Below are 71,496 nucleotides of genomic sequence, written 5' to 3' on the forward strand. Positions count from 1 at the left end.
GTCAGGCCCGGGCCATTCAGGGTCAAGGAAAACTCTCACTCGCGACCCTCCTCTGATTATCATCAGTAAAATGATCCGGGCCCGACGGCGCTGGAGACAGAACAGAAGTGCTGCCGGCTGCGGCTGCGCCTCCAGACCTCCATAGGTGTTACTTGACAGGAGGCCTCCTGCCAGGATGACCTCAGCCACCCAGACTGCAGAGAGCCGGCACCGAGCCCAAAGCCGCAGCCTGAGAAACGAGAACAGCGGCTACTACTGACACCGCGTCGGAGAGTTATGTACGTCCTCCATACAGAGAGAGCCGGGAGGAGGCAGAGCATTTTGAAGCCAAAACTATTGAGAGCAAAGGACTTGCGTTAAAAGTGGAGCTCATATAGGAAACATTCTATAAAACATAAAGAAGAAAGGATTTGAACAAAATGTGCATATTATGTGTTGGAGTTGTTAAATTATTTTCCATAGTGAAGATAGAAGAGCATCTGGCCTCCGTGGAGCTTTTCCACCTCGTTCTCGTTTTTTAATTTTCCACTCAGTTCTTACAAATGTGAAAATATCATCAACTGAGCCGGCGACCTGATCCCAGGTCTGTGTTTTCACTTCACAGATGATATTTGAAAGTGTCGTCATCGTCCACCACAGAGGTTTCAAAGTGATTTGGTGACATTTCCATCATCAGAAAAAGATAAATATTCTATTTCTGGTGTTTTATCACATGTGGAGTGACTCAACCATGACGTGATCATTTGGAGAGCAAATGGAGTTCAGCTTTGAATTTAAAACAATAAAAACCAGAAAACAGACTTGATGCTGTTTGACTCAAAAAGTAATTCTCTGCTAAATTGAGCAATTTGCGGTTCTTGAAGAGGTTTTAATTATTGGTTCTAAATGAGAGGGACTGGGATCATTGGCCAGTAAAAGTCAAGTTATTCATGATGACGTGTGGAACATTATTTCATCTTGAGCCACGACATCCATTATCTAAAACCCTAACTTCTCTGTGAGGGGGGGCGAAGGAGCTGGAGCCAATCACAGGCGGCACTGGGTTCACCCTGGACACGTCCAACGCCCGGACAGGTGTCGGGTTTGAACCCAGAACCTTTCTCTCGTGAGGCGACGGTCCTGAACACTGCACCACCGCGTCGCCCAAGTCAAAACACAAGCTACAGAAAATGAACCACCCGTGCACGTCTCCATCATCAAACCTCTTCAAAGCCCCACAGAGGTTAGACTCTGCACCCCATCTATTCATAAGCCACTCTGGACGAGCGTGTGCGCTGAGACGATCGGGGGGGATGTGTTGAAACGAGGACCGCAGCTCTCAATTACATAAGAAGAAGAAGTGGAGGCGAGGAGCGGCCGCAGCGAGAGCGAAGGGCTCCGAGCGGGGAGGCCCAACATGTGATTTGGAGGAGGCTCCCTGTCGGAGTTAAGAGCCTGCAGAAGCCCTGTGTATTTGTGTAAGGAAATGGGCTGCTGCCTAGCAATGCTGTTTATTTAGGCAGCAGAGGGGAGTGTGATGAGGTGAGGCAGCGCGCTCGCAGGGTTAGCTGCTTACTCTCAACTCCTAATTTGCAACAGATTAAAAATAATCTGCTCCGAGTTACCATCAGAAACAAAGTCTAGACAAATAAAGAAGATCAAAGTCGATAATGTCCTGTAGGAGATTTTTAGCTGTTTTCCTTTAAAACGTGAAACATTCTCGACTCATGTCATCGTCATCATCCGTCACGTCCAAGACTTAGAATCACCCAGGCTGTAATCTTGCAATCTAGAAGCCTTTCCCTTCTGGTTTCCCTCGCTCTCTATAATCCACAATATGTTTTTTTTTTTGCAAAGCAGCTGCAGCAGGCGGGAGCTATGATTTGTTGTTGCAATTAAATCCCTGTGATACCACCGAGAGTAAACCCGGCGCTCCTCCACCCTGGCACTTTGACACCGCCCGCCCCTCCCTGCGCTCGTATTATCACCCACAAGAGGAATGCCGAGACTCTGGCGGCTCAAGGCACCGGAGAGGAGGGGAAGGGGGCGAGGAGCGGACCGGGGGCAACCTCTCAAAGGCCCTAACACAAACACACACACTGAAACACACACATAGACACATGGACACACACACACATAGCGTCTCCGTGTGTTCCAGCTTCAGTGGAGAGAGGGATAGTCCAGTGTGAGACGGGTGATTCATGCGGTCACGCTTCGTGTTTCACATGATATGACTTTGCAGAGAAAACTAAATTTGATCACAAGGATCAAAGCCAAGAGAAAGACACATGACTGAGAAATAACACAATTTGAATCTGGGATATGAAAGTCGACTTCAAACGGAGAAGACCTCACAGATTGGAACAGGGGTATTTCGTCTGCGCCAGAAGTACAGCATCGAACCCACGAGCGTGGCCTGCGGTGAGGACTGCACACAGCACTTCAGACGGGTCTACTTCAGTGTGCCGCCGGTGGACGGGCGGGTGTGGTTGCACGAGGCAGCGGCGATGGCACTGGGAGAGAACAGAAAACAGCCCGTGTAGCTCGGCTGGACGCTTGACGTGTACCACACTGAACGGGACCTTCCAGAATAAACTCTGTAGAGTCTGGGCAGGGTTGGAGTCACGGGAGCGTCGGGACCAGAAGCCGCAGAGGCCTCGTCAGCCAGCGGCCACAGCCGAGCGCCGTGCGCACCATGTAATCAGGAAGTCGCAGGGCCGGGGCCGCCTCGTCTGAAGCTCCCTCCAACATCTCCACCGGGGCCTGCCAGAAACGTGTGTGGTGGAGACGCTGCCGCCTCCGCAGGACGCAGCGCGCGGTGATGTCAGCCGTGCACACGGGAACTTTCCTAAACAAAGGGAAGTCTGTGTGGTTGGGCTGGGAGCTGGCGCAGAAGCAGGGGGAGGTTGGAGTTTGGGTTGAGAGTGAACACACTCTCTCTATTTCAGCCGGGTGAACCCAGATCCCCGTCGTTAAATCATTAGACACCTTCTCATGGACGCATACGTGCGACTTACAGATGTGCTGCTGCTGCTGCGACTCACCGGATCGTACCAAACGCTTTGCTGCTGCTGCACAAAAATATTTCAGTTTCCCCGTTCTACTGTGCCGTGATCCACAAAACGCTGAAGGAGACTTTAAGACAAAAAGAACACAACTCGATTAAAGTTGAAATACTTTGAACGTTGGAGGGAAACTACAGTTCCAATGTGTAAACGTCCTTCTAACTCATGATAAACAGTATTTACTGAGTGTTATCTGTTAGTATACATGAAATCAATCACAATTTGAATCCACTAACATTTAATACTTTTTGGTTTTGGTTTCCCAGGACTTCTTATCATCATTTGGTATCTTTTAGAAAAATGTCCAGCTGTGAAAACTCCTCCTCTCATAAAACTCACTGAGAACTGACTTGAAACCCAAATAATTTGTTGATTTCAACATAGAGAAATACAACTTTACTAAAGAAACTAACTTATAATTTACAATAAAGAAAAATCAACATTCCTATCGTCCAATGAAATCCAGTATCAGTTGTTCAGTCACTTTTCCAGTGTGAATTCACTATTTAGCCAAAACTTAGTAATAACAGTAATATTACTATGTTATTACGACTGTAATAACAGTAATATTACTATATTACTAATATAACAGTAGTAATACTTTGGAAGAAGCTGTAAAGCTTCTGTTTGTCTTTAAAATGTCTGCAGGGCAACATGAGCCTTCCCTGTTCACACGTGGACACCAGCTCACTGCTCCTCTGTGGCAAAACCACTCACTCTAAAATATCACTGCCCCCGACAGACAGAAACAAAACCTCCCGTGTGACGAATGTCTGCTGGACCTGTCGACTCATTGTAACGTGTTGGTAAAACGTCCGGAGGTTTTCACTGAAGTGACGCTTACCACTCACTTCACCCGGCTCCTCGCTTCAGGCCCTTTTATTTATCCAGAGGCTGAGGTCAGCGGTGAGGAGTAATGGTCGGGGGCACCAGATGCGTTTATAACCAAAACATATCTGCAGTTGTCCACATTTTTTTCTCCTTTCGGTTCGACCACCGGAGCTCCTGTGGTTAGAGCTCATGACTCAGCTCTTACTGGCCGGTGCTGCATGGCTCTGTGAATGTCTGTGCTGTGCTGGACGGACGCAGTGGAAAAGTTTGACTCACCCTCGTCTGGACAGGAACTGACTGAGCGGACCGGTCGGTCTGATGGCAGACCTTCGGTATGCCATTCAGAAATGTGACATCTTTGACCAACACAACAACCAGGTCAAGAAACACATGTCCGCCCAAATCCATTCTAACACGTGAGGTAGAAAACAGGAGGGGGGGGGGGTGATGAGGTAAAGGTGGCTGCAGTCTAATGGCTGCACCGTGTGCTGGTTTAATCACCACAGGAAACCAGTGTAGTTGGGTGGTTCCCTGAAGGAGTCGTGAGACGATGGAAGTGAGTCTGAGACGAATGAAGCGTCTCAGGTGGACAACAATCTCTGTAAACTACATAATGCAACTTTTTAAAACTTTTAAGAAGCAGGAGAATGTTTCCTCTTTCGTTCCCACTCTTCACCCCTCATCCTCGTCTGTTCTTTGTCACGTGTGGAACTGACTGTAGATCAGCTTAAAAGGCTCAGAAGTCACTAAAAACCAGCGTTTGACTCCAATATTCAGCAGAAAATTTAAAAATATGAAGAATTCTAGACAGAGTTTGGTGGATTTGTTCCAACGGCAGCTCTTCTACTTCAGGATACCAGGGATCTTTGCAGCTGTGTTTCAGGTCGGTGAGTAGGACTGTGCATTTAGAATGAATCACCCCAGTGGCAGTAGGGGGCGCTGTTTGCTACATAGTGCTGCTTTAAAATCAGCGCTGGCCAGAAAAGTGAGAAACCGTCGGTTCAGCTGACCTGGATGACGGGGTGTCCTCCCGCCATGGCCTTCACCGCCCCCCGGCTGCCCTCCGTCTCGTAGTGGGCCCGGTGGTGGGACTTGGGCTGCACGTCGATCTGCAGACTGTACGGCCCCGAGCTGGACGGCAGCTGCCAGTCAAGAGCCGGCAGGGACGGGCTGTCGGGGGGGCGAGAACACGTCCAACATGTCAACTTCACACGGAGGGAGGGCAGCTTATTTTAGATGCACTTATCAAGGTAGAATGTGCAGAACAGTTTGATACGTGTTTGTGTTACAGATGCTTAAACTTACCTCTTGTTTGCACAGTGTGTCTGTAGATTAGATTCATGTACGGAGAACTAAGCCATAAGTCTGAATTGTTAACGTCTAAAATCTCTGTCTATGACTCAAGCTGCGACTGTTTGCTTACCTTACATATTGCTTTGGCTTGGACCAGGAGTACGGATGCTGTGGCACGTCCAGAAACCCCCCGCAGTAACCTTCCTTCTTCAGCAACATGCGGTTTGAGTGCTCGTCTTCGCAAAGGTTCCCCGGACTCAGCTCCTCGCTCCCCGGCTCCACCTTCAGGCTGACGGTGGGGTTGTGCTCCAGGCTGGTTTTCCTGGCCTTCATGGGGATCCCCTCTCCGAGGTCGGCCACTCCGTCTGTGGTCAAGGCGTTAATGGCCGCCAGGATGGCTGAATTGGTGTACTGGTTGGTGTTTGGAAGCCAGCTTTCCTCCGTGACGCTGAGGCGAGGGGAGGTCTGTGGAGACAGTCCAGGCGAGTGGTTGGGGGAGTAGGGGTAGTGCTTGTGCGGCGCCCTGCTGCCGTTCAAGCTGTACTTCCTCTTTGCGCCACAAGGGGAGTTGGGCCTTGAGCCACGCTGACCCATCCAGGTGTCATCTGTTATACTCGTGCGTGGCGAGGTGGAGGGGGAGCCACCGGCGGCACAGACGTCACCCGGCAGGGCGAGGGTGGAGCCCTTGGGGGACACGGAGGGAGACTGCCAGGGGGAGTTCTGCGGCGAGTTGTCGTAGTTGTAGGAGAAGCTGGATTCGTAGGAAGCGTCCGAGTGGCAGCTGCGAGACGAGATGCTGCTGGCCGGACTCAGGCAGCTGGGGTCGCGGTAACCCTCTCCACTGGGCAGGGTCAGGGTCACAATGGAGTTGACTCGCTTGGCAACAGGAAGGCTGCTCTCCTCCACCGCGTCATCAGGAAACTGACCGTACGCGGTGATCTCGATACGAGGGCTCTCCAGGGTCGGCGCTCCGTTGGGGCGGCTGCTCGGGGACGAGTAATACCCGGCGGCCCTCATGTCGTCCTGGGAGTCGTAGACGAGAGGCTCGGGGACGGACACCGATATGACGGGGCTGGACTGGAGGCTGTGGTACTGGGACGGAAGACAGGGGTTGCCCAGCGTGAGGGACAGACTGACATTTGGCGTGTAGCCATATGCATCTGGAAAGCAAAAAGTGGGAGTTTGTTAGCGTGATAATTAAACACACATTCACTGGCACTGAGACTGCTGCCACATTGAGTCTTAAGAGATGATGGTAAACCAGCTGCTTCCCTACTGGGACTGAACCCTGGCTATTTCAGACTTCACACCTCATCTGCAGAAGTTCCCCCCCGAACGCACGAGGCCGGCAACACAAAGCATCTCTGAACGGCTCAAATTGTGCAAATTAAATTGGGTGGGAGACGCGAAATAAAGCGGCCAAAAACAACTGCGGCCTAAAAATAACCAGAGGCGAGACCAGGTGGTTTTTTTCCACGACACAAGCTGCCAGATTTATGCCACTTAATGCACACGCTGCTGCCCGTAAACTGTGACATTAAGAAAACACACACGGACGCTTTTGTTGGCCAGTTTCATGTTCCAACAGCTTTCAAAAATAAACACAGGAGGGACATGATTCGTTTATTTGCATGCTGTAAAGGTGCATGGGGGGGGGGGGGGCTCATGGTCTCATTCCAGCGCTCCCGCTGGCTCCAGTGAAACTCTGCCCCGGCTGTGGCGATGGCTGAGGTCACAACCAGGGGGCAGGGGAGGGGGGAGTTGTGGTTTCACGGTGCAGTGGCGGTCTCGGTGAGGGGACGACCACACTGGAGCTCGTTGAGGTGGACGAGGACGACAGACAGACGCAGTCACCACAGCTCCTGTCTGCTGTAAATTAAAGAGAATTAGGGGCCCCACCATAAAGACCATGACATCACCGCTACACCATGTGACTCCTTGTAAAAAAAAAAAAATGATGCTCATGTTTTTACGCCGCTCGCGTTGTGGGACACATGCAGCGCCGGGACGGTTTGTTTTTCTCTAATTAGTCTGCTGTGAATTAGCCGGGACCCAAACAGGTACCCTGAGGGGCTACCGTCCAATGAGTGAGGCTCGATACTGGCCCTCTGATTCACTTACCCACAATGCAATGTCACCACTCATTAGCAAAGGTTCAATTCTGACTATTTTGGGAACACTTTCAGTCAGGGGAGGTTCACAGCAGCAGCAGCAGCAGCAGCAGCAGCCCAGCCACGCCCACCATGCCCAGCTCAGCAGGGAGGGGCAACACAAAAAATAACTGTATCTACACATTAATACTGACACCATCAGTTACACACAACACACTGAGGGTGGATACACACATTCACTACAGAGGGAAGTGCAGCAAAGTCTCTAATTCGAGGATTAAATAACTCTGTGGCGCAATGGATCCGTGCGTAAAAGTGCCAGCCGCTGGGGAGAAGCTGAATAAACGCCACGTTTAAAAAAAAAAAAGAAGCTTGACACTGCGCTGTGATCACGTGAGAAACCAAAAGAGGACATTCTGTGGTAGAGAAAAGTCAGACTCACCCTCTTCAGCCGATTTCATTTCGCGTCTGCGGGCAGGAAGCAGCGTCCGAGATGAAACTCTGAGTGCAGTTACAGATGGAGGCGATTATTTATCCATATAGCGCAGGAGATAGATTCCCCAGCTGTGGCTCAGGATCCTCTCTCGCAGTATCACGACCGAAACAAACCGAAATTTAATAAAAGAAAAAAAAAAGTATATAGATGAAAAACAGCTTCTTCAGTGAAGGAGGGAAACAAGTCCAAAAGCGCAACAACAACACAAAGAAGAAGGTGTCCCTGCCTGTGGAGGGATCCAGATGTGCTGCCTGAGGAGAAGCCGTCTCCTGTGTGTGTGTCTGTGTGTGTCTGTGTGTGTCTGTGCGTCGAGGGGATCCTGCCTCTGCTGGCTCTCTGTGACGCACTGCTCCGGCGCACTCAGGACCTCTGCGCTTTTAAACCCGGGGATCACCTCGGCTCCGGCTGCGCGCCGCCCCTCCGAGCTCTGACGCGGCTGCGCGCCCGACCACCGCCGGGAGGGTCCAATGGAGATCCTCGCTCACACCGGGGTTTCCGATCCACAGGCGAAGGGAGGCCAATTAGCGGAGCTGGCACAGAAACTGTTCTGGAGTTTTAAAAGAGATTCCAGTGATTGGAACAAAACATCCACTGCTAAAGCGAATCCAGGAGGTTTCTCTGAGCCAGAACGACATCCTCCTGAAAGCAAAGTGGAGATGGGATGACGCAGCACAACATGGAACCCTGTGACGTGTTGTTATAGAGCAGGAGCAGCATCCATCTGCAGGATCTGCTCCTCCTGGCATCTCATCACTGCACGTGGATTCTCCCTAGATAAAGATTTATACTCAGACTGATCCTAACAAGCTGCTGCTGGTCCCCCCCCCCCCCCCCCCCCACACACCTTTAGAGTCTCATCCATCACCTGCTTGCATCACGTGACTGTCCAGGTGTCAGATGGCAGCAGATATGAGGACAGGTGAGATGAGAACATGCCAGGTCGTTCACGGCACCTTCCTGAGACACATACATAAAACATCCAGCTTCCCTCAGATCTGTCTGAGGCGTCTCTCACGTGCACTTTGAAGTGATCTCCACTTCCTCCTGACAGACTGCACGTCTGCGGGCCACACAACACATAATTACCCATACTTGCATAGAAGTGCTATATAAAAATCGAATCATATACCCGGTCATTTAACACGCTGAACTGAGAATCTTCATAGGGTTTTCCAGAGGCCGCTCTCCCTGTGGTCGGCGTCCGGCCTCTCTCTCTCTCCTCTGCCCCGGCCGGCTGGGCTGCTGCTATGTTTGGCAGGTCTGGACCCGTTTGGCAGCTGGCGGCCGGTCCCGTGGTTTCTGAGATGACACTGGTCACATGGCGGCTCTCAGAGAGTCCGTCCATCCCTGGAGGTGGGAATCCACTTTGCAGCACTTCAGCTTGTTATCAGGCCGGGCCCTGGTCGGTGGTGGAGGAGCGGCAGGCCTCTGTTGGGATGTGTCTTTGTCTAAAGGTCATGAAGTCTGAGGGATGAGGTTTCAGTGCATCAAAGGAAACGACGGAGACGTAGAAGAGACAGTTTTTATAACGTGAGACGGACGAGTTCCCTTCTTTTCTTCCTCGATGCAGAAGCTGCCACAGTTTTCACGTCTCCGAACCCTTCAGAGGTCAAACTGGTTTCTAGTTTCTCTGTGCAACTTGTGTGTGAGAGAAACAGTTTCGAGGAATCTGCTCTTAATCTCCATTGTGCAACATCGTGGCATGAGTGCCATCCTTCCAAGGCAATACAACCCCCCCCCCCCCCTCCAGCCAGCAGAGTATTTGAGGGAGTGACGACACTTGTGAAACCCAAGCCTTGTGTCTCATCATGGCGTCAGGCCCGGTGGCTCCCCAGTCATCCCAGGAAACCCACTGGTGTCTTTGACCTAATGGAAACGTCTCGCTGGGGCAAACAGAAGGGGGGGGGGCTCAACGTCATGTGTAGCAGAACCATGTGCTGTGGTAAACACTTCCACCCGCCTGCAGTTAATAAATAGCCCTGCTGCTGATTGACTCGTGCACTCGTGTGCGTCAGGGCGGGGCCGCCGGGCCTGGTGCTGGTTAGTGGACACCGTGGTAATGGGGGGGGGCCACTCGGGGCCAGATGGATCCAGATCGTCAGTGTCCTGTGTTGATGGTTGAAACAGAGAGAAACAGACTCACTTTGATATCGACGAGGCACCGAAGTGATTCATCCCTGAGGTGTTTCCTGTTTATTCTGTAAATCAGGTCAGAAGTTAACTCGTAAAATCTCACGTCTGGTAAAAAAGTTTCAGATCCTTGAAGGCAGATAAAGCAAAAGAGGTTTTCACAGCAGCAGAACCTGATGTTCCCTCTGAGGAGGTGGAGACCAAAACAAGAGACAAAAAAGTGATTATTGGAGTTAAATGTTCAAGTGTGTAAGATTTACTTAAAGGCATCTTTTGTCAGAATAAAATAAAATAACCCTAATGATGATCGTTTTCTAAACTTACAGAAACCATCTTTGAGAAAAAGTTATTTGATGTGTAGTTTTGATATTGGTCCATGTCCCATCCACTAACATGGAGGAGGAAGGGTTTATGACCTGTAGTGTGCAGCCAGCCACCAGGGGGCGATCAGGACGTATGAAGTTTGACCCTTTGAGGACGAGAAACTAAAGTTTGAATCTGTTGCTGCTCTTTTACACAGAGTTGTGAGTTCAGGAGCCGTTGTTGTGTAACTTGTCTCCGAGTCGCTTTAATCCCACAGGAAAATCTCGTAACTAGGGAAGAAGTGAACAGAGCCTGTGGCACACCGTCAGTTTCTGGGCCCGGCAGCATTGATTCAGCTAAAAGAATCAAGATGTCTCACTTGTGACATTATGTTTCTGCCGTTACGCCACCGCGGCGCTGCAGCAGGTTCCAATCCCTGAAGTCAGAGTGTGTTTACAGTGAGACTCCCCCCCCCCCTCCTGTGCCAACTTGTGACAGTCAGGAAGCGGTACGAGGGGGGGGGGGGGGTTGTCATCTGCCATGTGGCCACAGAGGGGTCGGTGAAACCTTCTGCCTGGTATGACGTGGTTTGGCGGCAGCGAGGTGGAAAAGGCCTCGACTGGCTCCTCCTCTTTCCACGGCTCTAACCCTCGGATTCCAGAGCCTGGCGTTAAAAAACGTGTCTGAACAAAAACACGAGTTCTTCACACACCGAGAAACAACCGGCACCAACTCTCTGGCACTTCCGGTGCTGAACCACCGGTTTGTGTTGGAAAAACGAATCGGACGAAGAAGTCGACTGTGCTGGGTTGTGTGTGTTTCTGGAGCCTCCCTCACACGTGTGCTCTCAGAACTGGTGTTTTATTATCGGGTGTCTCTTCGATACGGAGAAATGGAAGAATTAAAAATAACCTGAGTGAACCACAAACTGAGTCCGGATCAAACCTGAGCATTCTGCTACCGGGGAGTAAAGCTGCACCGGAGAACGAGTGAAATGTGCCGGCGGTGAAATCTCATGTCACACGAATGAAGCGTCTCTTGTGCCGATGAGTCACTGCAGGAACCCAGTGGGTTTCATTTTGGTCACTGTGAAGGTTTTGACTTAATAAATAGGATTTTTGTGTTTCGTGTATTATTAGGCCTGTTGGAGGATCCCCCCCCACCCTAACAACACACTGCCACACCCCACCGCCTTCCCACCCGCTCTTACAGTCAGACTTCCTGTCTCCCATCAATGTTCTCCTTTCTGCCCCGGCGCTGTGACGGAATCCCCTGCTCTGTTTCCTGTTGTGAGGGCACGTTGCTTGGCTGCGGCCGAGGGAGGAGTCTCCAGAGCCAGGGGGGGGAGGGGGGGGGGTCACTTTCTCTCCCGGATCCGGCGTGGAGCTCCGGCACGACACCGAGCAACCGCTCCCTGAAGGCCCAACACAGCGCTCCAGTGTCTCGGAGCCGTTGGTCACGGCTGCTCAGGCTCCACGTGCCCAAGGTCGTTTACATGAATCCAGAATGGAGCCAGTGTGAGAGCAGGGAACTGGGTTTACTGGGGACTGTGGTGCACAGACAGAGGGACAGCTGGGAAGTGGCCCGGTGACACCAGGAACTTTTCTGTCCACGTCATTCTGCTCTTCAAAAGAAACAACCTCAACACAAAGAGTAAAGATTATTTCATCATTCAGGTTGAAAAGACTAATTTATATAAGTGTAAAGGACAAAAGGAAGTTGTTATAAACTCCTCCACCACAGAGGTTCTGTTTTCACCCCGTGTCCGTTGGTCTGGAAACAGGATTACACAGAATTTACAGGAACTGTGGAACATGGTGCATTTAAGGAGACTATCTAATTATGTAGATATGTATTGTAAAGTATCCAAAAATGTGAATTGTTTGCATTTGAGATCAATTTGTAAAAAACAGCTCAACCTCTAATATCCAGTGAAATCACTGAAAACGATTCTGCAAACTAATATTAAACTAATTTATTATAACTATATTAAAGAAACCAGAGAGTGGTTTTGTGGAAACTACTCAATTTAAGGTCGAGGATCCACAGGTTCTCTCCTGTGATGCGTTCAAGAAGATCCACGAGTCCAAATACGTTTTGTGACGTTTATTTAAAAACAAACAAAAAATAAGATGTGACGTCAACAGGAAACACCGGCGCCCTTCTCTTGTCTATCGCCTGGAGAGCAACCTCTGCCACCGTTACCCAGAAGCCACTGTGGCAAAACAAATCTGCAGCTTAAATAAACAATTAACTGAACATGAATTTAGTCTGAAGCTGATTTAAACGTCCTCATTCAGTCTCCACTCAAACCTCCAGAAACACATCTGTATGAGCTTTAACCCGTAGATTGTGTTGTTGTGTATTTTTTGCGTATGAATAAATAATTAAACGTTGGACAGATTTTTCCTTGAGGACGGAGGAACCGTCTCGGCTTCTTTGAGATTTCGAACCTCTCCTCCCTCGTCGAGCCGGTCGGGGAATATCATTACCGGTAACCTAATCTCTGCGGGTCGATGTTTCTTAATTCAAACAGGGTGCTGTGGAATTTCATAACAAGCCCAGTCAGATGGAATATGGCTGCAGAAGCCACTTAGCCGCTTAGTAACAAGATAGCATAATGGCATAATGGTAGGTCTCCCTCCAGAAGACACGTACATATATAAAAAAGCAGAAGAAAATGTGAAAAAAACACTAATTTGACAAAACGCTCCGTGCATCTGAACATTTCTGCTGCGTAAGTGTTTTGTTTCCCACTCACGGCTCCCATCAAATCCAGTTTGGTCGAGAGGTGTTTTGCTGTTGTGCTTCAAATTAAGTTAAGGAACAACGGGAAGAGAAGTTGTTTATTAACCTCCAGTCAGACGATGGAGCGGCTCCAGCTTCGTGTTTCTGCTCTGACACAGTTTAATCTGAAGCTTCTGAGCAGCTTGTCCCACAGAGGAGGTGGAGGAGGTTCCTCTGGACCCGAGTCTGCACGGGGAAATCACTTATATATGTGGATTTATTTGAAAAACAAAGATTGTGAATGAGATCTGTACTTTTCTTTTATCTTTTTGTCTGGAGGTCAGAGTTCAGGGGGCTTTAGGCCCTGGTTCGACCCCCGGCTCCTCTACAGAGTGCTGAAGTGTCCATGAGCAAAGACACTGAACCTCTACCTGATCCTAAAGAATGGGTAAATTGAACCAGAGACTGCATGAAGTCATTTAGTTCGTCTTATCTTTTATTTCTGTGGCTGTGTGGTGTTCAACGCCACTAGATGTCTCACTAGTCCTGAGCAAAACCAGTGTAACCTCCATACTCTTTCTATAAGTGTGTCCTAAACACACAATCAAAAGTACACCCAAATAAAAACACAATTACAGTCAACAACAACAACCAGCTGCTGTGCAGACTGAGCAAAATTATCCAGTCTCATCCATTTATTTTCTAATAGTTCTTTATAACACTATTTATCTTTTAATGTAAGTTAATATTTTTACCCGTGTGGCAAACTGCAAAATTATAGAATCTGAAGATCTGAAATGTGCTGAACCTGTATTAGATTGTAAGTCTTTTATAAACCATTAAAGCATATAAAAAAGTTAATTTATCTCTTTTAGTATGTTGAATTCTTACTATTTTATGTTTTTCCTATTTTAAATCAATCACTTTTGCTTTAAATCCAACAACGGGTTCCATTGATCACTTCCTGACCTGACGTCAACTTTAAATAATCAAAACAACATGAATAAATGTAATGAAGAAACTAAAGTTCCGACCAAGAGAAAGTTTTCTGTGTTTGCACAATAACTCATCAGTGATGTGAACATGATTCGCTCCATCACTGCTGCTGGTGGAAAGCACAGCAGAACTTCCACAGACACACACACAGCGGAGGAACAGTTAAATACGAACCTGTGGCTCATCTCTGCTCCACAGTGACAACAAGCAGATGAGAGAGAGAGAGAGAGAGAGAGAGAGAGTCAGAGACAGAGCGGGAGAGAGAGAGAGAGCGAGAGAGAGAGAGAGCATCCCTGAACATGTTGGAGCCATCGGACCATCACATTCATCACCGGGTCACAAACTACTTCCTGCTCCGGGGGGAGAAATTGATAACACATTGTGCGTTTGCTTGCGTTAGATCACATAGTTGTTTTTTTTTACAGTATCCTCTGCACTGCTTACATTTGAAGACACAACCTGTAATTACTAGCACTGTGTGCTTATTCAAAGAAACCATTCTCTTAACTGTGGTTCTCTCTACAAACAGTTGCGGCTTCGTTATAGAATGTGTAACTGAAATAATGAACATTTGGATTTAGAAACGGTTACAAATACGAACAAGTCCTTTTTGTGTGTGTTGTCGGTCTTGTGTACTTTGTCTGTAACCCATAGTTAACGTTGCGAGTCTTATTCTGGTTCCACGTGTTCTTACAAAACCAAATGTTCTTTCTCAAATTAACTCTTACTTGAATCTTTAACATTTAAGTTCACAGGAATGAGAAGTTTCAGTTCGATTGGTAGTTTATTGTTTTGCAGGATTGTGCAGAAGCTACTGGTGATTCAGGGATCTTGATGTGAAAAACCATTTAGAGGCTGATGATGCACAAAGACGCAGTGTACACGCGAGGAGACACACGTTCGTCTGACTGTGCAGTAAACGGCCACTAGGTCTCTACCTCCACCTAGTGGCCGTTTGAAGACTTTCAAGATTGGAAGAAAAAGAAATAACCTTGAATTTGTGTCAGAAAACAGGAAGTGAAACCATTTCAAATGTGTAGCTTCATTTTCTTGAATTACCCTTTATTCATTAACAATATTATAAATAAAAGACACTGTTAGAAATCGCAGCGCGGGACATGAAAACAACACACACACACATGTCGACAAACACACAGAGCAGGAATGAACACGTGGAGTTTAGTCGTGTAAAAGTCTAAAGTCAAGTTGTATTAAAGTGAGCGACTCATTCTTTAATAACCACATACACTTTCTGTCTTTTTGTCTTGAACTACAGCTTCATGTTACAGAGACTATGATCCGCCTGAGTTCAACTTCAGGGAAACAAAAGACAACCTGACTGAACCACAAACTGGTAAAACATCACATTTAAACTGTCTCCCAGCTGGTTTCTCCTACTGGGATTCAGAGAACATGGAGTGAATGATAAAACTCATTCCCCCCTGAATGTCAAAGTCACACAGACGCCCAGGAGGGGAGGGGGGGGGGGCTCGTATTATCAATAAAGGCCTAAAAATATCCATCCATCAGAGTTTTTTTCAGGCTCCTTCTTGTGACTTTAACTTGACCGTCAGAAGAAACACGTCAGAGAAGAGCAGCGAGTTTGTTGCTGAATCAGCAGATTAAAAACAAACAGGGACCAAAAGTCTGATTGTTTTAGACCCGATGCTGTGAAATGTGGCTTCAAGCGACAGACGACATCAAGGCTGGAATACGCAAACGACACAACGCTGAATGTAGCTTTGGAGTGTGCTGGTTGTGTTCTGCAGGAGGTGAGAGCCCGACGAGTCTTAATGACAACAGCAGCTAAAGCACAGAGATCCCGGGGGGGGGGGGGGGTTTCGACCCGGGACCAACGCTCCTCGGTTTCTCTTTATGATCCTTTTTGGTCGGTGAAGATTCAACGCAGCAGCGAGCTCTACATCGACGGCAGTGGTATTCAAAAAGCTATTTACAGATACACAGGGAAACTCTTCGTCCCCTTTTAAAGCAACTGGACATTGTTCAAAGATGCAGCAACTACTGTAACAACTGTAATCATAGTAAAAAATAATACCTAAAAAAATCTGAACTCCACGTTTATAAAAAGTCAAACATTCGTGGTAATGCAGCCGAAGTGTTTGGAGTGACACTTGAAGCAGATTTTGATTTGAAATACTTTTAAAACAAAGGAAGGCAGGTTGACCCTAACTGATCAGAAGGGTCGAGTGATTCAGGCCTTTTAAGTGATTCACTCTCTTCTGTGGCAAAACTCCTTCCTTCTGTCCTCTTTCATCATGTGCTCCAACTTTTCAAGTAGTTCCACGTCTCAGGTAAGAAAGATAATCCAAAAGAGCAAGTTCCAGTGGTTCCTCGACCACGTCGGGTCACACGTCCCCCACTGAGGAGGTTTAAAAAAACAAAGTGCTGGAGATAGAAAGCTTGTGGAAGCATTGAACTACAACAAGAACAAAGCTGGTCCCAGTTGATCCCAGCTGATCCCAGTCGGCCTCACGAGGAGAGCTTGGAGTAGCTCGGCGGTGAGAACTTGCGCTTCAGGTACTTGATGATGTAGAGAGGAAGACAGCTGACCAGCGTGATGGCAGACACCTTCCACAGGAAAGGCCAAGTGGTGATGAAGGACAAGTCTGGAAGAAGAGAGAGAGAGAGAGAGACACGATCGCTCAGTGAAACATGTCAGGATTGTAGTATCATCCCTGAAGCTGCTTTCAGACGAAGCACTGACAATACAATTTAATCTGAAAACAGCTTAAATTACAAGAGATAAAAATAAATCAGGATGTGTTGAAGTTTGTGTGTTTTTATCGCGACACAAAAATGAGATGACAACTAGCATGAGACAACGAAGACGAGCAGTGCATGTGACTTTAAATACTGAAAAAAAACTGTGATGACACATGAAATTCAAGCCACAACAGACAGATGGATTCAGGTGAATTTAATTTACAGGCTTGCGCACCTACCAAGAAAAGCTCCCAACGAGACCCTGCCTATGCCTGTTAGCAACGTACAGAAGCAAGAGAAGTGCAGCAGAAACAGTGAGTGACACATCAGCAGTGAACAGAGGCACACAGAGGGGGGGGGGGGGGGGGGAATCAGACATCGTCACGTCACGTCACAGGGGACAGGAAGCTGGGGGAGACTGAGGCGCCAGGAAGTGCTCAGTGTGTTTAATTCTGAACTTAACAAAATGTCTTCCTTCCATGAACAGGAAGATCAGTCGGAAGTAAAATGCTATTTCATAATTTCAGCTTCTTTTTCTTTATCACGACAGTAAAACTAATTTCTTTAGGTTTCGGATGAAGTACAAACTCTGGGAGAAACACGCAGTACTCACCGAAGTACTCGTTGAGGAAGGCGAGGGACGCGAGGTAGCAGCCGAGACTCGAGAACTCGGCCACGACCATGAGCCAGTGCCACGTTCGGATGGTGAGCGCCACCATCAGCAGCTCCGTGAGGATCAGCGCCGTGAAGGAGATGGCCACCACGTGCACGAACTCCGACTCGAACAGCACCAGAGCGCCATACATGAGGATGCCACCTGAGGGCGCCAAAGGAAACACATTTAGATCAATGTTCACAGGTCCTGTTCCAGTGTTTTCACTTTTTTCCAGGATCCTTGTCCTGATGGCTTTGCACCAAACTGTTACCGACGCCAAGGTCGTGTTTTCATCCATTGTTTGTTTGTTTGTTTATTTGTCCGCAGGATCAAACAGAATTACTGAACCGATTTGGGCCGGAGGAAGAACCCGTAACATTTTGGTTTGGTTTGGATCCAACATTTTGGTTTGGATGTTTATTATATTTCCTCAACGTTTCAAAATAAGGCCCATTTTGTTGATATTCAGGATATATGGATTGTGACATGTTTATGGCATTTAGATTTATGGGATTATACAACTTGATGCACTTGCACATTTATTTGTATTTTTCAATCCCAGGAACTAGAATTGTGGGGGTGTGCTGCTCTAGTTGATTAGTTTTTATCTGTTAACCCTAATGATTCAATAAAACCACATTTATATTCACTACATCCAGTTTTTTACTTGTAAATTACACACTCTTCTTTAAAAAATACTTTATTTTGACTTAAGTTTGGCCCGCTTATCGTCCTTTTCCTTCACTCAAGAAACTTCTGAGAAATCTCACAAACTTCCTTTATTCACTTTGGTCCAATCACTTCTACTCTTCTTGAGTCGCCCTGTGTGACGGAGACACTGAGTGAAGGATTGTGTGTCTGGAGCTCAGGTCAGATATCATCTTCTATGAGAGTAGAAGCAGCTCAGTGTGTTTCACTCTTTAATTGTCCAGTCGCTCACTCATCTCTTGGAAAGTTCTCTATCTTGGGAGCTTTTCATTTTAACATTAAGATACATAAATTGAGCCTAATGGCCGATAAGTGATCACATAATTACTCTCACACACAGTTTCTCTACAGTGCATTCCAGCGAGTCAAACGCTGTAATAAATTAGGTTGAGATTGGGGCCCTAATATTTCCCTCCTGTGTCTGTTGTCCCCCCCACCCCTCCACCCACAGACCTGGTATTGGCCTTTAATTAAAAACCTGGAGCTGTCAGGAAGTCACGCTCCAGCAGGAACATAGATCTTTCTCACACACTGCATGGCTTAGCGATTACAGAAATATCGATTTACTGGACGGACAAAAGCCTGCATGTAAAAGTGGACGCTGGGTTGAAACCTAAGATACTGAGAAACGGACTCTGAGAGTTCTGAGAGGCCCGGGGACCCGCGGTATTAGACACAGGAGAAATGATGAAATGGTGGATGAGGAGTTTCTCCGACAGTTGGCCAAGACAGAGTGGATGTGCCTTGAAGACATGAGAGTCATGATGTAACCGTATTACAGTGTAATTCAGAGTTTGTGCACCTCACCCTGATAAACACTGATCAGAACCCAGATGAGGAAAGTCTTGAAAGACAACGAACGCCCCTGAAAGAGAGAAACACCAACAAGTGTAACTTCACATTTTTTCTGAAGAAGGAAATGAGAACAGAAGAGTTTGAGAAGGTTCTTTTACTTTGGTGAGGTCTTTGTAAAGCTCCGGGTAGAGCAGAGCCATCTCCGGCTTCACGTCCTGGTCCAGAACCAGAGAGAACACTGGGAACATGGTGTAAATAGTGGCATACCTGTGGAGAGAGATCCTCATATATCAGGGGTTGTGTCACTGCGACAATACAGGACACAAGTTTAAGTGATTTCTGGCGAAGGCACTTACCCAACCATGAGGAAACCCTGGTACAAGGGCACGGAGGCAAAGAAGAACACTGAGGAGAAAACGGCCTGAGGACAGAAAACGTATAAATAATGTCGTGAAGTTTGTGGGTTTTCCAAATTACACAATGTAGAAAAAATTTGTTTGTCGTCACCACACAGCAAAAAGTACAAAAAGACACTTAATCAAGAACAGATATCAAGAACAACACTTCAAACAAGTACAACTTAAGAAGTTTTAGCGATAAATCAATAATAGAACTCTGTGTGGTGGTGCTTCCTGTACCTGCATGGCGGAGATGATCATCCCTCTGTGCATCACAAACTGACCCAGAGCCGCAGAACGCTTGTAGCTGTTCCTGCCGTGAACCATGAGCAGGCGGCCGATGTGCTTGAACTGAGTGATGGAGAAGTCAGCGGCCAGAGACGCTTGTTTTCCTTCCTGGTGGAGAAACAACAAGTGGAGGGACATGGTGATTCTGACAGGTTATAACAGCACCACCTTGTAAAAACAACAGAATAAAGGTGTAAATTGAATTTTAAAGGAAACGTGGACAGTTTGTGGCTTTTATTTAAAACAGATCAGAGTTGCTCTGACTGGATCAGGGGACAGGTTCTAATCCAGGCAAACATCTGAGGTCATACTGAAAAGGCTCTCTGGTCACTTGTGTGTTGGGGGAAGCTGTTACCTTTCCTTCAATGCCAATCCCACAGTGTGCCGCCTGGATCATGCTCACATCATTTCCTCCGTCACCTGTTAGGAAACAGACAAATTCAACATTTAAAAAAAAAGCTACACATGGTTTTAGAAAATGCATGTTTAATGGCTTCTCATACTGAGCTTTGACTGCCATCTTGTGGATGAAGAAGGGAATACAAGTAATACAAGACGTGCAGTACATGTTGCTTTATTATGTGTGTGTCTGGTCACGTGTGTTAAAAACACAATCAGCTGGAATTAGAATGTGTTTTCAGCATCTTAGTAAACATTCATTGATTCATTCATCTGTCCAGTTGATTCATTAACACAGAGTCTAATGAAGTCCTCCCTTGTAGACTGAGCTGTGTCCACACAGACATATTTCCCAGGGCAACACCCGTCCTCAGCTCTCACCTATGGCGCAGGTTCTGTTGGACGTGTGCTGCGCGAGGAGCCGGACGATCTGGGCTTTCTGGGTCGGGGAGCAGCGGCAGCAGACGACGGCCGGGCACTGACACGCCAGCTCCACAAACTCATGCTCGTAGTAACTCAAACACACCTGCAGTGACACAACATACACTGTTTACATGATAGAACAAGCTACTGATGCATCTGCATGGTTTCTTACTACAAATATTACATCACTTGGACTTGTAAACCAAATTCTGGGTCAATAGAAATGAAAAAAAAAGAATCAGTTTCTCTTTAAACACAAACTTAAAACTCCTATAAAAGAAATGATGTTTCTTAACTTGCTCCTTAAGGCTTTCATTGAACTCTGAATTATTATTTTTGGCTGAGAACTGTTTTCTAGTCTCTCCTCGCCTATTTGGCTGCGTCCTCATCATCATGTGTTGCACAGAGAGATGTGGCTGTGTGTGTGGTGTTGTGTTGTAGCACCTCTAAGGAGTCTCCAGAGATGACCAGAGCACAGTCATGTTTCCTTCTGAAGGCGTTGAGCTCCAGATGGGCCTCTCCTCTGCTCGAGATCTGCTCGAGGGCCACACAATACAATTAGTCACAAGAATATTTGACGGGTGTCTTCGTCTCCTGTATCTCCAGAAACCGGCACGAGGAGAAGAGGGAAAGAGGGAAAGTAAAGCAGCGTACTGGTCTGAAGACGTGGATGTCTTGGCTCCTGGAGACCAGATGGGAGCTTTTGGCGATGCACGTAGCCGTCTCAAGCTTGTCCCCCGTCAACATCCAGATCTAAGCAGGAAACAACATCAGTTTGCAGGACAGAAGAAGTGGCGTTCCCAGTCTTTCTCCATCATCATCATCATCATCATCATCCTCTCCCTTGCTGACCTTGATGCCAGCGTTTCTGAGCAGCTCCAGCGTGGGCCTGACGTCGGCCTGCAGCTGGTCCTCCACACCCGTCAGACACAGAAGCTCCATCTCCCTCTCCAGACTCTCCACCACCGCTGCCACCTTCAGGCCTCGGTCATGGATGCTGAGCTTCGCCTGGTTGTAGCGATTCTGCACAAAGTAGAGACACAACTAGTGCAAAAGAATCGGTTGGACAGTAGAGAGAGAACCGGAAGTACATCAGGGTTCCTTCCATACCTCAAAGTCCTGATACTGCTCCTCAGAAAGAGACTTCTTGGACACCACCAGCGTCCTCAGGCCTTCTCTGGCCATGTTCCCACACTGATGGAAACCAGAGGAGCGAGTTAGACGTTCAACTTCAAGCACTTTTGGAAACACTTGACTGAATCAGAGGATTTGTGTTATTTAAAATAAATGTTTTTGTGTGCTTAATTATGTCCTCCCCCCCCAAGACAAACTTAAATCAAATATAGGGCAAATTATGTGTTCTATCAGAGCAGCTGCTGTATAAGTACACCATGTACAGTAAAGTCAATAGCAGCATATTGTTACCAACACCAAAAGAGATCAATATTGAATAACATAGCCCGTGGTGAGATTCAGAGGACACAGTAAAACAAAGGATGGCGGTTTATTTTTGATATGAAACACCGATGGGGCGAATCCTCCCTGTTGATTGGTTATTGACAAGCGGAGCCGGCTGATTTGACAGTGGGATATTACAGCCAACACACATCGTTAGCGCCATTGTTCGAGAATATGACAAACTGTAATTACCTCAACTTTATCTAGGTCACTAATTAAATCAAAAGCCGCCCCCGGTGCTAAATGACTCAATAATGCCAATATAATTATGAACATATGCGCACAAGACCTTCGACCACTAAACTGGTGCAGACTCGGCCTGTTGATCGCCTCGATGGATGTCCTCATTAAAAGAGGTTATTCTACAAACATCAACGCGGTGGACGTCCATTCACTGATTTATACGTTGTTATGATACGTTAAATATTTTGTTATTTTGTTGACAGTTTCCTCCGCAGTGGCTCGTTTTATGTGAGAAAAATATTGATTCAAAATTATGAAGTGTAAGATTTGAATGAAACCAAACCCCCGTTCAGCAAATACATATTTCCGCAATGGCCATTCCCGGTATTTACATTTTGTAATTATGTTGATGTCGTAGTTCTCACTGGTGATCGATGTGCTCGAGGGATTCCTGTTTCCATTTCTAAATTAATTTTCATAATTTCCTGTTCTCCCGCCCCCCCCCCCCTTCTCGCAGCTGTGAAAATCACTGCTTGTGCAAACCAAACACTTCCTGCTGTTGCTTCACATTAAAAGCATTCATCTGGAAAACAAACAATGGCGCCTTTTATTGTGAAGCTATTAAATGAGTCTGTTCTGCTGCGCGGCTTCTCAATCGTATTTCTGACGTATTAAATCAAACAGAACACGAATAACAATGGACGTCCATAAATCCACAAGTCTTAAAAACAATCTGACTGGTTTCAAAGTGGAAACTTTACCTCTTCTTCCAACCAGTCGTTATACTGGACGATGCTGGCCATGGCTACATCAGCTCCCTTCATGTAGAACGTGATGTCTCCGGTTGACTCCTCCTGAATCAAATCAGAAAAGACAATTTACAACATTTCCTGTCCCGTTGATTTAATGTTTTAAACAGTCGCACATATTCGTCTGTGGCCTTTTTTGAAAGATAATTAAATCTGAGCCACTGGTAATGTGACCTAAAAACGTTTTTTTGTAGTTTAAATTATCTTCCACGGCTTCATGGTTCGAAAATAGAAAATAAATCAACATTAAAACCAGTTAAAACCATTAAAACCTTATTTAAAGGACAAAAGGTTGGTAACTAAAGGGCCTTATCAAAATGGTCTCTATAAAGACCACACAGAAATCCACTCATAAAAATATAATACATTCGGTCCACACCCTGAGGATGATGCCCATCCTTTTGCTCTCCGAGGTGAAGGGGAAGATCTGCAGGATGTAGAAGGAGAGGATCTGTCCTGACGGAGTCCTCAGCTGCAGTGAGGCCAGGTCTCTGTTGACCAGGGTCAGGCCGACGCTCTCCGTCCACCGGACCAGCGCCACCTGAAGAACACAGACAGATACAAGAGGCTCACGTGACTGGAGAAGACCAGAAACCAGGACATGTTGACCCCGGGTTGGACATTTTCAATCAGTTTTCTATGAATGTGGGAAAAAAGCTGCAGATTCTAGGGGAAATCTGGATTTTAGTTGATTCAAATATGGTTTCATTCTGAGTTAGGTGTTTTTCTGCTGCTGTACATAAACAAAAAGAGTAAAAAAATCTATAACTACCATCAATGTGTAGCTAGCTCAGACAAAGTGGATTCAAACGAGACTCAACCAATTATACACATCTTTAATAGTTTTAGAACAATGTCTTAATGGCCTTTTAGTCACTATAGTATTGTAACGAGAGTTTACATTTCTTGTTATTGACCAAAATACACTTCTGTTTTAAAAATAAAAAACAAACCAAAAAAACAGTGTACTTAATTAATAATGCATACATTTGTCTCCCCCATAACAAAAAGATTAATGAAACAGACGACATGCATTACTTAAAAGAAAATCCATGCAGTGATACAATAAACTGATTGAATCTGATTTCAGGAGTTTCGTTATATCTCCAGAGCAGCGCCGCTCTCCTTCTCATTCAGCTCCAGATAAAGTGTTTTTCTGTTTCTCTTTCCTCCTTCTCTCCTCAGCAGGAACTGCGGCCCCCAAGTGAGCGTTCAGCTGCACACGACTCAATCCTCAATGGGTTCATTTTCAATTTGCTCACTCAAAGGTTGTTATTATACTCTGACCTACAAATTGGAACTTCCTGGTAATACCCTATCATTTCTCCCGCTCCCCCTTTGAGCTCCATAAAGGGCTGCCTATATTTACTTAACACACATCTGCGTGTCATTATCCTGGTGGGTGTGCGTAGGTACGTAGGTACACACACACAAACACACACACACGCACACAGCATGTGCTGAGGATCCTAAACCGAGCTCTTTCATCTACTTTATCAGCTCCATTGAAACTATTTAAAGCCTTGTCAACTTTGATACAAGCTGCACATGAATCACGTGTCACAGCCGTAATAGAAAAGACTGCTGCGGACGACTTTACGACAACGTCCGAGTGGCTTAAACAACACAATCAATCATTTCAACTGTGGTCACAGCGTCCTAGTGATCATGTAAATCACATCGGCAGCACTGCCCTGAAGAACAGCAGCTAGAGCTCGTCAGAATGGAGCCTGAACAGATATAATAAAAAGCTACACACTCAATAATTGTAGTTTAACATCATTCTACAGGAGATTTTGAAGCGGTAACATTATGCCTGGTACTATAAACTTTGTATTGCATTTCTGCTTGAAGCTCAGGAATTGATGCTGACATATCTGGAACGGTTTATAGTCCAAGGGCACTTTTTGGTAACTACAACAAAGAACTAGATTGGCACCGAGCCGAGTTCATTCCACAACAGCCCCCTTATGAAACCACATTCAAATTCACTAGAAGCATATCTTTATTTGGATCTGAACCACATTTCACACACTTATAAATATCAGTCTCCTAAATGTGCCTGATTTTTTCATCAAGATCCTTGAATTATTCCCTGGAAAATTGTTGAAAATGTAAAATTAAAACATTAAATAGCCAAATCAAAAGAAAAATTCATTCCAGGAAAATGTCCAGAGTTCAGTTCAATGTACGCAGCCGGTTCTGTCCAATTGGATTTGATTAGGCACCCACTCATTAAACGCCACAGTGAAGCGCTCTTGTCTGATATTACGAGGGTCAAAGGTCACACTAGGACTCTGCTGTCGGATGACCCCTGTTCTGACCTCAGCGGCCGGCCCACTTCATCTCCTTAACGACGGCTCATTACATTAGAGAGGCTGAGGAGAGAGAGCCAGGGCCAAAGCAAACGATCACCGACTGAGGCGCGGTGTCCAAGATCTGATGCAGCAGTCGATTAGGCCGAGGAGAGCGAGTGATGAGGAGGGAAATGAGAGGAGAGAGAAAGAACAAAGAATAAAGTGGAAGGGAAGAGGAGCGTTCCACCAACAGTCGCAGACCTCCACCTCTCATTGTCTCGGGGAGAAAATTAAATATTGATTAATCCGAGCAGTGGGAGACAACGGAGAGAGGAGAGATGGAGCCGGGCGAATAGAGATATAAATAAATACATACATCAACCCAGACGGGCAAAATGAAAGAAAAGAAACACACAGATTTATCTTTCAACATCTTTTTATCTTTGGTTTTGACGGCTCCACTTGGCTGGAGTTTGACAAAAAGTCTGCAATCCCCCAGAGGCTTCATGGTGCCTCACACGTAACGGGTGATAAACACGTCAACGCTCTATAGAACTGGTGTATGAGACGCTGGACTCTCCTTCAATATACATTTAACCAATCTTTAAAAAGAAAAACCCTTCCCTGATTAAAATCTATCCCCGTGTCCACAGCTCACAATTATAAGAATTCTCCTTGGATTTCTTTATTGATTCTTTAGATCCATTAGAAACAGAAAGTCTCAGGGACCCTCAGTCATAAAATCCTCTTTTGTGCTGAATTCTTCCCCTCAGCCGATGCAGTGAATTAACAAGAGGCAAACACGGACGATTAAATACGTCCACCTCCGCGAGGAATCATGACCTCTGACATTGTGCCCATGAAATGAGCATAATGACAAACCAGGGTTATTTAGGATCAACAATAAAACAGCAAGACAGAGAGGAAGCGGCGGCGTCGGCTCCTGATACACCTCCATGTTTCTTCTTGATAAAATTAAGATTTGATTTGAGGCAAAAGCTAAATCGTTGGTCGACATTTTACAGCCCAAGTGGAAAAATGTGAGCTCCACATATAAATAGTATATATAATGTATAAAAATCGGGTCTGTATCTCGTATATCTACCTCATCGGGGCTGGAGGCCTGGTAGGTGCGGTTATCATCACTGAAGTCCTGGTCGGCCTCGGCGGACTCGGGCTCTCCGTTCACGCTGGCGTGCGTCTCGTAGACAGGCGTCACATTGTGGCACAGGGCGATGGCCTTCACCGCCTCGTGGACTCGACTGCTGACGCTCTTGCGGACCTTCGGCCCGGACTGCTGGGTCTTTCTCAAAGGAGTCGTGCCACTGGGGACACTGGGGACACTGGTGGACGTCTGGGAAGTCACCTGAAATGTCAAGAGAGTGAGCACTGGGTTCTCTAGATATTGGCCTACACCTTGATTTCATTAAATCTTAAACCAAACTCCCTCCGATGAAGCGAGGGGAAGTTTTGCATCACCACCTTTATCGTGTCATATCTGGTTCGAGGGCCTTTTCTGTGTTCCGCTGTTTTGACATCAACCATCAATTTGACTGGGTGGTGATCAGCGAGCGGGCAGACTGCCCACTGTGCCGGCTGCATTTGACCGGGGCGATGCGCTCTACTGGTGCATTTTATTTTGGTTTATGATTAACCTTCAGATCCTGCCAGGCAGAGAAGGAACGGCGATGTAGAACGCAGCGAGGACACAAGATGACAACCTTCACGCAGAGCGATTCATAGAGGGATCGCCAAGTTATTTTGGGAGAGAAATTCAGTTCATACCCATGAGGAGAGGAAAGTAGAATTATACAACAAGAGGGTCTTACAGGGACAGGAGCTAAAAACAGGTGTTTCAGACCGTGGCTGAAAAGAGGAGCTGCAGCAATAGGAGGAAAGTTAACATTTAAATTTCGAAATAAATCCCTAAGGTTTGCTCAAATATCCAACTTCTAATTTTACATCTCACCGTGACAGTACAATTCAGAAATCCTGCATATGTCTGTGCAGTATTAAAAGGGACTAGTCATTTTTAATTCGCTGAGCTCACACATCGGGGTGTGAGGCAGATGGTTTCGCTGTCGACCAGCTGTTCCGGAGCTGGAATGAGAGCGAAACAATATCATTCTGTCAAGACTCCAACCAGATCTGAGCCACCCAGTCAGGAGAACACTCACAGCGCAGGCAGCCGCTCGGGGGACGCTGCCTGATGAATGAACAATAATGTTCTTTTCCTGGAAAACTCATCCTTAGCTAAATATAAAAATTGATTTAACTGATCTACGGGGAGGGACGGGAACAAACAGGGGAAACAGGGGAGTGATGGATCATGCATGTTTTCATTTCTACAGAATCCAGTTTTATGTGCTGGATGATCAATATCTTGAATTATTAATGCGGATTTATTTAAGTTTGTACTATTACAAAATTTAAAAATACAATTTCACAGTTTTAATCCTGTGTCCCTGCTTTCGTTTTGCCATGTGTCAAACATATGTCAAAAAACAATATTATAGTATTTTCATTTCTCAATCCATGTCCTTCCTTTTTCCTGTTTTAACTGTTAGATGACTCATGCTGCATTCAGGGGTGTTTAGTACAGTAGTTTAATTTTGTGTCTTAATAATAATGTTTAATTTTCCTCCCTGTGACTGTGAATTCTTTAGTTACCGCATGGTGCACAGGAACATGATCCTTTATATTCATCAGTTAATTCCCCCCATGGAGGTGAAAGTGGTGGCAGGAGGGCTTGAACCACAGAAAGCAGCCTGTCACTGGTTGTACTGGATCATGAGACAACTCACCGGTGCATATGACTGGACCATCAGGCTCTGTATCTCATCCATGGTGTCCGTGCCGTAGGAAACTGTTCCCAGGTGCAGCCGCTTGAAAATCATCTCATTCTGTGTCAGAGTTCCTGAGATCAGAAAAAAACATTATCCTTTACACACCAAAATCATAAAGTGAAGAAAAGCCAACTATTTGAATATTTACAGCATAATGTTTAAAAAGTATAGCCTCGGTAAAGTATTACTATTTCAGCTCCTCTTAAAAGACTTAATGACTAAAAATCTAAGTTTTGGATCTCATGGATTCATTCAATAAATAAATCTACTGTTTAATATTGATCACATCCGATTTCTTTAAAAAAATACTGCTTCTACTTCTTAGTAAAAGATAACAAAAATACTCATTTACACAGAAGGCCCAGTCCAGTTGTCCCCAGAGGACTGGCCCCAATGCATCATGGGACCTGCAGAGGTGGTGTGACTGGCTTCTCACTGACCTAATCTCATTACCAGTATGGACTGCGTGTCCCCTGTAATTAACAGACAAGACACAACATCGCATCCATAAAGGCTGAGTGAACGTTTAGACACTATGAAAAAACGAACACGTTGAAAATTAGGCCAATGGCTTTTGTTTAATGGATGCCAGTTGCCAGAATGTGTGCTGATAGAGCGTAAAGCTGATTAGAGGGCATCTAACTTCCAAAAACATCAGAGCCACGGGGTTAAACCAATTCTAATGGATTGATTGTTAGCTCTTCTTTACATGTGCTCTAACTATCAACCTGGATGAATTGGCTTTATGGTTAATCTATTCCTACCTCAGATCAGTGAAGTAGGACAAAGACGCATGTCAGGGCCACCACAGGAGTTTATCACACTGACACACCGGCCAGCATTAGCGAAGAGCAGCCATTTGTTATTGGAGAATCAGGCCCTGATAGTGAAGTGATATTTAAAGAGGCCTAAATCGAACCTGGAGAATGAAGTCCTTTGTTTGTTTGTTTTCTCCAGAATTATGCATTTAAATGTAAGATAATAATGTTTCATTATATAAAACTTTGTGCAGAGTAACATGTTGTGAATGAATGCTAAACAAACGGGAAAGATCTGATGGAGCAATGAAGTGGTTTTGTCATTTGTATAAATTATACAGGTTTATTTAAGAACCAACAATATTGCGTGAATGTTTCTTCTCTGTGTTTGGACTCGTACCCGTCTTGTCCGTCAGCAGATAAACCACTCGGCCCAGTTCTTCAGGGATGGTGCTGGTCCTCACCACGGTGCCGGGGATGTTTTCGTCTTTCATGATCATCCAGCCGTAGGCCGACTTCCCCATGTCCAGATTCACACGCAAGCTGCGAACGAGAGGAGAGAAACAAACTGTAACACTGAACAGAAAACACATTTCAATGTTTTTAAATGCTATGTTGAGCGTTTAAGTCTGAAATCATGTCGTCATTAATCTAAACCAACTTGAACCTTTGCATTTTTCTTCTCTTTTATGTGTTTTATAGGAGGTAGGCCCCAACAATAGCTCTTGAAATGGGCCCCCAGATGCTTAAGGCTGCCTCTGACAATATGTTCACATAAAAGAGCTCATTGTACAATTTAATAGACTGAAAACAAAGACAGACGACTTCTATTCCATAGCTTGGATAGTAGATTTTCAAATGAATTTGTTGCATTTCCAATAAAATGACTGCCTTGCTTTACTTTTTGTTTGTGTTCACAGAAAAACAGTAAAATCCATCTCAAAGAAAGAAGAGTTGTACCTGATGGGGATGATGTAAGAGAAAAGCACGATGAATCGGAAGAGGTTGCGGAACCAAGGACCCACAAAGCCCTGCAGTGCTATCATGACAACTGACAGAACCACCTGGGCCAGGAACAGGGCCTTGGTGAGGCGGTTCAGCTCCAGGTCCAGCAGGCCAACCTTTGGGGGCGAGAGGTCAGAGGTCAAAGCAAGAAGACATTATAGAGAAAAAAGTCCTATTTCTGCCTAACTGTCTAATGATTTAAGTTTCATTCTTTAATTGAAAGTAATAAAATCTGTGGGAGGGCGTGTATTATAAGTGAGACACTCTGAAGCTCACAAACAACTGTGTTTGTTTAAAACCACTTCAACAATAAATAAACTTAAGAAATTAAATCCAGACTTGAGATCAAGTGCAAACACTTAATTTCTTTTTTTGACAACCTTTTCTAGAGCCGTCTTTTTGTAACTTTCCCATCTGCTCCAAAAACCTTACCACATGAAAAACACAAAGCCAATGAAAGACATTCTTAGCTGCAGGCCTTTATCATGCAAACTGTATGTGTTCAGCATAAAGAAGTTTATTTGTTGCACTGTTGTGTGGAAAACTACAAACATGTCAGGCTGAAGTATTATTCCTGAAAGCAACAGACAGTCAAAGGGCCTCAGAAATAGAGAAAGTTCCCATATTGAGCTGTTCTCTGGAAGAAAAAAAAAAGGGGGGGGGTCAGAGTTGTCTTATTTTTTCGAGTGTATCTTCCAGCCAATGGAGCATGTGGGAAAAAGATGTCAAATAAAGAAGCGCCCTTCCCCTTTCTGGCAGCGCTCACAGCAAAGCCCTGTACACAGAGGGCTTTCATCTGACGCACCACGCTTACAAAAACAGCAGAACATAACATCTCTCCTCCCTCAAATAAAAGGAACCTCGCTGAAAAGGAGGGGAGGGGGAAAAGCACATATAAAAAAGCAGCAAAATTCCTCCACTGCCTAAACCCCCACCAAGCCCATTCCCCTGAGGACTGGGAGAGCTGGGAGCCCAGTGTGACTGATTTATCAGTTGCTGTTAATGTCCCAGTAGCGGAGTGCGGAAAAAGGGAAGGGTGAGGAGAGGGAGAGGGTGGTATCTCCCCACCCCGGTGCCTCACTACATGGTTCATGGTTGAGCAATTGAGAAAAATAGGGGGTCTGGGTGGATTAAAACCAAGAAAAATTAAGACAGTGCATGCCTGAAAAGCAAGAGATCCCCTTCTGCTTGAACAATGGCTGGTCTAAATTTTCCAGGCTTTGCCTGGGATCAGATGAAGTCATTACTCATTCAGTCAAGGAGGGGGGGGGGGGACTCAATTACCTCAACCTAAAGATGCTATCAATGAATAAAAAGTGCATATTTTACTCCATTCATCTCCTGAAAGGAATGATTCAATCTGCCTGTGTGGCTGGTATTTTATCAAGTGTGTGAAATCTGATGAAGAATTGCAGCGAACATGAATAATCATGAGTTAAAACCTAAAAAGAATATTGTGCAGCAGTTTGTTGTTTAGAGCTTGTGACGCTGGCAAATGGAGGAAGTCAAGAAAACAAACTGGAATTGATTTTTGTGGTAAACAGCTTTTAGTTTCCACGTGTTTTATCCCAGAGTAGGACAGTTTGAGAGAGAGACGTGAAGTGGAGCGGAGCGCTGGGACTCGGATTCGCACAAACAAAACAATCTTTATGAAGAGCAGCCGCTTGTCCAACGACACTGAGACAAAGAGTGAGTCCGTCCCGTGTCCTGTCAGATTGATCAAGTGCAGCCATTGTCCTGGCCGGTGTCACAACAGATTATATGAGGCCAAAAACGTTCTCGGGACTTCAGCCGCACTGTATCGACTTTCTCCGGCAATCTCCAGTCTCCATATTGGCACTTCTGACATCATCTCCTTGAAATATTGAATTCCTCTCAGCTGGCGGGCTTACACAAAAAAGAGGCCCCTGCGGTTCGACCGGCCACATCAGCGTTCCTTACAGAAGACGCTGGTGTCAAAACAGCGCTGCAGCAGGAAGGGCTGTGTGTTGTTGTGCCAGGAGGCGATGTAGGTGTTAACTTTGTGTGTTAAAGTCACACACTGCCTCCAAGATGCTTTAAAACCAGCTTGTTTTAACTGAGCTCCGTCTATTCCAGGTTAGGGTCTTATATTCAGAGTGAAATTTTCATCAATCTCCTCAATCTGGAGGACAAAACCACTCGATGGGGATTCGGTGGGATTAACTTCCTGCTGCAAAATGTCATTTAATTCCTCGGTTAGTTAATTTGCCTTTTGGTTAATTAGCAACCGGCTCTGACCTTTAGCACTGACAGGTCCAACTTTATCTGGGAAGTCAAGGTTAGAAAAGCACCTTGCCACAGTGATTGATTAGTGATTAGAGGCGGGGGGGACGAAGATGGCATGAGGGGAACTTGGAGCAGATGTTACTTTGTGTGTTCAATGACTCGCTGCAGCTTTGACAAAACATTTGTGTTCACGCTGGCCTCACCTCACAGGGCTTTAGTACTTTTATCATTTGTTAGAACTTTGAGTAACCCAGGTTTGTCTAGGATGTGTAAGCAAGATATCCCATTAGAGTTGTTAAGGACTGTTATCCCCAAAATCAAGGAAGATCTTTCAAAGTGCTGCCACCACAGACTTGCAGGTAAAACTCTGGTCTCACTTGTTTTGGTCCTTTCTGCAATTTGATTATATTTTTGTAAACCAAACTATGGATTGGATGTGAAATAAAGCAGAAAATAACCTTAGTATATAATCACAACACCCTCATAAGGCCATTATTTCTTAAGACATCAGCCATTTAAAAACATCTCAAATTAAATCTTAGAACTTGCTGGTTTCCCCCCCGAGATCTTAGTTGTGTTCACCTTGTTTTTGGCGAAGGACGTGTTCAGAACACTTCTGGTCTCTTTGCCGGTGTAGATCACCACCCCTATCACCGTGCCTGCCAAGAGGAGAGAGACAAAGAAAGTAATGCTGCTCATTAACCGAACCTTACCCCCCCTACCATCTCGCTCACACACACACACACACACATGCACACATGCATGCACACACAATCATCTTGGTCAAGTAAGATGAACGGCATGAGAGGAAACACAATAAGGCTGAGCTGAGGCGGTTTTGTCTCATTGCCAATCAAGCCAACAGACAGGAGTTTAATACGTTTAGACTCTCGAGGCCTTCAGCTGCCCGATACTGAAGCTCATAAAACCTGATCAATATGCTTCCATCTTTATTTGCCAATTCATTACAGTGGCTTTATTACAAAGGATTAATGGATCATTAATATTAAATGAGCTTAATGGGAGAGCAAAGGTGCTAATAAACCTAAATACTAGCCCTGAAATCCCTGAACTGTAATAAACGGAAGAAAGTAAAAATGTGCAGAAGTGTGAAATGTGCAGACAACGAGAGGAAGAGAGAAGCAACCAGTGGTTTGAGAGAAGGGTGATGAATTGCTCTCAGATATTAAGCGAGGTGACAAATGGTGAGTGGCTCAGCGTGCAGCCCGGGCTTCAATTTGAATATGCGAGCAACTAATTCCCTCATCACAGCTGGACTGGGGCCTGTTAGAGTGGGAACACAAGGCAATCTGGGCCGGTTCAAGTGCTCAGAACGGCACCGCAGAGGCAATGGAAGTGTCTGTCAAGGAGACGCTTGTGAGGAACAATGACATTCCCAAGCAGGGATGATGTAAGGCAGGCTTTTTGTGTCTCTCAATGTGTGTGTGTGTGTGTCTTTGTGTGTCTGTGTGTGTCTTCTTCCGGTCAAGGTCAGGCCAGAGGAGAGAGCAGCACCGCAAATCAATGGCGTGGCCATCAGCGAGAGCGTCAGAAACACTCTCAACTGACACAACTGTTTCTGTGGGGGATCGCTTTGTTGAGGCGAGGCAGGATTACCTCCACTGTGGGTTTTCTCAGAGTTATTCAAACAAGCGCCGAGCGGAGTAAAACGCCTTCTAAGTTTCATGCCGTGCATCCTTTGTGCAAACTACGAGACTCGGCTGCAGCCTTACTCATACGTCTGCATCCTTAAACAGCGTTTGGAGACAAAGGTTAATAAGAGCTTTTGTCTGTCCCTAGTGCAAAGCAGCCACAGAGTTTTGGGGGCATATTAACACTAAAATGTGCAGGTACAAATGTAGCCCAGGTAGAATCACTTAAATTATAAAATACAATGAGTGCATATAAGCGACTGGATTTGTTCCCATTTAAAAAATGTAAAGTCTGAAAACACAACAAATTAAAATGTGTGTCAGTGTGTGACTGTGTGTTTCCATCAATGACTATGTTTATTGTGTGTGTGTGTGTGTGTGTCACTGGATGTGGGTGATATTCAATCTGGACTTGAATCAGGTTCATTGATACTTCTAGTAACTCCACTCCTCTAATTAGCATTCACTCTTTTTTGGTGAGGTGGTGGCATTGAAGGATTGAACACAGTAAGTGATTCTGCCGTTTGATTGGAAACGTTCATAATGTGGCTTCAAAGCATCTTCTGAAAACAATGTAATATCTTATTTCAAGCTAAAAATGGACTTTGATTTGACACATGTTCACTTACCAGATGCAACAACTGTACTCGCCCACAGAGTGTTTTCAATATTCAGACTCTCATGGACCTGAGGGTCGGCATCTTCCTACAAAAACAAAACACAAAAAACAAATAAAAATTGTGACCAGTTGATTTGACCTTTTCAGTAAACCACAGATTTTAAGCTTTGTTTTAAACCTTATTTTGACATGATAAACTCTCTAACGCTACAGAGTCACTGAACACGACCCAGCGGCAAAGGAGAGATAACCTCAACGAGGTGAATTTATTTCTGCAATTAGCCGACTGCTAATTGGTATTGCTCAGTGAAGCCCTGGAGCAGATAAGGAAAACAAAACGGAGAGGTCATGAATTTTGCTTTTAGACTTAATAAGACAAGTGATGCGCTAAAGCAATAAATTCTCTTAAAAAATAAATTGTAGCTTTGGATTTCACTTTTTGACTATTAAACTTTTTTGTTTACAATAGTTAGACTCATGTTTGGTGGTTTTAAAGATTCTTTTATAGTTTCATAATAGAATGTAAAACCTACACAGTGGAATAACATCTTTTGCCATTTTATTTATATATTACAAATATATTTAATTTAACATATTTAATTTAACGCAAAAGTTTTAATACAAAATAAAAACTGTAGCTGAGAACAGCCGAGTTGAGTCCAGCAGATTGGCTGGGACCCGCTGTGCCGTTAATCTTCACAAGCACCTGACACGGTTGTGCAGACTGTCGTGATACAGTAGTCCCTTTATCAATACGTTGACTAGATTTGGCATGGTGATAGAGGCTCCTTTTAAAAAACAGTATAGAGAGAGTGCATGTAGATGAGATTTCAGTGATGAATATGCCCCCGGAGAGCCTCCTGTCCCCCCCCCCCCCGTTTCGCCCCTCTCACTTAAATAAAGACAAATGCTGAAAACGGCATGAGTCAGGAGTGCAGAGTCAAGGCTCCAGTTTCGGCTCGAATGGCTCTCCTGATATGATAATTATGATACCCAAGCACCCACATCCTGTCAGTCCACTCACACACGGGGGGAAGAGACGCATGAAAAATAAATGGCAGTTGGCAGCACGCTTGACCGCTCTGACATTGGCATCATACGACGGTGTTCATAACTGCCGAGGGTCTCGACGGAGAGAGACCACAAGAAACAAAGCCACAATATCCGCCTTAAGGAAAGAAGAAAAAAAAGAAGAAAAAGAAACCCCTCATAAATAGGTAAGTTCATTTGCTGCGGATCTGTGGGAACCCATTTTTTTTCCCATCCTGCTCGGACTAAAAGCACACGCTATGCAAAGGAAGGCCGCGGAGGATGAATGAGCGGAGGAAGTGCTCGCTCACTAAGCCTGGTGTGTGGCCAAGAGTGAAGACGGGCCACAAAGCCTCCCTTTGTACCGGAGCTCTCCTCTCTGTGGGGGCTGCACTAATCTCCTATTAATAAAAAAAAGAAAGGAGAGTAAAAAAAAAAAAAAAATCACTGAGCAACAAGCAAGACGGGATGGATGGAGCTGGAGCCGCGAGAACCTGCCTGTGATGTAAGAGGCATGCCTGCTGGAGATAACAACGGGCCCACATGGACACACAGGCGCTCATTGTTGCCGCTTGTCAACATATTGCCGAGATACACATCTTCTACGTCAGCCCGGTTTCTATAGGAGAATCTGCATGTGTTTGAGATTTGTTTTACAGCTCATAAATACGTCAACGAGGCTACTGTACCCGTGTGAAGTTCCCCTCGAAGCTGTGGATGTCCAGCTGTGGCTTCTGGGCGTAGACGTAGGCGCTGATGGAGAAGAGGTCCTGAGACAAGGAGACGCGACAGAAACAGAGGAGATTTAAGGCCCGACTATTGTAAAGACTCAGGCAAAGTCTTTAAGTTGTAAAACATGTCTCAGAGATTTAGGGTCTTTAAATGAAACTAAACTACACCAGTCAGCTACTAGTTCCTTCTATTCATTCAGCTCAGGCCATTATTTTAAACCACTTTACATAAAGCTCAGCTAAGACCTTGTAAATTGTAGTGTAAATAAATGACATTTAAATTCTGTCTCAAATGTTTTTTTTGTCCAGTTATCACCAAGAAAAATGACAGAATAAAACCTAATAAGTGGAGTTGAGATGTTTTCTTCCCAAGAGATATAAATCTATATAAAATAAATATCTGTAAGTTTTCATAAAATCTGAGTTTGAGCAGAACTATGTACAGCCTTGTTTCAAAATGAATCACTGGAATTATGATAAATAAAAGAGGAGAAATAACACAAAAATGTTGAAGCTGTTTGAATTAATCTGAAAAAAAACACGACACATTAACCCACAACAAGTCTTCAGTCATATGTTCCTCTCAGTCATCGAGTAAACAAGTGAGACTGCCGCCTTTGACCCGTCGAGAACTCAACACCAGCCTTCTCACCCATAGTGGAGCAAAATTGATTGTAAACATTAAATTATTCAGACAGGCAGTTGTGCCTCTGCAGTGACCGCTCAGCCCTCGATCCTGCTCAGATAGTGTTCTCCTGGTGAGAGCCTGGGCCGAGCAGTTAAAAGAGGAGCAGTGGAGATAGTTTTACTGAAGCCCCAGTGGAGAGTCATGTGGATCGGGCATCTTTACAGGCAAAGGCTCAGAGAGACGCTGAGGAAAAACATGGCTGGAGAACTCAAACAACCCCGATCTGAAACACACTGGTCTCACAGTAAAGTGCTGCTGGGATTCAAACAAAGGTTATTTCTTAGTAGTGGAGAGAAGAGGCTCTTTCGCCGAGTGACTTGTTGAAACTTTAATTCTCTGATCACATTAAGTGGCAACAAAAAAAGAGAAGCCCATCAACTCAACCTAAATCTTGAGTATCGCCTCCAGTTCAAAAGGAAGCTGCTGTCAGGTCCAGGCTGTTCCTGCTGTCTGTCATCGGTGATTAGGTTTCCATCACAGCTCAGACGTCTTCGTTTAATGAGCAATGCTTTTAGCGATCACACAACACTCGTTCCCAGTCAGTTTGTCTGTTACCAGAGATTCACTGCATTGTAATGGATCCATACCCCCACTGCAGGCAGTCGCTGTGTGCAGCCGACAGCGACTTTCAGTTTCCAGTCCGTCTCTCCGTCCAGCTGATCGGTTCGGATGAAACACGAACCTGAAGAAAATCGGATTGGAATGTTGTTTAGATTGTTTTGTGTGTCATGGTTTGTGCCGCTCACTGGAATAAATGAATAAATTCTGATTCTTAAAGGTGTTTCCAAGAGAAGCATCTTTACACACATGTATCCTCCCTTAATTGAATGAATATGAAACTGATTTCCAACACTTCAGGACAAAATAATCATGTCCTTGCATCGTTTATCTAATTGACCGAGACTTGCTAAAAGGATTTTTTAATCATACTTTAAAATAAACAGTCTAAAGAGAGGCTGTGTAACTTCAAGCTCAATTCTGTGTGCAAATCAGTTCAATGTGTTCAATATTTGCAGGAGGAACATTGTATTATTTATTGTGTCAAAGATGAATTGCTTTTATCACCATTTAACACAAACCATTAATGATGTGCAATCAATGATAAATATGAGCAATTTTTGAAAACCCTGTAACAACTGGTATTTAGCAGGAGTATGTGTGGCTGAATAGATTAGATATAATATTTTTAAAACCCCTTTGTGCCACACTGTATACTGGTGTGTAAAAGTCACGTTGATGTAAAGAACTGATGTTTATGTGCATCACCGACACATTAACACGGAGCCTGCTGCGGACGCCACGAGGTCCGATAAATGTTGAGCGGTGGTGACCTGCATTGATCTGAGGTAATATTACATATGAAACTGATGGATGAGAGCAGCTATTTGACAGAGAGGGTAAAGGGCAGCTATAAACCATCCATGGAGGGTTAACTACGATGGAAAACATTAACACAAGGAGGATGATTCATGCTCTCCTTCTGCTGCAGTGGCAGTTCAGCTACTCACATAACACTACTGCAGTGTGTGTGTGTGTGTGTGTGTGTGTGTGAAAAAAGTACATGAGACTGTGGCGGTGAGGGAGTGTTTATGTACGTTTGTCAGTGTGTTGGAGCCATAGAGACATCAACAACTCCCCGTCAGGCTTATTGACACATCGAAGATTGATGGAAATGATGTCCTCAGAACATTTCCTCCGATGCCCCTCAGAAAAGAGCCAGGATCTCACACAGCTCATTGATTAATTGGAATTTGCATCATCAGTCACCCGAACAATGCAAAATACATCATATGAATCACACGCGGCCTTGATCGGATGATGTCAAAGGACAGGACGTGTGGGGAAAAGTCACATTTCTCACGCAAACGATCTTGACACAGTGTTAAAGAGCCACAGGGCAAACAAAGTTCAGCGGTGCAACATGCAGCTTTACACGATCGCTCTACATGGAAGGTCGAGACCTCAACAATTATAAAGTGCTGTGAGATAATGTATATTATGATTTGGCGCTATACAACGAAAAATTGAATTACCATTTCATCAGACTTTAAATTGAGTCTGTATATTTGATATACTCAAGAGGGAAAGAGAACGAGCAGGGTTTACAGATCTTATTGCATGGGAATCAAATAGCAGGACTCGTGTGGTAAAGGGTAATTTTGCAACCCACTAGCAGGATCATTATGAACGGATGCTACTGCAGATTTAACATTTTCTTCCATATCGTCCACCTCACTTTAATTTACACAAACTCTTCGCCTGCTCACCGTTTTTCTCAGATGTTCTCATGAAGATCATATCTGCAGGAATCCTTTGGTTCTACAAAAAGACAGGAAAAAAACAAAAAGGGTGTAAATGGCAGCGTGTTATCGAGCACTGTGGCAAAAGCCCTAAGAATCTCACTGAATAATTAAACAAGGTCAATACCTTGACCAGAGAGCGAAGGAGAATCAGTTTTTTAAAAGTCTGGCTAACGTACTAATGGAAATTTAACTTGTCCACTTTCCAGCAGCAGCTAGATTTCATGTCGGCTGAGCTGAAACCAAAGATCACACGCCGAACAGGTCGAGTGTTGTTGTCTCACAAGAGCATTATCAGTTTCACAGTCACAGCTCCGGCAAAACTGTAATCAACACTGCGGACTGACATTTTAAATATAGTTATGTCATTCTGCCTTTAGCACCCAGTCATTTTATTATAATTCCTTATGATCCCTTTAAAATCTTTTAAAATAAAAGGTTTTACCTTCTCAACAATGATTAGGTCTCCAACTTGTATGTCTGAACTCTTCACTTGGATTTTACCTTTGGGAAAAACAAAGGTTGCGTCAAGATAACAGTTTGAAATTAGACTTTTCCTCTTTAAATAGCGATGAGTTATATCCCCTGAATATCTGCAGCGAACCTCCTGTTCTTCTTCTGCTGCTCATGAACACAAGCGCACACTTCAGCCCACGGTCACAAATACCACACATGGGGATTTCACCACACATTCAACAAAAGGGACAGATCTTAGATCATATGCTCTGGAGGAATCGAGAGAGAAAAATCAATGCAATTACAGCGAGACGGATGACTTCAGTTACAAGTGTAGATCCAGTGGGGTGCTGTCTCTAAATTGCACAGGGGGCAGCTTGACCATGCACTGGAAAATATCCACTATCATAATGTCAGCAAACAGTTGCTGGCACGAGCAGGCGAGTGGAATGAGATCCGTCACTGACCTCTCACTGTGAGCTTGCTGTACAGTTGGGAGTTCATCTCTTTGTCGCGCTGGTAGCGTCGCACTTCGTCCACGGCCTCTCGTGCCATCGTAACGGCCATCACGAAACCCTGGGAGACAAAAGAGCAATTTAGAAAACACTCATGTATCACACCTGAGCGTTTAGAAAGGTTCATTTAAACCAGACAAGCGTAAGAAGAAGAGGTTTATCAGAGTTTATTCTCAAGACACTCAAAGCTGAAGTACTTTTGTTGATGAAATAATAATTAAACATTATTAATTCAACAATTACAACATCTATGAACACATGAACAACATTTGTGGCATGATCCAGGGCCAACAGCCTTTCAGAAAATGATTTACTGAGTGATTTACCAGAGGTGCCCAGTACGTGTACAAGTATCCGATTTTCAGCGATGGCACAAATTGGGAGCAGGCCACCACCAGGAAGTAGAGGTTGAGAAAGAACTTGAACTGCTGGTAGAGAACCTGAGAGGAGAGCAAGGAGACGAGGATTTCAGCGAGTTGAGGGAACGTGTCAGAGAGGTGAGTCAAACACGATGACAGCTGGGACAACCAAGCAGGCGGGATGGGTTACTGCAAGTGTCCAGTCCTGGAACTGGATACATGTTAATGCTCTTAACTTTACATTAACCTAATGGAAAACTAGGTTTAACAAACTTTTGTTTCTAAATGTCATTCAGGGGACGGATTTCATGACACGGGTACAATGTCGGTTGGTGTCTAGTAAAATATCGTACAAGACAAACAGGACGGGTCACCACATTGATTGCAATGGCACTCAAACCAAAATCTCCACTCCAAATCTCTCATGTTCATTTTGAAATAGTTCTTAAATTATTAAAGAGACATATAATTAGTTGATTCTCTTATTTATCCCCATTATCTCAGCTACCAATTGGTGCTAGTTACAGGTTTCTAGACATTTTTGTTAACGTATGGCAGCAGAAACGTACTACACCCCAATGAAGCAACATTTAAATCCACTAGATCTCGGTTTATATTTGGATTATGCGACACATCAATCCCTAAATTATGATTTATTTGTTCCATCAAGATGCTTTATTCTCTGGGAAATAGGTGAAAGTGTAAAGAAATCCTCATAACGGTGCAGAATAAACAAATTACTGGAGCCACCCCAAAATGTTATGGGTTCTTTCTTGGCCAATGTCCCATCCTTCCACTAAGTGTCATGCATGCTTTTAGTAGCTTTTGTGTAATCCTGTTCACAAACAACGGGATGAGAAACACACAACCTCCTTGGTGGAGGTAATGATTGAAGAAGAAGAAGAAACCAGACAAACCCTCTTAATTCACTTACAGCAAAGTGCCACCTGTAACGTATTGAGGTCTCTTTGCTAATGGGCCATCCATCAGCAGGCAGCCCTCAGTGTTCTATCCATCTAAGGTCAAATTTTGAATAATGTTTGCAATAATGAGAGTGTAGCGCATCTCCCATTGATCACATTGTCTCTGATAATCTGTGACTAGACACTACAGTTAATGGACCCCCTGACCTTTAGGGGGGAAATGCTCACTGCTAAACTCAATTTGTGTGTATTTAATAATTCAAAGTGGAAGCAGAGAAACAGAGCTGTTTCGTTCACCATCGATGAGAATATCTATGTCTCTAATAGACAGTTGACATTTTATAGCCCAGGCCAGAGGTGGCCCTCTTAATCATGGAACCATTTGCGTTTTAATAAGTAACTGATAGATCCCTAATGTCCCCTACGGTGTGCAGCCTTCACTTAATGACAGAGGAGTTAACAATTAGATCCAGTGTGGGCTACTGGGCTTTATATACTGTTAATATGTGAAACCATCAGCGGATTTCCACTGAAAAAGGATGCTGTAAAAGTTAATAAGAGTGGGAACCACAGCCATAACTCGAGCAAAGACCAGACCCTTAATGGTGAGTGTTGTTGGACTCACCCCAGGCACGAAGGTGAAGACGTTGTACTTCTGGTTTTTGATGCCATTCTTGGGATACTTCTCCTCACATTTCTCCGGGCAGCCGAGCCAAACGGTCCTGGCCTTCAGAATCTTCTTCCGCCGAAACACACGAACCAGGCAGTCGAAGCAGCTGAGAGAAGAAAGACATTGATAGGATTTGGTTTATATTGATCACATCGACTGAATGGTGTCTCAGTTTGTAGCTTTGAATAGTTTGGTTGCCTTCAACAAAGGAATAAAGGGTTAAGAGATGATTAACCCGACAGGAACCTGTTAAATCAGGAATTCCCTCTAACCTTTGACATTTTTGTGGTTAATTACTGCATAACTGTAAGATTCCTGGATTCTCAACCCAATACATAAATAAACAGAGCTGGAATAGGTTGCTATGTTTCAACTATAGACTTCACCTTGTATTAGTGAATGATCCAATACACTTTAGTAGTCTCACAAAGAATAGATTACAAATAATGAAACAGGTTAAATTGATATGGTAGTAAGACATAAAAGATCAATATTATCTAAAGTTAATATAATTGAAAAACACCAAAAAGCTATTTGGTTGAAGTTGGTTTTCACATGGAATTTATGTAAAAACACAATTTACAGAGATTGGGACGATGTCTCAGAACATTCATCTGGTTCAAGACAGTTAAAAGGAAGAAACTTAGGGAACTAGAAGGGAACTCGGAGAGAGAATATCTCCCAATGTTGAATAAAGAGATTATCTAATCCACTCTGAAAGTTTTTCCTTTGCCCATAGCCCACCTTTCCACCAAGTTACAATTATTTGAATTAATTTGTTGTCAGTGAAAACACAACCTCCTTGTCAGAGGTAATAAGGACAACTGAGGGTTGAGACGAATGAGAACAACTATATTTCATATTTGAATCAGACATATCTTCAAAGTGTTTTTCATCCCATTTGTAACATTAATGTTGATACATAAATATCAAGCTCTTGCTAAAGGCCATGTTCTTAACAAATATCAGGACCTCACAATGCAACAGCCTCATTCCTCATTCATTTTCTCAGCCGTTGGATCAATTTGTGGCGACTGAGCACCACGGCTGTGCCCGGCTACATCCTCCAGTACTGATGTTATTTATATCTCTACTCTTGTCAGGGCTAATTAGATCTTCCAGGCTTATTCAGGTACAATCCTTCAAGGATGTTATTTGCTTCTAGCACATTGAATGATCTGAAAACCTCAGAATCAGAGTCGAAAAACACGGCAACACTGAAGAACCAGGTATTCAACGTGTATTCAAACAAACATACCATGTTCCTTTATTAGTTTTGCCTCATGTTGAGCAATGTATCGTTTAAACAATATTATTCATGTGATATTATCAAAACTCCAAGAAGAGATTAGTGAAGTGGCAGAGTGTACGTTGACATTTACTTTTTGAAAAAGTATTTGACTTTCGATCAACCTGCTAATGACTACACTGGAGCTTATCTAGCATATCTGATATCAAAAGCAAACAGCGGTGTAGCGGGGGGGTAAATTACAATGAGAGCCGCTCGATGTGAGCGCGACCTGAACTGGCACCTGGGGGGGAGAGAGGGACGCGAGGCAGTGTATACCGTCATGCTGAGCGACTTGGCTTTTCCACTTTTTAAGCAAGTTGGCAAAACATGAAACTAAATAAATCAACTTTGGTAAAAAGGTCTTGTTTGTATTGGCGTCGACGTCCCCCCCCTCCCCGTCTCTCTGCACTCCGAGTCCAGATTCATAAGAGCGATTATTTGAGCAAATGAATGCTATCCAAATAATATGCCATTTGAACAGTCGGGGCTTATTCACTGTGAATTATTTGTGTTTTATAATCCCACACTAAGCACACATAAAATTACTGGAAAGCATCAAACTGGTCAGCTGTGAAAAATCCGATTTGTTCATTAGTGGGGGGATGGGGAAGGGGGGGGGGGGGGGATCAATATGGGGCTTCAGCCGGAGATGCATCACTAACAACTAAAGCCACACTGGGAAAACAAATAAAAAAAAGAATATTATATAAAATTCCAACCAACGGTAAATATGACTTTCAGGGCAGTGAAGTGCTGCACAAACATTTGTTTACGACTGTGACACTTTATTGTTCTGGCAAAAACAAACACTTGTCTCTTGGCCAGAAAGCAGCTTCTTTAGAGGACAAAAGCTGTCAAATGAATCATCAGCCGGATCAACCGCCCTGTTCTGCTCTGTGACCTGAAAATCTTTTTTGGGGCTGATGGTGCGCATGAAGGAACTCGACCAAAAATATGCCCTTATCCTCTTGTTGTCACTTCACGCACAGCCGCCGGTGCGTTCGAAATCCACACTGATCGTCACAGGCCACATTATACACTACACATACATTAACACACACAGAGATAACACACACACTACATCTAGGGTGGTTAAAGAGCAATGACTCTGTTGTTAAAGTACAGCAGAGTCCTTTTACTTCAGGTTGAAAGCAGCACACGTCTGTGAACTTTTCTGATTCAATACCTGACCTCTAAACCAATCATATGCTCTCGTCCCCTTTGTGTGTAGAAATCTTGTATATGTTATACAAGTAGCTTATTAAGAACATTATGCTAAATATAAAATTCAAAACACTAAAGGACCTTTCTCTCTTTTCCGTACAGCGGCAGGAGATGATCTGGTTCTAACGAGTTTATAACAACAAGAAAATGTCAGGAACTTAAATTCTGCTGCCTCATTTCTTTGTGTCATTGTGCACACAACTCTGCACCAACACATTGTCATCATTAATAAAAACAACAGAAATACCTGCCGCAGAGGACCCTCCACCCTCCACAGAGGAACCAGCCGAGGCCCCTCTGCCTCCTGTTGACTCGGGCCCGGGGCAGAGTCTGGTAGTCGCTCTCATCGTTCTCAAAGCCCTCCTCAGACATCATCAGAGGCATCTCATCCAGGTTAGAGGGCTCATCCTCTAGGGAGTATCTGAGAGAGTCACACATTAACAACCTCAGTTTGAGAATGTCACGTCTGATGCTAAGAAGAACACACTACTTTGGAAATACAACACTATTTAGGGCGAGATACAGAAATGCTTGCTGTCTTGTATAAACTGTGACATTATTCCGTTGTGGTATAAGGTTTCAGTCGGACTGAACTTTAAAAGGAAACATATTCTGCTCATATTCCAGTTCGAAATTATTTGAAAAGGTAAAAACAAAACCCAGTTGGTTATCAGAGTAATACCGTTTAAAGTTATCGACAAGTTTATCAAATAGCGATAGACATTTTAAAAAAAATGTTGAAACACGATTCTGTTCTCATCTCATCACTATTTGAATGAAATCACTTTCTCATTAATCAAATCAACTTTATTTGTATTGCGCCAAATCATAACAGACATTATCTCGAGGCACTTTGAGGTCGAGACTTTAAACCTATCAGAGAAACACAACAGTTCCCACAACAGAGGAACACACAGTGGAGAGAAAAACTCATAAACATGGAGCAGAACCTGAAGTGGTTCAGTTCACCTCCATTTTCTAATCACTTAGTTAAAGTCCCACAGAGACGTGTGTGTGAATCTGAAGTCTCACCTTGAATAATCTCGACCTCTGTGTGTGTGTGTGTGTGTGTGTCCGTGAGAAAAGCGACTCACCTGTTGAGCGATGACCACAACAACACTGACATGTGACAGGGGAGTCATGCGACTTTAAATTAATTGTCACCACAGACGCGCTGCTAACCAAAGCTAACAAACACATACACACAAACACACACAGACACACAGAGAGAGTGTGTAGATCTGTTTACATGACACTAGTGAATATGGATTAACTTCAACACGTGATGGTCTCTTGGTTCGGTGACCGGAAGAAGCTGTCACACGAGAAAAATGCGCCTCCAGCTGTTAGCTAGCAACACAAAGCTAACAGCTAACCGGACACAGTCAACGCAGCGGAGGGACAAACGAGGCGGCCGGAGGGGAACACTTCACCCGAGCGGCTGCTCCGCACAGCCCGTGACCGCACACAGAGCCCCACGGGGCCGTCACGTACCTGGAGTGTCTGGCCGAGTTGTAATACGTGATTAACTTCGAGTTCTTCCGCACCGGATTCAACGGGAAGCTGTCAGCCATCTTGGCTGGGCAGAGCGCGTCATGACGTCATGTCGGGAAAAAAAAAATCACGTAGGCTCAGGTTTCTTTGGTGCGTTCAGAAGCCAAGCGAAAATATCGTAAATGTAAAACTCACGACAGAAGAAGCTGCAGAGTAATACAAGAGGTTTGATAAAGAGGGTTTTATTATATTGCTTTTTACCAGGAGCTTGTTAGTTTTATAGGGTTTAATCTTTCGTTCATCATAGTGTCTAAATTTATAACTGCATAGCATGAATCTTGTGTTTTTACGTCTGCAGCCGTTTAACATGTTTTTTGAAAAGCGCTATATAAGCAAAGTTTTTTGTCATTATAATCATTATTTAGAAATCACATGCAGAAATTGTGTCACAACACATTAACAGAGATAAATAAATAAATAGTTATAATAATCTTAGCTCTGCAATTGTTGCACTTTTACTCTAGACACCAAACTGCATCCATTCCATCGGTTTGTCTGATTTTATGTTGCTGAAGGAAATTTTCCACATGTGTTGGGCAATGAAATTCCTTTCATTAATTAAAGTCATTCATTCAGTCTTTCTTTTAAATCAAAAGAAGGCCTTATTCAGTTTGACATTTAGAATATGCGCTTTCCCCGAGTCTTTGAAGGCAGCAAACAATACTGGTTACCCTCTATGTGGTTAAATAAAATATATATTTCTGATCAAACCTGACGATGAAGATTTGTACAGAATTAACAGAATATACACTGATGTGCAAGCAAATCAAATGAGAAACTAGACTGTCTTTTAATGGAGTTCATAACTTCACAGTCCTTTTATGAAACCACATTTAAATTCGCCAGATCCTGATTGAGATTTAGATCTGCACCCAACACTCACAAATATCAGTCTACTAACCACACCTGACGACCGCCTTGGTGGACGTGACAAGCAACTGTCCTCACTTGGTTGAAAATAAGCTTTAAGTGGATAGAGGCTATTAGATCTGGTTGAAAGCTTCTAAGTAATGCAACCTTTGACCTTTGAGACAGTTTCCCCTTCTTTTTTTATAGTCGTGTCCCTCAACCACACACGTTCTCTCATCAGCAAGTCGTAAAGCTGAACACTGTGACTTTATTTCTTTTTCCATTTAGTGGCAGATAATACTCCAGATATGTGGACAGTGTTTAGTTTGAACATTTTCCATTTTCTGATATGCTCCCTCTTGATGATGGAAATCATTTGCTTGTTTGAATATGACTCATCCTCCCAGTAGAGATGGAGAGTGGGTCACAAAGTCATTAAGTTTGGAAAAAGATAATCACCAAACTGAACTATGTAAACTTTCAGATAGTGAAATACAAAATGCTTCAGCTTGAGAGGAGCTGTTTTAATGCAGCCTGCAACACAGACCAATCATTTTCAGTAAAATAATCAGGTTGGTTGGAAATTATATAGGAAATAAATGCAACTTTGCAAAATAATTTCTGCAGAAGAAGAAAAAACACAAGCAGTTCTCAAGTGTAATAGGTTTAAAGCAACATATGAAATGACATCATCTATTGTGAGCAACTGAACACACACTCGGTTTTGTTCTATTTCTTTATTCGGTCCAACTGTTTGTTTAAGGAATCTCTCACCAGAACATTGACGACAGACCATCGCAGTGTGGGATTGTGGGTACTCATGAGCATACTTTGTGCTTTGCACCAGCTAGCAGCATAGGGCAGCTGTTCGGAGGGGGGGGGGGGGGGGAGAGAGAGAGAGAGAGAGAGAGAGAGAGAGAGAGAGAGAGAGAGAGAGAGAGAGAGAGAGAGAGAGCAGACTCCTTGCATCAATAATCTGAACACATGTTCCCTTCTTTTGAGCCACCGCTCGTCCAAGCACCGGAGGAATTCTCAGGTACAAGTTGAACAGCGTCTTAATGTTTAGAAAAAAACATTCACAAATGGCTGCAAAGGAAATTTGCAAAATGTGAATATCCTACTATTTCTCTGTCAATTGATAAAAGTTCTTTTTTTAAGTCTATATATAATACATAAGAACAAGGAAGATGTTTTACAAATATCTCAGCGTCCTTGACAGTTTGCATATTTCATCACCATTTCAGCTTTGAATCAATTTATTCCAATTTCTTTGCTGTCGTCGATCAGCATAGAGAAATGTCTGTCCATGCTCGTCTTGGTGAGACTGGTCCTGGGGCTTCCTGCGGCGCTCACTCTGTCCATGCCTGCGCTCAGAGGGTGGAGCTGAGAGAGGCCTCTGTTCTGGATCACCGAGATCTCGTTGTTCTTCATGGCCAGGCTGTTGGTGATCGCTGTGGCGTAGCGGTTCCAAAATCCGGAGTCTACGTTCATGGCCCGAGCAGCCAGGTCCTTCTGGAACATCTCGCCGAACTTCATGGCCTCCCCGCCCAGCAGGGCCATGGGGTTCTCCACCGACAGCCGCCTGCCTCTCCTGGCCGGTGCGTTGTTCCACATGTGAGTTCCCATGTGAACCTGGAAGTGACATCCAAATAATTAGGGAGAAGTTCTAGTTCTAAAATACAAACATATTTGGCACAGATGGTCAGAGCAAAGATTTTGTAATGTGGAATTTGTATCACTTCTTTACTATAAGGGGAATTCCTGGGTTTTAAACAGATTATACTTAAAATACAATATCACACGACACAAAATGTGTACCCACTGCACTCATAGTCAAGAGTTACTTTTAAAATATGACAAAGCAGCTTGAACCCTCACAACAGGAGAGAAAGGAATCCGTCCTCTACCTTCAGATTGCCTTTCGTGGTGAACGCTCTGCCGCAGATGGAGCAGACGAAGGGTTTCTCTCCGGTGTGCGTGCGCTCGTGGATCTGCAGAGCGCTGGCTGACGAGAAGTTCTTCCCACAGGCGTTGCAGTTGTGCTGCTTCGGTGGCCGTCGAGGTGGCGCGGGGCCGAGCAGGGACGTCATCGCCGGGCTGCCGATGGACGGATAAGCCGGGGGGATGTGGACGCTGAACGGCGGGTGCTGGCCTTCGGGCGTGTGGCTCGGTTGACTGTGACCGTTCACCTCTGTCTTTATGGCGCCTGATGATGTGCTGGTGACCAGGCTGGGGAGGGTCTGACCTGCAGCGAGAATCAAAGCGTGAGAAGGTTTATTGAAAATGCAACAATAAGGAATAGGAAAGATAAGAGTGAAAACGGTTACGTCAACTGTACCTCTGTCTCTGCTCAGCTGGAAAGACAAACTGTACGGCGTCTCTTCTTTCACACACAGTTTCCCAGCTTGTGTTCCTCTCCGCCCCTGAGCCGCTGCAGCCGGCGATGCAGACGTGGGAGACTCGGACTCCTCTCTCTTCACCGACGCTGCCAACGGCTCCTGGGATTCCAGCCTGTGGTTTTTCACTGCAGGAGATTTGATCGTCCTTCCCTCTGAGTGGCTTTGAATGGGAGACTCGGACGCATGAGGCGAGCAGGAGGATTCTGACACGTTCGGGCTGGAGGTTCCCAACCTCTTCTCCGATAAAGTACATTTAATGTTCAGTTGGCTGCCGTCGTCGAAACCATTCGTCAGGGGCTTCATGCTGAAGCAGTGGTTCAGGTTTACAGTCGAGTCGATCATCCTCATTTGGTTCTCCAGAGCTGCTAAACTTGAAACGATGGCAAACGACCTGGGAGGAGAGTTGCAATCAGAGATCAACGGTCGAGAGGGACTCGCGTCTTCCCTCATGCTTTCCACCTCTTCCTCCTCAATATCATCCTCCATTGAAATGTCATCAATAAAGTCATTGCTGTTGCTGCTGAGGCTGTCAAAGTTCTTCCCGTTGATGGAGGGGTCGCTGTCCATCTCCTGCAGCCCGTCCACGAGGGTCGAGTCCGGAATCTGCCCGACCATGTGCATGCGGATATGCTGCTGGAGAACCACAGCGTTGGTGAACTTCTTCTGGCAGATGGGACACGAGTGTTGCACCTGGACCGGGGGATTCTCTCGGTGAACGGCGATGTGTGTCTTCAGGTTACCTTTGGTGGTGAAAGCCCTGCTGCACACTTTGCATTTGAAGGGCCTCTCCCCGGTGTGAATGCGGTAGTGCATCTTCAGAGCACTCTGACAGCTGAGGACACGGTGACAGAGCACGCACTGGTTGGGGTCCGTGATCTTTTTGTCGATACTCTCCACCAGCTGCTGAAGCTTTGAGGTCTCAGAGGTTTGCATAGAATCAAAGAGGCCCAGGGATGGGAATTTAGTTTCCTCCGAGGGGAGCGACAGTGGCGGGGAACTGGGGTCGGGGGACGCTGTGGTGACGGGTTCGGGTGTGGTGGCCACAGAGGGGATTGTGGAGCTGGTGGTTTCTGTCACTGGGGTGGCTCTCAGCCTCAGGGTGCAGCTCTGAGGCAGGTGTACTCCCTCTGTTTTCGGTATATTGGATGCTTCCTTCTCCAGGTTAGACAGTGGAGACTCTGAAACAGGAGAGAAATGAGCCTCGCTGCCTCTGTGGTCAGGTGACAAAGACACACATTCACCAGGAGATGGCTGGTAGGGAGACCTAACGGATGGTGTTACACTTACAGGGTCATTTGAGCCTCCGATACTGGTAATAGTGGAGGACAGCGGAAGACCCATGGTGGCCGGCAGAGTTGCTACAACAGGTTTGTTATCAAGCCATGAGGTGACGGGCTTTTCCGGAGGGAGGGACATTCCATAGGGAATCCCAGAACTGGTTGGCACGTTGTCTAGATACTCTGGCACCGGGTAGGGGTTCATCTGCACGTGAGGATACTTCTCTTTATGCCTCTGGAAGTGCACCTTTAAGTTCCCTTTAGTGGAAAAGCGATTGCCGCAGATGTTGCATTTGAAGGGCCGCTCTCCTGTATGCGAGCGCAGGTGGATCTGCAGAGCGCTGTCGCTGCCAAACACTTTGGCACAGAACCTGCATTTATGCTTGAAGAAGGGTTCCTCCGGGCTGGGCTTCGTTTCAAACAAGGAGATGCTAGACAGTTTCCCTTTCCTGTGCTTCATCAGGGCTGCAAGGGGGTCAAGTGCATTAGCTGTGGCAGCGATGCTCGCCAGCGGATTGGGGAAGATTACACTGCTGGGGGGGCTCTGAGGTAGAAATGGCAGGTTGGAGGATGAGCTGAGGAGGCTGCTCTGCCCCAGGGACAGCGGACTGGAAGAGCTCAGTGTCTGAGTGCAGCTGAGGCTGCTGGTGTGTGAGCCGGTGTACAGAGGCAGTAACGTGGGGATACTGCTGCTGCTGCTGGACAGAGATGGAGATTCTGAGGAGGCTGAGGTACAAGTAACGTCTCTGAAGCAGGAACTCCCACATACAGTTAGTGGGGGGATATTTTGTGACTTTTCAAGCATGGATGACAAAGAAACGGCCGCCTGTCCATTGACGGAGGAGGGAGATGATCCGGACAGAGGCAGGATGGGAGGAGGGTTGGTGCCTTGAGAGGAGAAAGGTTTCTGTTTCAGGGACAGGGACCTGGAGCCGGGGTTTAACGCAGCTTGTGTTGGTTGTCTGTTCATGACGGCTACCTGGCTGCAGATCTGCTCAATAAGCTGCAGCTGATGGACCTGTTGCTGCTGCAGAGCCAGCAGGTGCTCCAGGATCACCGGGATGGCCGCCGAGGCTGCCTTCCCTCCCGCCCCGCTGCCGTTGATCCCCTGGGAGAACTGGGCTACGGCCACCCGGGTGCCGTGAAGGATCTCCAGCGTCACATTCGTGCCGGGCATTCTGTAGCTGTCAGCGGCCGACACCTGGGGAGACGAGGGCTCGACTGATTCTAGAGGCTGAGGGCTGCAGGTGAATTTGTCCTGTGGGCAAAGCTCGAGCTCCATGGCTTCATCCTGCTCCCGGCTCTCCTCCAAACGATCCAGACTGTCCTCGTTCACCAGCTCGTAGCCGGTGTCGGGGGACTCCGCCGGGGACGAGTCGCTGGACAAAAGGCTCGGGACCGGAGAGGGTCCCGCAGGAGATTCCTCAGGAGCAGGCGTCCCATCACTATCCTTCATTATCAGCACCAGGGGATCCTCAGTGCAGACTTTCTGATGGTCGCTCAGTTCCGTCCCAGAGAAGAACTCAGCGCAGCATTTGTCACAGATGTGCGTGTCCACTCTGCTGTGGCAGCCTCCATTCGTCCCCTCGCTCTCCACGCCTCCTGTGACGCCTGGAAGGAAACACAACAAGATTAAGAATACTAACTTGATTATTTATTGCCCTGAAATTTTAACAATGGGACGTTTGTTTTCCTTTATCACATTGAAATGAATCCCAACACACACACACACCCATACACTAACACAGACACACACACACCTTCTTGTGAGTCCCATCTCTCCAAACAACAAATGTCGTGTGGACCGGCTCAAACCCACTGAACCTCAAATTCCATGAGAACTCCCCAAATGTCCAAAGATAACAAACATGTCGAGTTGAATTATAAGATGGTTTGTATAAATTGATGCAAAACACATCTGGAAACATTTCATTCGAAGTAAAATAAAGTTTCTTAGATTTCTGCATTTCAAAAAATAAACCAAACACCGTCATAGAATGCAGAAACTATTTATTTATATATGGCTGAGTGATAATCTCAGTTTAAAAATAACTACCCACTTTATATCCCTCTGCTTATATCTGAGGTTTCACTATACTAAAGTTTTCTCCAATATATAACTGGTAACAGATGTTAAGATTGTAAGTGCAGATTAAAACATGAACTTCAACAGGTCCCGTGAAACATAGAGAAAGTTTTTTTTTTTTAACTTACACCCCCCCCCCCCCCCCCCATTCAGATATTCACAATCTTTCAGAGGAATCAATAAAGTTCCGTGAAGTTATCTGACCTCTGTAATGCTGCACTCACACAGATAATGAAATTCCATACAGCCTATTGATTGTCTGTGCATTCGAACATTTCAGTAACGCGTCTCCTCTTTCAAAAACAATTGTGGGTTTATTGGTCGAAAAACTACGATATTTTGTTTCCTTTTGAATTCGAGGTTCACTGCATCGGGGCAATTTAAAACAATTTGAATTACAGCTGAAAGATCCCTGAATTCATTCTCTAAAATGTTCCTGCAATTCAACTTTTATTTGGAGCAGCAAATCGCAGCCATCTGAAGTCGATTATAAATTATTGTTGCTCAGACTCTGATCAATTCAATTGTCTTTTCTCATTTTCAACAACATTAGGCCATCAACAGTGTATAAGTCTTAATGTATAGACTCAGATTTCTAATGCCACAGCTTCAATATACAGCACAGAGTGGTAGGAGCAAACTTCTACATGTAACCGAGCTCTAAATTCACAGGAAAATAAGAGCAGGAAAAAATAAATAAAAGACTCAGAATATCCAGATGTGATTTTATGGCTTTTGTAACGTCAGTCCGCTTTCACTTTTTTTTTTATCTGCTATTTTATAAATAAAACACCATAACATAAAATAAAACCATGGCCACTCAGGACATGTCCATGAATTAACACGTACACATTATATCTTTAGCTTGACATGAAGCTGGACGTGTTCCCAGGTCTCATGTCCATTTCCCACATTATTAAATTCAACCCAATATGTTTCAGTATGATGAAATCTTTTATAAACGATCTTCAAGCTCCTTCTTACGACACACGTCAGTAAATGTATTTGGTTCAAATCTCGACTCTGATCTTTAGACTCATGGAGAATCTGCGATGAGAGTTTTAGTCTCTTGGAGTCAGAGCTCATCTGCTCCGGCTCTGGCCCATTAGGAAACAGACAGTAAGAGCAGATGGAAAGATCAGTGGAAACCAGTGGTACATTATTATTGTTAGTCAGGCACCAATTGAAGATAACATTTTTTATAAACAGTTAGAAAGACGGATATTATAAGGGTTTACAATATGTAAAAATATTGAATTCAAATAGTCTTTTTTTATTAACGAATTTTGGGAAATATTTCAGTTTTTAATTTGATGATTATCCATGAAAGAAATTACTTTCTGCCACATAATCATTAAGATAGGACCCCAAAGTGTGTGTGTGTGTGTGTGTGTGCTGCACTTTCTTCTTAAACACACTAAATGTGGACATTTAGCAATTTATACGTGTGTGTTTGTGCCAACTATAATATGAATGTGTGTGTGCTTTAAGAGTGTGTGTGTGTGTGTGTGTGGGTGTGTGTGTGTCTTTGTGTTTGCATTTCCCAGTGTTTGCAATTATCCGTGTGTTTCACCTCCTAAATGAATTAGTCCCACCTTGTCGAGCCACACAAAGAGCGAGACATCTGCTATATTTACATGAATAAACTCAACAAATCCTAACACAAACACACAGTGTCTGTGGAACTGATGATATGAGTCAATCAACGCGTTACACATGCTTTATTCCTTTAAGCTACACAACATCTGACATGATTTTAACATGTTTCAGTCAGGAAAGCAAAGCAAAGTAAGAAGAGTCGGGATCTGAAAGTCAAACTCATCACGAGTAAATAATCAGAGTCCCTGGCTCGGCGAGTGGGTGGTCTGAGGATCACCAGGGCGATTCAGCAAACACAGGAGCGAAAACACGTTCAGCCGCTGTAGCTCAGGATTGTGTTTTCCCTCCGTGAAGATTCACGTCCAATGAAAACAAAGATCAGGAGAGATCACAGTTGATTCAAAGAGTCAAAACTCCGACTGTGTTTCCAACTACAATAACACGGCTAGAAAATTTGTTTTAAAATGTCACCCTCGCTCAATCTGTGCTGTCAGGAGCAGAGAACAGATTTATGTCCGTTTCTTGTTGTGCGGTTTTGGCAAAGAGACGAGAAGGGAAGAGGAGAGAGAGAGAGAGAAAAGACCGGGGAGGCTGCAGCTGAAGAGCAAACAGACACGTCAGTCCGGCCTCAGTGGCTCCTCGCCTGTCGGTGCGTGACCCCCGGGCGGCAGAGGTCACTGGTTCACATGTACTAATTGTATTATGATCCAGACACGGAGCACTTGCCCCTCGCAGGGTGAGGCTGCACAAAGGTTAAGTCAGCAGGCTCAATCAAAGCCCAGCTCAGGGTGGCGGAGCCCCCCCGCCTGCCGGCTGCAGGGGCCCGGCCGTGGGAGGGCCCCGGGTGAGGAGGGCCTCTTCTGCACTCATCACCTTTTCACAGCCCCTAATAATCGTATATTAACACGACACTGGATTTAAAAAACATGAAACAAGGGCCGTGATGGGGAAGTGACTTCAACTGACTTGAGCTTTTAAACGATTTTTGCATTGAATAACAAAAGCACCGTGAAATTAATAAAGTTCATATTCATATAAATACAACATTTTTGAAATTTTACAAGAATAATTTAGATTTATTGGCATTTACAGACAATTGATTAACATCTAGGTTGTTGTTTTTTTTTCGATTTTGCACAAAATCTAGTAAATTCAGACCGACTTCAATTCAAAACTCCATTTCTGGATTAACATTTTATTTAATATGATCCATTAGTTCTCTGGTTAATTTGAGTTTAAAATATAATAGCTTGTACTGAGTTAGTGCTGATTAAAAGGTTCAAAAAGCTTCCAGGCTGCATAAGGAGAACATTGTTCAATTAAATATTAAAATATTGAAACGTAGTGAGGCTTCTAGTTTTGGATATTAATTTTAAATATCAATAATTATCATTTATATATATTTACTCCTTGAAGAATTGAAGAGAAGATAATGGATGTGTACACATGCAGGTTAAATCTTCACTATGTATTTCTCTTGTATTATTTATGAAATTAATATCTTATAAAATCATTCGAGGGAAATACATAAGTCCCCCTTCATGCATGTTAATACACAAATTATTACAAACATCCCACTTTCGTTCAGGCCACATTTCATTTCACATTATTGATTCCTGGCTTGTGATCAGAGTTTCTCATTAGAATTAAAGCTGAAATAATTATGAAAAGGCCTCAAACCAAAACACAGAGTAACTTCCCACATCATATAAAGAAATAAATCCTTAATAAGGAAGATGAGTTTATTCTGTGTTGTGGTGAAGTTGGTCGGTTCTCAATAGGCCCCGTTTCTACCCATCACCCCTAAGCTGTTTAAAGATATGAAAGTAAATTATAATGATTGTATTAATTGAGTTAATTCATAAAAAGACATTGACTTAGCTGTATTGTTTTCCATTCGTGTTCCACAGCTTGTTTCTTAAGTTGTTTAATGCCAGTTTACATAATAAAGTGAAAACTTGTGTATTTTTGCACTAATTTTTGTATCTTGATGAGAAACTTTTAAACCGGATTTTAAAGTGTTTTTTACACCGAAAAGTTTAATTTATCAGATTTTAGGCTCGTTTGCTTTTTTTAAAACAAGGATATTAAAAATTAAAAGTTGCCTAAATTATTAGGAAACAAGCAGGAAGAAGAAAAAACTCAATGTTTGTTGTCTCTTAAATTTGGGGAAATATAATTAAAACAGCCATTCTTTTATATTTTACCTCTAAATCCTGAATCATCATTAGATTGAGTCTTAATCTCTCTACACCAACATCCTGTAAACAAATCTGCTCTCCAATTATCTGTCACCACTGATCCACTGGATGTGAAAGTGGTTTTAAATCCACGTACCATCGCTGCAGACGCGTCCGGAGCGTGTCGCCTCCTCGTCGGACCCGAGGTGCTGGGGCTTGGCTTGCTTGCGCCGGGACATGTTGATCTCTCTGTGCGACTCGCCGCTGCCTTGCGCCGGGGCATCTACGAGCAGCGACTGGGACCCTCCGGGGGGAGCGGGGTCGGTGAAATAGGCGAGCGGCGGCTGGTGCTGATGCCCGAGTGCAGATTGCGCATGTCAGTGTAATTATGATGGAGGAAGAGGATGATGCTTTTACGACCCTCGCTGCCCTTCGCCGGGTGATTGGCTGCGCTCCAACCACCTCGCACCAGATATGGAAATGAGGGATGAGGTTTTAATAACAGTTACTTCACTTCCTGTCCGAGCGGCTGCTTCTTTACGCACGACTCCAAAGCAGCTGCGACGCAGTTCAGTCCGACCTCAACTTCGCAGCAGTGTTTGGGTTCAACTTCGTCACCAGTCCCCGCATCTCGGTGAGGTCCTGCAGGCGGAGAATCGACCTGCTTCTGCCCTGAGCCCCCTGGATGAGTTTGTGCCAAAACAGACGCCCCTGGTTTCACCTGCGTGTCCCGGCTGTGTGTAGAGGGTCGTCTTGGCTCAGCCTCTCCCCCGGACACACTGAACACCAGCACCGACCCTCATCCACTCTCCCTGTTGTCCTGTGGAGAGGTTGTAAAACTGCGTAAAGTCCCGAATCGACGTTTTTCCCCAAAACGCAGTTCTTGCGTAAAAACGTGGAGAACAAAACCCTCCCACGGATGAGATCTCGTCGGGTTTAGAAACGTGCGTAAAGTGAATGTTTAGGCGTAAAAAGAGAAACCGCCGCTCAGGTCTCAGTTAGGTCCGATCTCGGGAGGGAGACTCCTCGGTCTGCGTAAGGAACCGGCGCTCTCCTCCCAGCCTCCGCCTCCGGTGCATCATTAGCTGCCCTTCAGCCGGCTGCGATAGGCTACTGCCAGGAGACCACAGGAGGTGTTGGAGCCTTTGCTTCATTGGTTAACGACCTCCCACTATTTGGCGCCAGAATACACTGAAAAGTGTCTCATATGTTGAAGAAGAAGAAGAAGAGGTGGAAGAGGAATTCCTCAGAGGGAGGAAGAGGAGAATCAACCCAAATAAACTGCTAAATGCATAGATTTCAAATGTAAATAACTTGCCTTGGATATTCTCTGTAAGTGTTGGTGTATTTCTCATGGAGGAATCCCCCAGTATAGGTCATGGCTCCCCATTTAAAGTGTTATTCCCACCACAGCTGCACTATACTGGTGAAAGAATATCAGAAGGAATGGTGTTGTCTGCCTCCACGGTAACAGTTTCAAAGCCGAGGGAAGAATGAGGAATACTTCACCAGAGCTGTAATCCCTCTTCAGGCTTTGTTCCAGAACTTGTGATTATGTGGTATGGAAAGATGCAGCTGGGGGGGGGGGGGGGGGGGTAGAATCAGCTGTTGATAATTGCAAGTACTACACAACAGCCTGGTATTGATCGGCATGTCTCTGATTCTCCTGCTATAGAGAGATAAGGAGACCCCACTCCTGCTGGAATATAATTTCTTCTGACCTATCCGGTTTCTACAGACTTATGATGAATAGCCAGAGTGGCCCAGCAGAGTGCTTATCTGGAAACTCAACCCCCCCCCCCCCCACACACACACACACACACACACGCACACACACATCCTTGATTCGATATTGATTCTTTGTTACCAGCACAAAATCAAACGGCCAACTACTTGACCATGATCTCTCCCAGATTCTAACTTGGCCGACACCAGCACAGACTCCCGGCCTCCACCACCGCTCCCATTCTGGATTCATCTGGACCAGTTTAAGTTTAACAAATCACGTTCAATGATAAATTAATAATTTGGGTTTGTCAGCGTTGCAGGAAGTAAACAGAGACATGGAAATTACACCAGAGTCCACACAGCACTTTCAGAATAAAATCAAGTTTATTTCTATATCAGATTTAAAGTTGATCACAGAAGAACTTTTAATAAATATGACAAGTGTATTGTTGATTTCGAGGGAATACTTCATCTGTTGCATAACCAAAATCATCATAATGCCGACGAAATAAATAATAATAATAATAAATAGATGCTGAAAGTGGCTTTTATTGAAGTACCTGAATATGTAATTTGTATATGAATGTAAAAATTAAATGATGACACCGTGGCAAGAACATTTACTAATATATCAAATAATGTTGATTTTATTACAGTCATTAATCGTATTTTTATTTTAAACCCAAACACCAAAGATTAATAAAATAGGCAACACATTCTAAATATGAGGCCAAATACACCACAGGATTAAAATGAAAACACGGCAGGAATTTATATATTCAGTGAACAATATAATATTCTGAAAATTATATTCAAATTATCTCCATATTTGGATTCAATTTAAAACCGAAATTTAAACATTTGCATTATACAGTATTTGGAGAAATCAAAACATCTGAACTTAAAGCTGCAAAGAGCGACAGTAGAAAAAACAGTTTGAAGTTCAGGCTCCAGCAAACTTAGAATTCACCTGAAAAATGAACCAGTTCAATATCAGATGTAACGTTTAGGCTCCACTTTCTCAGCGAGTTACTTCCGCCGCCACGAGGCCTCGTCCGTAAAACAGAAAATCGAGTCTGCAGAAGAAGACGACTCCCACTTCCTGTCCATGTGAAGATCACAGTGCGCCCTGTGGTTTCCTGGCAGCTGAGTGGACGAGCAGATCCAGCAGCGTCCTGTCAGCCGCTGCCAGCTGAGGAATGTGAGGCCTCGGACGGAGATGTGACAAGCTAATGACCCCCGACCTGCTGCCCTCACAGGGATCAGCCAGGAGGGGAAATGCAAAGCAAAAATACTGTATATGTCAGGTTTTGGAATATGATGATTTTTCACTTATAAAAGAAGCTTAAGAACAAATAAAAGTGGAAAACTGGGTTAAAAAACTGACTTTTGGATCCGTCTGTGCAGATTTGTATCCAGAATTGGTCACAACCAGTTACTAAACCAATAAAGATGTAAAAAAGAAACATCCATCATTGTTTGTCTTCCAACATGACATCATGCCACAAACATTATTCGGCAGTGCGGTCATTGTATTTGTCTTAAGACATCCCACTCGTTTGATTTAATGATTTCTAAAGATTTCTCTGGCTCTTTTTTTTGGAAAGATGGGAAAACGGGTTGATTTATTCAAATGTGGATGAAAAGTGGTGTTGCCCTGACGAGTGTAGCTGTGATGGTTGAACTGGTGCATCTGTCTCTGGTTTACTGGGCGACCAGAGCTTTTTTTCTTTAACACAATCACAACCATCTTGTGTGAATCTTCTCATGGATTTAGAGCTTTTCTAGTCTCCACCACGCAAAGTGCTTTGTCGAGCCACATTCACCCATTTGCAAACAAAGCTCTTTATACCATCCTCACACATCCCGTCTCATTCACACACACCCGTCAACAGAGCTGGGGATCAAACCTTCTGACCTTCCATTTAGGAGACAACCCACTCTTCCACCTGAGCCACCACCCCCTCACTGAAAGAGTTGATGAACATTGTGGGAAGAGAATGGGTTTTTGGAATTCGGGTGAGGTGACAGATAAAGTTTAAAGTCTCAGATCCAACTCAACTTGACAAATTAAGTTTAATAAAGACTTAGTGGGGGCTAAATACACTCAAATCTGCCCGGGCCTAGCTAGAGAGGGTCGTCCACTAACAAGAAGGTCAGCAGTTCAATTCCCTGCTTGTCCAGGCTGCATTTGGAAGTGTCCTTGGGTAAGATACTGAAACCAAATTGCCCCTTGATGGTAGGGATAGAACAAGTTCTGCATTTATGTGTTAATATTTTTGATTGGTCAATAGGATTTGAAAAGAAAACAGTATATTTTCCATTAAGTACAATTTTTATTTCAGTTTTTAGTCAAAACACAGGAGAGAATATTTTCTACATAGATTTTTAATGAATGTAAGAGTAAGAAGACAAAGAGCCACAAGCTGCTGCCTTTTCTGTTTATTAGATTTACTTTTCAATTAAACCGTCTGGATCATAACTATTTCTTCAGTCTGACATATCTTTGCTCTGAGGGCTTTCTGGGTGGCAGTCCGTTCAGGCCTCCTCCACCACGAGGAATAGATCTAAAAGAATTACACTCACTCAGCCTGTGTTTCCTCATATAATCACGCAAAAGGATTTTTCTGGAAAATAACAATAAATCACAGACCGGATCAATACAGCCGGCCGAGGCTGCACCGGCCTGATAACACGATCAATACAGGGTATTTGGATTTTAATTAATACATGACAGCGCCTCAGCCCTGAAACAGTGAAATATGACCTCAGCCCCTTTGGAAATACGCCCTGCAGAGTGTCACAGGCCCCGATATCTGCGACAGATCATCAGACGTCAACTTGATCTGGTACCTGAGGAGCCGAGGGGACGGAGAGCTGAGAGACCGAGGGGACGGAGAGCTGAGACACCGAGGGGACGGAGAGCTGAGAGACCGAGGGGACGGAGAGCTGAGACACCGAGGGGACGGAGAGCTGAGAGACCGAGGGGACGGAGAGCTTAGAGACCGAGAGACCGAGGGGACGGAGAGCTGAGAGACCACATGGTGGACACATAACTATACCAAGAGCAGGTAGAACAAGACAAAGATCTATGGTGTTATGATTTTAAACTGATAAGACTCATAACTTTTGATTATCTTGTGTAAACATTGATCAACAAATGTCACACACTCACAGATATCAGTTCCCTAAATATGGATGATTCTTTTCATCAAGTTCCATCTGAATTATTCACTGGGAAATTAAAGAAACTCAAAAAAAAAAAAAATCTAATTCTAAATTCTACCATGGTAAACAAAGTGAAAAACAAGAAGTCTGGATCTTTTCTTTTGGATCTTGGATTCTCGGCTCAGGATTTCATTGAAATCCAATATCCAGTTTTTGCATTATCCTGCAAACAAACACACGTAATGGGGCGAAAACAAACTTCTTAGCGGAAATGTTAAAAAAACTAAAAAGAAGAATAGAATAAGATGGAAGCCCCTGTTGAAAATGCATTATTATTGTGTTTGCCTGCTTTTTTAAAGAATGGGGACGACCTGCTCTGAAAAACTGGTCTCGTCTTCTCCTCGCTCCACTTTCACAGCTGCACTGATTCTGTACATTATCCTGAAATCATCCAGAGGGGCTGCAGAGTTCCTCATGCCGGCCCTCTGGAGAAGGTCCGGGGTTAGTCCACGTGAGAATAAAGCAGAAGTAACGGTGATCACGGCCGACGTGGTGCAACGAGCTGTCGATCTCCTTCTGCTCTCCACATAAGTGAAATAAACATTTTACGGACCTTTTCCAGATTTTCATGTTTAAGACAAAACCTGGTCTCCAAAGTCAGAGCGGCTCATCCTCTGGGGACCATGAACATCTGCACAATTTATCATCTGATTGATTTTCATTGCAGGCCTTTGTCAATCAGCCCAAAGACCAACATTACTATCACTGGAGCCTGGTGAGTGGAGTTTGGCTAAAGACAAGAGACCGATCGCTCTGGTCCTTCCTCACGTCCGTCCAGAGGGGGACCAGCACCCGTCAGGGCCGACATGGAGGCTCGGACTCCGACAGCCTCCCTGGCAATATCCAAAACCTTCACTCAGCAGTTATTGCAGCTGATTGGGAGCAGCTCCTTCATCCCAAAACACAAAGCTGGTGGAGAATAGAGCGAGAAGAAATCAAAAGCCAACAAAGGAACAGAGGGGGGAGAGTGATGGACAGCAGCGAGACAGGGCTGCTGTGGGTTATGTAGACCGAGGGCTGAGTGGTCGGGAAATTTCTGATCGCTTTAATTCACTGCAGAACCAACTTGGCTCGGCCCGCTCCCCCTCCACTGCTTTTATCTAACACTGTGTTTCGGTATTGATTTTTTTTTTTGCTTTATCTTCCAGGCTGGATAAGAGGACAGAGGAGCGCTGGGAAGAGAGTGAATGGAGAACTTTTCCTGAAGATTGCTGCTATTCTCTGGCTTATTGCCTCCTGTCCTTCACGGCTTCACATGACGTCCTGGGTGTCAGGTTCGCCTTCACGCTGGAAATGAGGGAGCTGATGGGCCGGGATCGAGAAGGAGGAGGGAATTGACTGCAGGAGGACAGAATTGGACACAAAAATTATTAGATTTTTTTTTTTTAGAGAGGGGTAAAAGAAGATGGGTGTAAATATTTTCCGCATGGGGCACTGGAAAGAAATATATTTCCTTGAGGGAAGTTTTTGAAACCTGAGGAAGGTGTGATAGTCTCTGCATTTAGAGCAGCATGAGATTCTAACACCTTCTCAGATGTTGTTTTTCTGACACGTAAAAATAAAGTATATACGTATATAAAGTATAAAGTGAATCCTTCCTCCTGATAAAGCTCCATGCCGATGACAGAGGCAGTAAAAGAGTTAAGTTAATTACAAACCTTTGAGCACGTAGCATCCCAGGCTGGTGGAGGAAACCTCACAGTGCTTTATAAAACCAGTTCCCCTCTGTAGCAACATACTGGGAAGTTTCCATTCATAAAGAGAAAGAGTCAACTTTTCAGGATTTCTTAAAACAAAGCAGAGATAGGGTCTTGAATGTGGCAGCTGGAGACCTTTTCTCATCCCAGAAACAATTAGACAGGACAACAGATGCGAATAAGAATGGATTCACCCGGATCAAAGTGAAAGGAAGAAGTCTTTTCAGGAGCGACTAACAAAGCAGGCGACCCGCAGGTAGCCTTTTGTTTCAGCTGCAGCATCGACGGAAACAGCATTTTTCGTGGCAGCTCTGACAAATGAACTGCCTGGGAAACTCCTAATCTGGAAACATGTCTTTATGTTTCAGGGGTTAAAACACGAGCAGAGGGAAAATCCTGGATTCAAACCTGTGGAGTTTTTTAGAGACTTTAACTCCAGGGACGTGAGAAACAGAAACAGTCATGTTGTGTTTTGGGAAATGGAATGAGACTCCTTCCTGTTCCGATCTTAATAATAATAATAATAATAATAATAATAATAACAATAACAATAACAATAACAATAAATAGATAAATATAAACAAAGTTTCCTAACTGTGAAACGATCGTGATTCAGTGTAAATCCTAACAAGAAATCCTCAGGTCAATTGCATTCACCCTTCATTATTTATGTTATCAAACTGGACACAAGTTAGAGGAAGAAATTTAAATATTGTAAAATTACATTTATTTACAAAGAAGTACCCACTTTGCTATTTTAAAGTATTTATTAATCTCGTATCTATTGGTTTGTCTTCTGTCGTATTTTAAAGGTGTTTTTTTTAAGTATAAATTTGCAGTGTTTTTCAGATGAAGCCCGTCTAATCTAATCTCGTTCTTGTTTCTCTTGTAAACTTTAAATAAAGTTGTGCTGTCGTATTGTTTTTAATCTTGAGAAAAAGCTCCAAGAATCATTAATTAACACCAAAAGACACTATTGTTATTTAGTACGTGAATTTTCCGCATCTTTTTGCTCCTGTACTTTACTTCAGACTATTTAAGACTTGCAAAGAAAGTCTTAAATTTAAAATCATGGTTAATTCAAGATAATGATGCATCTGCCACACAGAGTGAATTAATTTATCAGGGACACTAAACAACACTAATTACTTTCATAAACAAACTATATCTAAATTTTCATTTTGCTGCTCTACATTCTGAATGCAGGTCTTTAACAGATCTGCGTGGAACCATCACAGGCACAAATAAAGCACAGCCAAGCAGCGAGAGGAGCCTGAAGGCGTCTTCGACACTTGAAAGCAACACGTGAAGATTTGTGAGCCTCCTCTTCTCAGTAGGAGACGGAGAGACACAGGATAATGATTAGAAAACTCGTCCTAAAGTCCAGCAGGAAAAACCCAAACAGCATCACTACCCCAGAGCGTGTCTTCCTCCGAAACCATGAGCTCAGACTTACTCACGTCCGTGTGAAGTTGCAGATCCTTGTGAGGTCCGAAGTCAACGCTCACAAAGATCCCTCGAACAAATGAAGGTGTCGTCCTCGACCCAGTAAAACCAGTGCCGCCACCTTCTGCACACATTGAAAAGGAGACGAGAGAAAAGAAACAGAGAAAAAGGCCCCAGACGGATTCTTTATGTGAACGTTGAGTAAGAATGGTCTCCATCTGTGTAAACCCACTCAAACAGGGACTTCCTGTGAGTCACAGTCTGCAGCCTGGAGCAAATCACTGATACTCATCATGCAGGATGGCACACATTCCCAGGGTTACAGTCCGACTGCTGCTGCTGCTCTCTGACTCAGGCCTGACAGGAGAGAGAGAGAGGCCACGTTTTGAATTGTTCAAACACAGAAACACCAGGAGCCGGTTTCTAAACTTTTAGGTAAGATGGATTTTCTGTTTTTGTCAGAGCAGCAGCAGACGACCGGGCACATCATGGAGGTGTTTGAGATATTCCAGAGTTTACTCACTATAAAAAACTCTGTGTGGTTTGATCTGCAATGATTTAGCTTCTGTTTTTCCTGTTCAGACGTAAAAATGAAGGTAATTCTTCAGATGCATGGCAGATTGAAGCTTACATTTGCTATAATAACTTAATTTTTAACAGTTTAAGAGTCAAAATTAACATTATTTGATAATTTCTGGAGCCTCAACGTTCTGCTGATTGTGTCAGGCACACGGATAAATAATTTATGTTAAATAATATTTATGATAAAAAAATAATATAACGTTATAATAACTTACAATAAAAACATTCTATGTTAATCAATCACAAACCCAATTCAAACCCAAACTAACAGATCTACACTCTCGTCTTTCACTGTCTACTTTTCTTATTTCTACTGATAAAAAACACAAAATTCTGCATTTGAGTTCAACACAACATATTTTTCTGCTGCTGCTGTTTGCATCCGTAACGCACTCAGGACGAGGACCTGACTGTGAAGGACACACTTCACTTCCTCTGACATCAACACCTCTTTGTGATCCTAAATGTCACAGTCTCCTCGTCCTCATCACAAGTTGAAGGAACTCAAACTTTCTGTCTTCTCCCTCGGGATCAGAGTCTTAATTGGAGCCGAGTCGGTTTGTGAACTCGTCGTTTGTCGGCACCGTGTGGGTTTGAGATGTGTTTTCTTTTAAAGGATCAGGCCTCTAGTTGCATTTTTAGGATGTTTCCACTGAACGTAAAAGGAAGTCAACACACCAAAACTCTTTAAAGTCACAGTCCGCCCGACTTCCCACGTATTAATGATGCAATAAAAGTCTGTACAGGAGGAGCAAGTTACGGATAATTGCAAAGTCATGCTCCATGAGGCCTGGGCGGGTTTATTTGATTAACCCCCAGTGACAGGTCAGATGTTGGGAATATGTTTTTGCTCCAGATGATCACGGGACATTTATGACCTGCCGCTGATGGATAATCAATAGCTGGATGACAACTCCTGTCATCGGGGGGATGTTTGTATTATGTCTGGTCCTGAGGCGAAGGAGCTGGCAGAGATCATGATACCGTCACTTTCTACTGGGCTGCTGTTTACAGAGAAGTGAAGAAAGGAGGAAAAGAAAGAAAAGAACCCTGTGAACGATTCTCTTTCTACCTGCCACCCACCTTTGTTCTCTGGCAGTCGCGATACAGCGAACCAGGCCACAAAATGGCAGCATGTGCGTCAAACAGCCCATTGAAAGAGGGAGGCGAGGGGAGGGGACGGGAGGGGGAGACGGGGGGAGAGGGTGGGGGGGAAAAAACAAGTGTCATGCGATGCAAACAGTAAAAAAAAAAAAGGCCCAATGTGCTTTACAACAGTTTTACAGCACATCCTGGGCAGAGCCTCGGCAGCTGCCTGCAGAAGGACCGGCTCTCACATCCGCTCCAGCTCTCCACCGTCCTCACTGGCTGCGGCACTTTTAAAACCACCACCCGCTTCCAGCTCCTCGTGGCTGTAAACAAATGCGCTTTTGCATTTCCTGTAGTCTAGACACAACTGAGGGGAAGGCGTCTGCGGAGGGAAAGAGAAGCTGAGAAGAAAAACTGAGAAGATGTCATGTAAATACAACTGTTTACTGTATGTATGATATCTGTGTTTGTAAAATGCATTAAATCTCATTGATTTCTATTATTATACTTATATTGGTTTCAAAGGAGAAGGCAAAGGTTTAAGAAAAGGACGTTAAAGGTTCAAATCCATCAAAAGTTGAAATCTAAAATGAAATCCAATCACTCTGGATAAAAATCCCTTGAATCACAGAAAAGTTTAAGTACAACCACACAAAAAAAATCCTGAAAATTACTCAAAACCTCTCAAGTTTTTTTGTTAAATATATAAATAATTATATAATCAAACAAACACAAATTAAGAGATAAGCTTAAATTCCCTTAATTCCTAAAGATCTTAAGAAAAACACATATAGATAAGATTTAAAAGTGAAAAAGAAAAACCTTGAAAACATATTCATGATGGTGAAATGCAGTCAAATGTCAAGAAACATATTTTAAATTCACTAAATATTTTCTCACACACACTCTTACCCTTACCCAATATACAAACTACACTCCCCTTCTAAAAATCCCTTAATGTGCATTTTATTTGTCAAACACCATCTTTCTTTCCCCACTCCCCTGAAGCTACTTGTCCCTTGAAGACATGCTGCGTCTGTCCTCTGTGCATTGGGACAGCGGACGCATCAGGACTTTGAAGTAGAACCTGTGAAACGGGTGAGAGAGTCAGCTCCGTTCAGCTGCTCAGCCAAACGAGAGCGAATCAAAGAGCCCGCGGAGACGCCATCATTGATTTAATCACATCATCAACCGCCGCCACTTCAGGGCCCAGAGCAGCCAATCCATAAGCAGCCAGGCAGATTCACGCCAGCGCCTGCGATCATAGCTAAACGGGGATCGGGGGGGGGGATCAGCTTCTATCACACAGCACGCGGGTTATGAAGTGTCTCGGTATCGATCAGGGGAGAAGAGCCGCATGTGCATCGACCACGTGAGACACAACTGCATCGACAGGAGAGTTAGAGGGATAATGGTTCCCTCTGTCATTTAACATCTAACTCTGTCTGTGTGTGTCTGTTTGTGTGTGTGTGTGCGTGTGTGTGTGTGTGTGTGTGTGTGTGTGTGTGTGTGTTTGTGTGTGTTCAGAGACTTGATAGATATTATTAGACAAGTCAAGAAACCACCTACAACGAACAGTCACCACTGTGTATCCACATAATCCCGGATTAAATGGCATTGAAGATTTACACCATATATCAATATGTGTTATGTTGATGGATTGTTGATATAGATAAATCCAGAGGGATTTTACTACTTTAGCTTCTTCACGTGGCTCCTGGACGACGGCTCAGACAGCGCCCCCTAAGGGTCACGAGATAAACCTGTGAGATTATTAAGGAGACAGGAAGAAACAACACAATTCAAATCTACATAATTAGCTTTTCTTGGATAATTTAACATCTGTAGGGCATAAGGGAAAAATGGGAAGTAAAGACGAGTAAAATTACAATGAGTGATTTGAAACTTGAGCCCGGTGAGACTCTGTTCTTTGGACGTAGCCTCCTGACGATAGCACTTTATATTTATTTATCGTCCTCATTCTTAAATCGACATCAGGTTGTGTTGACTCCAGCCCTCCCTGCGTAGTGGTGATGGATGGATTAGGTAGTTTTCTTGTGAACTTGTATTTAACGTTTATGCACCAACCAGGAGGAGCGGTTCAAATATAGTTAATTACAATGACAATAATGTTTTTCTATTTAATTCACAAGGCAAAACCAGTTGGAGATCACTGGTGTAATACTTCTTTTATTGTGTTTTTGAAGGATTTCTGCTTATGAAAATGTAGTTTTTTAATCATTAAATAAAATGCAAGTACCTCAAAATAGTGCAGATTGTACTTTTCACCCCTGCGAGAGACTTTCTTTTCTTTTATTCTTTTATTTCGATTTTATTTGAAATTTTCCCACGTTGCCTCCCAGGATCTGAAGTGCTAAATATCATTTCTCCCAAAGTCTCGTTAGTTTCTCAGGGTGTTTTTTCACGAGCAAGGAATGAGAAGAGGAACTTTTGGCAGGTTCCTTCCATCGTTTTATTAAATATATATAGATCCTCTCCTGGGTGAGAGATACAGCCCTGGGAAAGCGTCGGGGGTTATTACTGGATGTGTGCTCTCTGAAAGTATTTCAAAACAATCCGATGTTGTGCTCCGGCAGCAGAAGTGCATGAATGCTTCTCAGGGGCAGAGGACAAAGCTACAGCGAGGCCGTACATCTGTGAGTTTAGAAACAAAGCTTTGTTTGTGAGCCTCAATCACTTGTGCTCATGAAAGCAGACACTTACTTGAAAAACTTTCTTTTTGCTTTCAGGAGGGGGTGAAGGGGGGGGGGAGGGGGGCGACACTCTAAACCTACATCCTGGTATAAATTTGCAAAACGCAATACAGGCCTGATTGTGTGTGGAGCCGACGCAGGATGCATACAAATAGAATCCCCTCTGAAACGTCCCCTCGCCTGCACGGCTCAGTGGCTAATGTACAATAAATCAACAAAAGGAGCTTTAATACCAGCGGCTCCCGGACGCTGTCATTTTATCTTTTTACTGTATTTAATTGGAAGTTTTTCCCCCTGAAACGTTACACCCGCACTTTCAAATGACTTTCCCCCCCAAATCTAAGAGGAGATTGATAAGAATTCCCACCCCCCCCACCTTCTCTTCTCTTAAAGTTCCTCTTTTTTTCCTCCTCCTCCTCCTTCTTCTGCCCCCTTCGCCTTTTCAGCAGAGAGCAAGTTCTTGCCGAAGGGAGACTAAAGTTACAAGTGTGCGGCGCTTGGTGGAGGGGGAATGAAATCGGAGGCTCGGAGGGATGGATAAGGACAGGCTGGGAAAAAGGGAAGTTGGCAGTGGGAGCGGGTCAACAGCCGAGCCGTGGAGCCTTACCCACTGCACCAGGTGTCCACTTAATTCAAATGATACTATTATTCATAGAGAGAGGAAGAGTATTGAAACGACCAACCCCCCCCCCCCTCCTCCTCCTCCTACTCCCTCTCCTCCTCCTCCTCCTCCCAAATCATTTGCAACTGAATACAGATATAATCCTGGAAATATAAGTCTCCATTAAGGCTATCCCATTTAGCAAACAAGGCCCCCATTGTGCAACATGTTGTGTGTATAAATCACAGTCTGAGAGAGAGAGGGAGAGAGGAAAGGGAAGAAAAAGAAAAAGAGACGAAGAGGACGAAGGAGAAAGTAGAAGATTGAGCCCAAAGAGGAGATTTGAGAATGTCACCTATTCACACATGACAGTTAGGAGCGTGTTTAACTTCGCTGGGTTTGTGGAGCCGGTTGTCGACTCTTTGCTTTTATTTATCAGTCGTCAGAATCATTTTCAGAGAATCAGATAAAAAAATACCACATGGACAAGTTGTTTTTGTTTCTATTAAAGGTGATTAAGAATAATTTGATTTAAAAAAAGAGCAGAAATAATGTGTATTTTGATTCAAGATTAAAAAGGGGATTGGGATTTGTCTTGACGAGCTCGTACAGAAATAGACGAGATGTAAACACACAAAGAAACGTAAAGTGTTCAAATTAATGTTCAAATAAATAAAACATATATTATACAAACCTTTGTTAAAATAAATAAAAGCCACATTGAAATGAAAAGAATCTCAATGTGCAGAAAAACTCATAGATATCAGTCGACTAAATGTTTCTCATCAAGATTAATATCTTAGAATTATATCTGAGAAATCTGTAAAATTGTCAATAAAAATCTCAGAATGTTAAAGAAGGAGATAAAAGATTCTTTCATCCGTCAGAGTGACAGATTAACAACTTAAAAATAAATCCTCCCCACGTACAGAATCGATTCCCAGTTTCCCCCCCAAAAAAACAGAAACCAGTTTCATTTCAGCGTAGATAGAAAAGGAGAAGAACAGCTTTGAGCACCCCCTCCCCTCCCCTCCTGGTGTTGTGGCTCAGTACAGTACAGACGCCTGCAGAACTCCATCTCACTCAGCGGATCAATCTAATCCTGCAGACAGACGTGTGATGCACCGGTTCAATCACGCCGAACAAAGGCCGCTCGGACATCGACTCCCTTCACCTGGGAGCTGGGAGGTGAAAGGACCAGTTACTTTTTTTATGAAAGCAGACAATGTCCGGGGCCCATGATAACCTTCATCTCTCCGACTTCAGTCACCACAGAGTGAGGAGTTTCACCGGGGGGGGCGATTATACCTTTCAATCCCCGACCCGCTCGTCTAAACATCCCCGTGAACACGTCTTATTGTGACAGAGACGCTGGGGAAAGAAGCAGTTTTTCAGTGTAAAGCACCTGAAATACACGATTGGGCCTTGTTTGGAAAAATGTGTGTTTCTAACTGCAGCTTGAATCGGTCGAGTCTGTTTTAAATCTCAATTAAAACCTGCTCGTTAGCTCGTTCCTGTATCTTGTAATTGACCAATAATCATCACAGGCTCGATACTCTTTGATTTCAGTTGTGTGAAGCTGCTCAACCAAAAAACACTGGAAATAGAAAAGTCCTGCACGGTGACAACAAGATATTGGAAATGCAGAATAAGAAAAGAAGAAGCTTCATTTCTAACTCGGACAAAGAGGTGAAGACTTCCTCGTCTGTTTGTTTTTTAGATAACAGGATAACACAAAACTTCTCAAGTGATTTAGAACCAAAGATCAAAGGAAGAGCGTGGAAATGTGATTCTATTCATCTTATGTTACCACAGAGACACTTAGTCTTTAATTATCACTCTGTCGGCTTTAATGTATTTTAATTTTGTGTGGAACAAAAGTCTTTTTGACATCAACTCTTAAGTTAAGTTTCGTTTGTCACTGTCTCGCCTCCATATACAAGTTACTTCAAATAAAACACTTAAGATCCATTTGTCTTTTTTAATATTTACCCCATAAAGATGATTGGAAGGAGGTTGGTCTTCTGCTAAGTGACATTCTAGTTATGTTCTGTAAGTAGTCATGAAAAGTTAGTGATGAAGTTTT

General features: G+C 44.2%; 3 protein-coding genes across 6 annotated transcripts in view; all 3 read right to left on the reverse strand.

Annotated features, from left to right (window-relative positions):
- Nucleotides 1-8,133, reverse strand: part of nfatc1 (nuclear factor of activated T cells 1) — a 33,441-nt gene extending 25,308 nt beyond the window's left edge. Inside the window, exons 1-3 of the mRNA XM_062409703.1 lie at nt 7,722-8,133; nt 5,299-6,328; nt 4,886-5,045 (exon numbers count right to left, since the gene is read on the reverse strand). Coding sequence (XP_062265687.1) covers nt 4,886-5,045; nt 5,299-6,328; nt 7,722-7,740 — 1,209 coding nt within the window. The 5' untranslated portion in view covers nt 7,741-8,133. The remainder of the gene's footprint in view (nt 1-4,885; nt 5,046-5,298; nt 6,329-7,721) is intronic.
- Nucleotides 8,134-14,972: 6,839 nt separating this feature from the next.
- atp9b (ATPase phospholipid transporting 9B) lies at nt 14,973-45,959 on the reverse strand. Of its 4 annotated transcripts, none has more exons than XM_062409694.1 (30): nt 45,876-45,959; nt 44,629-44,802; nt 41,822-41,972; nt 40,241-40,354; nt 39,867-39,975; nt 39,389-39,447; nt 38,911-38,962; nt 37,231-37,325; nt 35,914-35,994; nt 34,206-34,281; nt 32,507-32,583; nt 29,633-29,793; nt 29,073-29,215; nt 27,873-27,985; nt 26,174-26,434; nt 23,151-23,312; nt 22,724-22,816; nt 21,432-21,515; nt 21,174-21,344; nt 20,976-21,074; nt 20,766-20,855; nt 20,280-20,424; nt 19,855-19,919; nt 19,452-19,607; nt 19,170-19,234; nt 18,972-19,080; nt 18,826-18,883; nt 17,269-17,472; nt 16,895-16,927; nt 14,973-16,558 (listed from the first exon to the last, which is right to left on the reverse strand). In XM_062409694.1, the coding sequence occupies exons 1-30, from the start codon at nt 45,953-45,955 to the stop codon at nt 16,422-16,424; spliced, it is 3,417 nt and encodes a 1,138-aa protein (XP_062265678.1). In that variant the 5' UTR covers nt 45,956-45,959; the 3' UTR covers nt 14,973-16,421. The 4 variants fall into 4 exon arrangements, with proteins under 4 accessions (XP_062265678.1, XP_062265680.1, XP_062265679.1 ...); XM_062409696.1 differs by lacking the exon at nt 45,876-45,959 and adding an exon at nt 45,476-45,834; XM_062409695.1 differs by lacking the exon at nt 16,895-16,927.
- Nucleotides 45,960-47,148: 1,189 nt separating this feature from the next.
- Nucleotides 47,149-56,906, reverse strand: sall3b (spalt-like transcription factor 3b). The gene is made up of 4 exons (XM_062409693.1): nt 56,483-56,906; nt 49,123-52,071; nt 48,692-49,029; nt 47,149-48,416 (listed from the first exon to the last, which is right to left on the reverse strand). Exons 1-4 carry the CDS (start codon nt 56,562-56,564, stop codon nt 48,036-48,038), a joined length of 3,750 nt encoding a protein of 1,249 aa, XP_062265677.1. The 5' UTR covers nt 56,565-56,906; the 3' UTR covers nt 47,149-48,035.
- Between the last annotated feature and the right edge of the window lie 14,590 nt (nt 56,907-71,496).

Source organism: Platichthys flesus, chromosome 17 (genome assembly GCF_949316205.1).
Source record: "Platichthys flesus chromosome 17, fPlaFle2.1, whole genome shotgun sequence".
NCBI lineage: Eukaryota > Metazoa > Chordata > Actinopteri > Pleuronectiformes > Pleuronectidae > Platichthys > Platichthys flesus.

Coding starts and splice junctions, on each gene's coding strand:
- atp9b (XM_062409694.1), bottom strand. CDS start 45,955: ATGGCTGACAGCTTCCCGTTGAATCCGGTGCGGAAGAACTCGAAGTTA. Junction 37,326..38,910: donor GAGAACATCTGAGAAAAACG/GTGAGCAGGCGA, acceptor GATTTTCTTCAG/GTTCGTGTTTCATCCGAACC. Junction 19,235..19,451: donor TGATCATCTCCGCCATGCAG/GTACAGGAAGCA, acceptor TTCTGTCCTCAG/GCCGTTTTCTCCTCAGTGTT.
- sall3b (XM_062409693.1), bottom strand. CDS start 56,564: ATGTCCCGGCGCAAGCAAGCCAAGCCCCAGCACCTCGGGTCCGACGAG. Junction 52,072..56,482: donor CGGACGCGTCTGCAGCGATG/GTACGTGGATTT, acceptor GTTTCCTTCCAG/GCGTCACAGGAGGCGTGGAG. Junction 48,417..48,691: donor CCACGAAAGGCAATCTGAAG/GTAGAGGACGGA, acceptor TGTCACTTCCAG/GTTCACATGGGAACTCACAT.